Source organism: Akebia trifoliata, chromosome 14, assembly GCF_017979445.1.
Source record: "Akebia trifoliata isolate Shusen 1 chromosome 14, ASM1797944v1, whole genome shotgun sequence".
In the NCBI taxonomy this organism is placed as follows: Eukaryota; Viridiplantae; Streptophyta; class Magnoliopsida; order Ranunculales; family Lardizabalaceae; genus Akebia; species Akebia trifoliata.
Genome location: NC_141388.1, coordinates 11,238,369 through 11,310,457, shown reverse-complemented (window position 1 = coordinate 11,310,457; position 72,089 = coordinate 11,238,369). Strand labels below are relative to the sequence as shown.

Genomic DNA, 72,089 nt, shown 5'->3' with positions numbered 1-72,089 from the left:
AGCAAAGTTATTTGAAGATGTTACCATGCTTTTTAATGTAGATTAAAACATATTTTAATCTTTAATTAGGGTGTGATAAATAGTTCAAGAAATTTGAGGTGTAGTAAGTAAGAGCTGGGGTGGCAATAACAGCTCTCTATTTTAATAGTAAAGAAAAGATTATTGGATAAAACTCTATCCGATCAAAAGATGAATGATTCAAAACCAATCCAATGAACTAGTCTGTCAACAATTGATCAGATAAGTCTTTGTCAACCCAAATCCTTTGATCTAATCCTAGCGAAAGACCGCTTAGGAAATAGAAGGGTAGGTTGGTAATAATAAAGAAAGCTCGTAAGAATCTTTCTTCTTTCATGTTGGAATGGGTATCTATCGAATTCTGGATAAGCTCTCTTTTTTCCTTTTTTTTCTTTATATATTTTTAAAAAAATTAATTAATTTTTAATTTAATTTTCTTCATCGCGGCGACTTCAAAATTCCTCGTTCTTCGTTAGTGTCTTCGAGACACTTTCCTTGTTCAAACCTAAAAACCAATTATAAATACGTCTCTCCCTCTCTACGCCTTTCTACAAACCAAAATTCTCTTCTACACTTCTCTCTCTCTCTCTCAAAAAATGGTTGATTTGGATTGGAAAGCAAAGATGGTATCATCCGATATGTCCAACACATCTCCGAAACTCTCTAAAAAACTACACGTTTCGGTCCCGCCACCAATTAGTTTCGCCGATTTATCGCCTTCGTCCTCTTCTTCGTGCTCGGCTTACGAGCAATATTTTCGCCTTCCAGAACTTTCGAAACTCTGGAGTTCCAAAGATTTTCCCGATTGGAAAAACGAATCACTCCTCAAACCCGCGTTACAAGCCTTAGAAATCACGTTTCGGTTTTTATCGATCGTTCTATCCGATCCAAGACCGTACGCGAATCGTCGTGAATGGAATCGTCGACTCGAGTCCTTGACGACTCACCAGATCGAACTCATCTCGATTATCTGTGAGGAAGAGGATGGGGAAAAAGGTGGTGAGACACGTGGCATTGTTCCGATCGTCGATCTTAGTTCGTCGAATGGGGTGTTGAGGAGAGATGGAAGCTTGACTGAGGTATGGAAGCTTCCAGGGGCGACACATGTCGTGAGCAGGATAAGCGAAACGAGTCTTCTACCACGACTTGCCACGTGGCAGAAATCGGAAGATATTGCATCGAAAATCCTGTTCTCGATCGAATGCCAAATGCAGAGGTGTCCGTACACGTTAGGTTTAGGCGAACCAAATCTCACTGGAAAACCTAATCTCGAATACGATCTCGTCTGCAAACCTTCTGATCTACATTCCTTAAAGAAAAGCTCATCAGATCACAAGAACATCGATAATTACGAGAACCAGATTCTCTTTACGACTCATCAGATCTTAGAATCATGGATCTACGCATCTCGAGAGCTGATCAAAAGGATCGAACAGAGGATTGAGGGTCAGGATTTCGAGAAAGCTGCGAGCGATTGTTGGTTACTTGAGAGAATCTGGAAATTGTTGACCGAGATCGAAGATCTACACCTTTTAATGGATCCAGACGATTTTCTTCGCCTAAAGAACCAACTCGCAATCAAATCTTGGTCGAAATCTGAAGCGGTCTGCTTCAGATCAAAGAGACTTATAGATATCACAAAGGCATCTAAGGATCTAAAACACAAAGTTCCAGCGATCTTAGGCGTGGAGGCTGATCCAAAAGGAGGACCTAGGGTTCAAGAAGCAGCGATGAAGCTCTATCATGGCCATCGAAATGGAGATTTCGGGAAAATTCATCTTCTTCAGGCGTTTCAAGCGATCGAATCTGCGTTGAAGAGGTTTTTCTTTTCGTATCGGCAATTGATCGTCATCGTAATGGGAAGCTTGGAAATTAATGGAAACCGAGCTTTGTTTTGTGCGGATTCATCGGATTTGCTCTCTCAAATCTTCTCTGAACCAACTTATTTTCCGAGCTTGGATGCTGCGAAGACATTTTTGGGGGATTTCTGGAATTAAGAGCACGAGATATCGAATTCGAATGGATCAGAAAGTTGAGATTCAAACTCGTTCTTTGACTCGGAACTCCACTCAGTTAACTGTCCGAAAGGGTTATCGATGGAAACATATTTATTAAGACAAAGAGGATAATGACACACTGGAAACTTTTGTAATAGTTTTGTTGAATTATATTATTTCATACTGGACTCAGATTCTTTTTTAATTTTTTATTATTCTTTTTTAATAGAAATGTTTTTTTCGCAAAGTAGCTATCATTGCTTTAAAATCTAAACCTCATTTTCTTCTATGTGAAGTTATTCTTGGAGTCACAAAATTCATAAATTCTCCGTGAATCCATGAATTAATTGGTGAAAATAAGTTGTTTTTTAATGGAAAAACAAGGCAATTATTATTATCACACCAAATTTTACTAGTGTCTCACCAATTTACAATCTTTAATAGACATTATAGGATGTGAGAAGTAACTCCAAAAAAAAGTTGGAGCACTCCACCTTTTTCATTGTCAAGGGGGAATGACTTCTTAGACCATGGTGAGTTTCAGATGGATTTAAGAAACATCCTCTCTCTTTCTTCAATCATGGCCTCATCCTTCCTTTTTCTTTTCCTCTTACTCTTTCTATTTCTCTCCGTCCTAATTAAGATTTACCACAAATTACTATACCAAATCATATACAAAACTCCAACAAATCATAAAAAAAATTATCACAAACAAGCAAATCACCAACCTCATCAACTTTGTTTCTTCTTTCACGAATGTATGGTTTCAGGCTGAGATGCATCCACCGTCCAAGTTTCAATACCTTCAATAAGTGAAACACATTGCAAACATCAACCTTTACCCACCAGGAGATGACTTCGGTGTAGTTGTTCGCACCAAAACCTCTCAAACTTGTCCCTCTCTCTTCATGTGTGTGTTGCACTATTGCGATTTGGGGATTAGGATTACCTAAAGCTAAAAAGATTTTTTTTGTATAATTTTTTATTTTTTATTTCTAATTTTCATCCCAAGCACTAGAGATTCAAGTAATTCCTTACTTAAATCTATGGCTAATTTCGAACGAAGAAGGTTTTATGAGTAAGTTTTTTACTTTAATCTATGTTGATTTAGTAGGCATCAAACGTGTTTGATGAAATGTGTAATAGAATTGATGCAACTTGAAAATCCAAGAGGATGCATAAATGGATTGATTAGCACATTTCTTTATTATTTTTCTACCTACTGTTGTTGTGTTTTTATTCAAAATACTATATGATTTTAGTTGCGGGGGATACTCTATTGAGCAAATGTTTGTGGTGATGCATTGGTAATGAAAATGCTAGCTTGGATCTCATATAGATGTTGTGAGACATTAATACCAGATGTTGTGGTGATACATTGGTGATGGATGTAGGATGTTAGTCCGAATCTCCTTTGCTTTGTTTTACCCTAAAGCATTGGTGTGTAGTAAAACAAAATGGTGTATACATTTTTTTTTTCAATAAATGATGTGCAGATTTCCTTTTTTGGTGTGGCACATATAATTTAATTAATTAGTGTGGCAATGGTAGCTCTCAAAGATAAACATCTTGAATTGTTTGATTTTTTTATTTTCATGGAAAACCTATATCCCACTCCCACCTCTTCTTTTTTGCTTTTTTATTTTATTGATATTTTCAAGTTGCAATCAAAGGATGGAATTCATGTTTCCTACAATATCCATTTCGCGAGGAATACGTTGAATTCCTTGAAAATGAATTTCATGCAATCAAACATATACACTCTTGCTATGCAAAGCCTTCACATCAAATTCATTCTAGTTTTGAATGTCTCCACTGATAATTTTCAGTTTCAAATATCTCTATTGATAATTTTCTAATTCTTAAGGACATAAGATATTTATATCAAAATAAATGGACTTGTCAAGGGTTGATCTCTCCATCAACCAGACAAATAGGATAAGTGAAAAAAATTAGTTTTACTAGAGATCAATGCACTTTTTCCTAGTGATACATTTTTCTCGTAACTTCATAACATCCAAACTATCATTTTGATGGAGAGCCTCAACTGGTGGTTGTTGGGATTGTTATTTATTATCAAGTGGTGTCTTTTATCCTAAGTCAACCACTCGTTGACTTGGGATATAATCCAATGGTTAGGATAAGTTCTTTTTTTTTAGGGAGTCCTACAAATAATAATGTAATGGGATTTTTAGGGATTAGTGATTTTCTTCTTTTAGGGTTTGAGAGAGAAAGGGAGTGGGGTGTACAAGGGTTTAAAGGCTTGGGTTAGAGATTAGCACTTGATTGATTATTTCTTGTACTATTCTCATTTGTTTCTTAGTAAAGAAGATTAGATCTATTTGTTGACGTAGGCATCGTTGTCGAACCACATAAATCTTAGTGTCGTTTAGTTTTTTTTTTATTTTCTTTATTATTTTCTTCGTAATCATATTAAATAGGTATCTTGAAAATCACAACTGGGATTCCTAAAGAAAAATGTATCCTTATCCATCCCTAAGATATAGAGACAGATGTCTAGGAAACATGTGTTCGTCTTCTTATCTTAACACCTATGTTGATGGAAAACCTTGGGAAGTCCAACTTTTTTGAGTGAATTTTTGCTTACATTCATCATAGTACTCACAGACTCTCTAGCGCGTGCCACGTCAAGCCTAATGAGGGCCACTTTATAAATTGGTGATGTATTTAATACATGTAGACTTATGTGATTGGTGGATCTTGGATTCTTTGATAATTTTTTTGTGTAATGATTTTCTAGCTCAACTTTGACAGACTTGTAAATACGTGAGGATTCAAATTTTTTCGGAGTTTTGATCTCATCTACTTGGATTTTGGAGTCGTCACTATTCAAAGAATTTGGATGTGAATGGACACCATAAAAGAGTTTTTTGAAATTTTATTTTTTTGACTTATGGTGACTCACATATTTAAAGGATAATGGGAATGTTTACCTAATAAACTAGGTAAAGGGGTTCGATTGAGGGATACGAAAGGTGTTAGGTACCTTGTCCCAACCATCACATGATGGTTACCATAGGTAAAGTAGGAAGTTTTTTTTTTTTTTTTTTTTTTTTTTTTTTTTTGAGGTTTTGAAGATAGAAAGGATTAAAGAAAATGAGCAATAGTTTCGTTTTGTGAAATGGAGAAATTGAAGTAACGAACAAGCCACTGTTAGAAGTAGGTGTTTATTGAAATTTTTTGTAGGCTTGAGACTTTGGTAAAAATCTACTTAGATTTCACTATTTTGAGTCTTCAAGCCTTAGTTTCTACTTATGTGCTCCCTTAGGAGTTTTTATTTGTTCATTTGATCCTTAAGTGATATTCATGGGTTGAACAACATCATAATGAACCAAGACCTTAATACATACTTTGTGTCCTTTTTGAGATTGTTTTTATTGGTCAAGGGAGTTTAGATATGGATTTATGAAGATCCACACCTTAGCTCATAGCTTTTTAAAATTTGGTGTGTGCATGATATGTATACATGAATGGGCTTACAAAGAAAAGATTACCTTATAAAAGGTTTATTCTCTAACTTTTAAGCCATGAAAATAAAAAAGAGAAGTTACACTAGGAATTATAAATTCATAGAAAACAAGATAAGCTAAATCAACACTTTTAGGAAATTAAAATGCTTCCATAAAACTTATTAAGGACTTATAGGGGGAGATTGCTTCACAAAGAAGGATTATTCTCTAAATCCCAAGCATTAAACTAAGAAAAATTGAACTCTACATTTCTTAAAAGTAAAAGAACTTAAAACTAAAGATGTTTGAAAGTAAAATAAAAGGTGAGATAGAAATAGGGGTGTGAGAAAGAGGATTATTGCATAAAGACAAATATAAAATTAAATCTTTTCCCCACCTTGATCTCTTCTTCTTCTTGGTTTTAACTTCTTAAATGGATGAGACTAGATTTGGACAGAGTTTTGGGACGCGTGAAAGCTTTGAGGAGGAAAATTAAAGAATTTTGAGATGGCTTAATCTCCTCTCCTTTTTTTTTTTAATACTTTGGATAGGAGTTTTATTTATAACTTTTTTAGAGACCCTTAGAGATAAACTTGTCCAAACTCCTAGAGTTCCCAATATTCCCACTAAAACCACAGTACTCTATATTAAGATGTCTTTGATTGTATTTTACACTCCTAAAGTCTTAAAAATCATGATGATCAAATGATAGGATTGTAAAGGACAATAAGTTTCTAGAGAATTATAAATGAGGGATAAAAGAGTTATAACTCCTAATCCCTTGACTTTGGATCAAACTCTAGAGACTTAGGCTAGATGGCATATAAATTAGTGCTTGAGTTTTGGACATTCTACATACACTACAGTAAAATATGGTTATAGCGCGGCCGTGACGATTGCTATAGTCAACAAAAATCGTAGGAAAATCCTATAGTGACAACTACACTGGCCATCAGTGCTCGTCGCAAAAGCCTTCCTCGCCGAATCTATTACTGATGACCTATTGTTTGGAAAACCATCGTTGTATGTTAAAAAAATATTGGGCTTATAGCGACAGCTGCTAGGGGCCATCACTATAAGGTATTTTTTTTTTTTATAAAAAAAAAGGGATCTTTAGCAACAGGGCGTTGCTATAACAACTTTTGAACAAAAAAAAAAGGGTGAATTTAGGCATACCCACCCTCATGTCTTGTTGAATATTTTGGAGATATCACTGTATTTTTAAATTGATGACATGCTCTCTCAGGTCTAGCTGAATATTGGAGATACCCCTGTGTTTTGAAATTGATGACATGCCCCTTGACCCCAGCTACCAACATGAAAAGACCCAAATGTTGCTCATTTTCAACTTTCATAAATCTAACTATTTTCTGAACACCTGCTTCTACTTTCTCATTTTCCTGGAAACAAATACCATTCATTCGAATTACATGAAAAACTATAAACATGAAGATGAAATTCTGACAGAGAGAAAGAGAGAGAGAGAGATCAATTGTAACCCATTCAGCCTGATGTTCTTCTCTTCATTATATGTTCGATGGTTACACTTCAGAGGCGATATATTAGAGAACAATGCAAATGTCTGATAGTAACTGATTATTATTCATGGACATCGAAAATGTAATTTAATATTTTTTAAGAACAGTGGATGTATCACCTCAATATAACGATGAAGATCACACGACACATGAATTTGTCCTTGACTAAAATATGATTGAGCATTCTCCTTAATTTTGCCTAGCCTGCATATTATGTCACAATTTACATCTTATAAACCTTCATTCAGGAAAGCTGAGAAGTTAAATGGTGGGTCTCATCTAAATTATTTCACAATTTTGCATTTAGTAAAAGCTATCGAATGGTGGGTCTCATTGAAAGTTTTGGGTAGAAGATTTACCTATAAATATAATTTACCATGATACCTCCGCTTTGACGAAGGCCTTTTTCTGACTTATCAGCCATCCAATTTACTCTCTCAATCATCGATTTCATGATCAGAAAAAAAAGTGTTAGAAGATGAGTTCAGCTTGACAAGTTTAATTCAAGAGAAGTACAAAATATCTTCCGACGTCCCACATGCAACAGCTTTGAGAGACGAAAAAGACCTAGTACATTATTGACCTCATCATACAGAAGAAGAATCACAGAAATGTGTTAATAGGAATTTAATGGTTTTCAAGAAAGAAGAACATGAGAATTGCTCAAATGTAAAGGTTTCAAATCAATAACTAGTAATAACTATTACCACACATGATTTTTTGGGCAGTTGTCAAAAGATTGGCCATAAGAATTTTTTACCTCGCATGTTCTGCATAAAAATGTGAATACAACTGGAAAACGTTCAGGAATAAATATTCTTTCAAATGAGAAAAAATAAATATTATAACGATTTTTTTTATAAGATATAGTATACATTTTGAATTTTCAAATGTTAAATAGATTCATATTTTCAAATATTAGACAAATCACATTAAGAATATGGATCAACTGGAGCAAAAGAAGCTGAAAAACTTGTTGTCAAGTACATGTTCAATGGGGACAATTCCTAGAAAGGTGAGGAAAGCCAAGATTCTATGAATCCATCTAATTTATAGAACTGAATGCAGATCATCTGTGGTTTGTTGACACAATATATGAGCTAGGGTCCAAAGCATGTGAGGATAGATGTGTTCTCAAGTGACTACATTGCTATAGCGGTGGAGGAACAGAAAAAGAAAGATCGCCAAACTCTTATGATTTTGAGCATAATGCAAGAATTATGAGTTTCTTGAATGAATAGACACCCCGGATAACTCCCCAAGCCATGGACCATACATATTGTGTTTCTACACAAAGACCTTGAAGAATTATGATTAATTATCATGTAAAAGATAAAAATCAAAACTTAGACAAATAACACTAAAATATTGAATGATTAACGATTAATCCCCAAATCTGCCATGTGACCTTCACTAGCAACAACCCAACATTATGATCATGGAACACTAGTAACAATATGTAACTGACTTCAACATAATGTCTCAATCAGCCTTAAAACAAACAACAAGACCATTTAATAGTAAAAGAACATAAAATATTAACCGTTCTAAGTGGTTCTGTTACTAGAAAGCTAAGTGCAAAGTGAAATGGATTTAAAGGAAACTCAATTCATTACTTCGATAGCTGGCACTGATATTATAGGAACTTCTTAGATCAAATATATAAGGACAATTAGAATAGAAAGAGTCACCAAATAGACATACCTTTGAAGGATCAAATCCAAATCAACTCATTTGCATCATCTATTGTGTGTCATCAGTGGCTGCATTAGCAAATGCATATGAGAATCTATAACATCCAAAGATAGTGATTAAAAAAAAGAAATTAATATAAAAAAAATAGCAATGCAAAGATACTATATGACATAGTTGAAAAGTCTAGTTCACACATCTATGCCCATATCTTATAGTTTGTGAAAAAACAACATTATAGTAGTTTCCAATACTCACGATGTCGTATAGATGGATTTTCCAGCCCCAAGACGTACCATAACATAGTTCTCCACAGAAGTGAGAAGCAACATATTCTTTATTTCAGAATAGCCCTGGATAACCCACAGTAAGTTTGATAACCCAATCCATTATAGGATTAATCAAATTGCAAACTTGCACATAGCAAAGCATTAAAGGGACTTACAGCTGCCTTAGTAAGAAAAATATTCCAATGAAAAAAATAGAAAAGCACAGAGGGGGCACTTGCCCCCACAAGAATTTTCAAAGTATATCGATTAGTGAACTACTGTAACAGATTTTAGCGGCGGCTAAAAAAATCTGCCACTATTACCCACACAAATTTTTTTTGCACTCTTAGTTGCCCCCACAACTATTTTTTTTTCAGTCTTAGTTGTCCCCCACAAAATTTTTTTTACTCTTGGTTGTCCACACATGAGCAAAATCTTGGCTCCGCCCTTGATAAGGTGCATTTACCTTGAATTCAATATTATTAAGAACTTGAATAACCTTAGTTGCCAATTTTTTTGTTCTAAAGGACACAAATGCATAGACTTTGTACTCTCTTGAGTCTTTTCCTTTCATTATCCTAACCTATAATTTGAAATATATGAACATAATCATTTTTTACATAGGAGACATGAACAACGTATTATCATAAAGTCATATAACTTAACTCGGTCACAATAGTTGCAATGGATTATCATTCACAATAGTTTCAAGACATCAATTTAGCAATGACCTTAAGATGGCATCCATATTGAGTTCCAAAAATAGAGTGTATAAATACAATTGTTATTCCACTATAATAAAAAATTAAATTAGTGTCATCTATTTAAGAGCTTGTTGACCTTGGTGTGCTCACAATGATAGATGAGAAATTCTATTAGAAATGACGCAATTTTTTAACATAATAGAATTAGCTCTCAAACCATTAGAGTTTCCTAGATTAAGGTTCAACTAAACTGAAAATTTCCCTAGGGCCTCTTTGGATTAACTTCTTTAAGTGCTTCTGGCTGTGGCAGGGAGTCAGAAGCACTTATTCTATCATTTGGACATTCAATGCTTTGAAAGAGCAACTTATTAAAAGAGTCAAAATAGTACTTTTATGAGAAGTACCGAAATTGGTGTTTCTAAATTTCATTTTTCGGAGAGCCATTTTTCTGTCAATTTTTTTGTGCATTTCCAATATTACCCACCCTCAAGATTAAACACTCTTTATTTTTTTTTTAACCCTAACCACACAAAAAAATAAAATAAAATAATAGAAGAACTTCTCGTTTGGAACCTCGACATACCCTTAAGATCAGATCTCTCTCACTCCGACAGTGTCTTCTCCCTTGAGAGACTGCGGCGGCGAGTTCACCCTAAATTTCCGATCTTTGAAACCCTCAACGCAACCCTTGGCAGAACCTTCAAGGTATTTTTGGTGTTGTTTCAGATTTATCAAACCAAATCTAATCCAAATTATGAATTTTGTTCTAGTTTTTCTTTGTTTGTTTGGGGTTTAGCTTTACTTGTTGGATTTGAGAAAAATAAGTTCAAAACTACTGATTTGAAGCTTGATCAGAGTGTTTCTAAAGAATTTCGAATACTCGTTTTACTATGATTTTATTTTATTTTATTCTAGAGTTGTTTTGATCTATTTAGTAGCTCTGGTTGTTGAATATGAGTTGAAGAAGTTCTAAGCTGCTGGTCTACTTTGTGTGTTGATGTGTATGAATTGGTGAAAATCTTGAAAGTGTTGGGTGCTCGTTACATATATTTTTATTGGACACAGACATGAGGGTTTACATGATCCATAGACATGAGTAGATTAATTTGTTTGTTTTGACACAGCTTGAATAGAAGCCAACTTAAGACTAAAATAGTCTTTGCACACAAATTCTAGAACTTTCTTTTGATAGGATAAAATGGTCATGATACATGAAAAATGGTCAAATTAACTTGACCTCTTGAATTAGAGATAAAAATGATGGACACAAGAGTAAATCATAATAAATTAACTCTAATGAGATGGGGTTAAGGTGGTAATTCAACTCAAGTGAGAACCAAGAAGGACTTGGAGTCAAAGTTGAAGGAATTGGGAATTACTAAAAAGTCAAGGTGGGAGAATTATTAGAAGGTTAACGGGAGGATAAAAGAGGAACAAACATGATTTTCTTGGAAAAAAAGATATTTAAAGGGTTTTAGAGAGTAATTTCCCTTAAGCAAATTCGAGTTCAAATGAGCTTTAGTTGCCCAAGAAATTTGTCCTTGGGTGAGTCATGGATAAGCAAAATTAACACTAGCCGTGGGTCACTCCCATACTAGGCAAAATCAACACTGGTCCATGGGTGAGGCAATGACCATGCCAAAAATGGTCTGTCCTTGGGTCACCCACGGCCATATTTGGAATCTGCATTAAAATGGCCTTTGGGGCCTTGTGTCTTGCCAATTGATGGGTTTTGAGGCCTTTGAAGAAATGAACTTTGGGTCAAGTCTATTTTTTGAAGGTTCTTAGTGCTCTTGAGCTCGGCCTAGTGAAAAATGGGGATTACAAGACTAACTCAAAAACTCATTGACGAGGCATGTGCAAGAACCGTAGATTTTTCCTTAAGGATACATAACTGCACATCCCCATAAAACATGTGCAATTATGTATCCTAAGGGAAAAAATTTCCGGTTCTTGCCCATGCTCGTAAGTGAGTATTTGAGTTATCATGTTAGGTTGAGTTCGAAAATCAATACTCGATTTTTTCCCATCAATGAATGTCAAATGTTTCTGTTTTGTTTTTGTTTTAGATTCCCCAATCCATATCCAACAAACGGTTCAGAAAAGAGTAAAAACAAAATTCCCTTGAGATAGGTACAGACTTTACATGGATTGGTATAATGTTTCAATTTTTTGGAATTAAAAGAGAAAGAAGGGAGATACTTGTGTGCCACATATTAATGAAGTCAACATGAGAGTCGTAACAATTAAGGATAATACGATAAGAAAGTGCAAATCAAGCACTATAAATACATATCGATTTGTTTATTGTTTATTACATTCTCCTCTTCAGGTTACGCTACTCCTCATCATATGTTATTGGGTCCTGGTAAGGAAACTTAGGCGGTGTTTGTTTGCGCTATTTTTCAGCGCTTATTGCTGAAAAAAAATTAAATTCAGCACTTTTGTCAAAATAGTGCGTTTGTTTACTTGTGCTTATTGCTGAAAATAAGTGAAAAAAATTCAGCACTATTTTGATGCTGAAAAAAAGTGCTGAAGCGGTAAGCACTTCGTTTTTTTCAACACGGACAAGTATGCCCTTTATTTTTTTGAGCATGGACAAGTATGCCCTTATTCTTAAAAGGATATTACCTCTTATATCCCATGGATAAGTATATAAATACCTCACAAATTAATAAACCCACACCATAGCTAAATTATTTTGTCTTATATGGATTAAAAGTTTTGGAATGAGTTGATTTTTGGTGAGGATGATCTCTACAATGAGGAGATCATCCTCACAAAAAATCAACACATCTTGAAACTTCTAAGCCTATCAAAACAAGTTCAAGAACCGTAAATTTTCTTATCTTTTTTTTTGAAAACTATTTTTAACGAGTTAGAAGTTTCAAAATAAACTGATTTTTTATGAGGATGATATCTAAACCATATAAACCATCCTCACTAAAAATTTGCTCATTCCACAAACTTTAATCCATATAAAACAAAACAAAAAATGGCTATAGTGTGGGTTGCCCTTATTAATTCATAAGGTGCTTTTATAATTACACATCCTTCATTTCCATCGAAAATTATTCATCCAAAATTAAGTTATTTTAAAGTTGATTTCAAATTTTGGTGACTTGTATGACATTATTATTTTTAATTTGAAATTTGTGGGCTTTTATAAATAGAAATTATTATTTATAAATTGAAAATTTGAGTATTATTTATTATTTAAAAATAAATTGTATTTTAATTTTATAAGAAATAATATATTTTATTGTGTTTGATAATAAATAAGCATTTGAAACATGCAAACAATATATAATATGATTGTAAGGGTAACAAAGACAATTTATCAGTTTCAGCAATGTGTAACAAATATGATTCAGCATCTAAACAAACAACTTTTTCAGCACTTAAATTCAGCGCTTATAAGTTTCAGCGCTTAATGCTATTCAGCACTTATTTTTTCAGTTTAACAAACAACACCTTAGTCGCTACAAACGCATAAGCACTTAAAATCACAAAACACACTACAGATAGTAGATGAAAATATCTGTCCATACGCGAATCGGTGATATTATTGCCAACCTCATTTTGGAACCATGGACCACCTGCCCACTCAGTTATCTCTTTTGTCATCGAAACAAGAAATATAGAAAAGATGGTTCCCCCTCCAATCATACCTTCAGTGAACACAGAACTGTACCTCCTCATCGAATAGGGAAGTTGATGGTAAAAGAAATCTTCGACGCCATCATGAATTAATCCATCCATCGCTCCAAACAAGAGGAATTGTGGAGTTAACCAAAAGAGAGTTATATTCCTAGGTAGATGATTCCGCCTTTCAGCTTCTACCCAAGCAGCAATAGTACAACAAAATGTAGACAAGATCATTCCAACAGCAATTTTAATCGAAGGAGCATACTTCCTTCCTGACCCAGATAATGTGTTCGATATTATAAGCTTATATAGTCTTTTCGTTACTGAACTTGATATCACTATCATAGTGACAAAGATGTTAAGAGATTGTGTTGTTCCACCGAGACTTTGTTTCATATTGTTTCCTTGATCGAGGAAAAAGGTATTTCCGACTGATTTCACCATACCATATGCAAGGAAGGTCATGCACATGGGAACGATCTGTAATAGACGTTTAACTTCCTCCACTTCCGTTACCGTGCAAAGCCTCCATCTCTTTCTTTCTTCCTCTATTTCCATTGGATCACCAGACGATGACTTTATCATAGCAGCTTTGTCCAAGAACCTACAATGTATCGTCGTCACAGTAGATTTTGAAATGAATCCTTTCGAAAAGTACTAAAAAATTTGAAATTAAATTATCTGCATATTTTCTAAAATGGATAACCATAATCACGATTATTTACTACTATTACGGACAACCAAAAAAATGGAAGATACCTTATTTTGTTGTATATGAACTTTTGTTTCTAGAAATAAAATGAAATTAATTACATAAAGAACACGTGATTCAGTTACACAAAGAACACACGACTCAAGTGATTAGGCAAATTGCTTACGTCTATTAATCCACTATAAACGATCAAGATTACAACCTCTCAAGCATCTGAATTAGTCTCCTGAAGCTCTTGCCAAACTTAGGTATACTAAACATCTTGTAACATCGTCCGATAATGAAACTAAATGGATAGACATTCCTTGAAGGGTGCATTACTTTATCTGGATAAATGTTTCTTGGACTTTTTGGTATTGAGTAAAGTGGTTTGCAACTGAGATATTGCTATGATAGATTTTTTGCTAAAAAAAAAGTCATTATGGGAATTTATGGAATCCCAAATGACCAATCGCACGAAACGTAATGAGAGTAGTTTTGTAAATTGGGAATGCCCACACTACATGTTGGATAATGTGATTAGTCGATCAAAGATTTTGTGAAATCTCAAAAGTTAATTAACTTTTTCTTTGAGCCAAAGATTTTTCGTATTGCTACCATTTTCTCTAGTCAGAGTGGTCCATCTATCATTTAGACGGGTGGGGCAATTTCGTTGGTTCTATTCCAAAGAGCATGTTTTGGAAGGCAGATAATGGTACAACAAATATAAATATAGAGGGGCCTTCATCAGCAAATGGTGGTAGTTTTGGGTTTATTGGGACGATCTCGATGGGTGGGTTCTTGTTTGGATTTTGGATTTGTCGGAGGGGTTGATTCTTTAGATGTATGCTTCATAGAGATCTAGATATATTCCATCCAAGAAAGCTTGAAATATGCGATTTCTGTGGACTCCTTGTAAGTCATTAACTGCCTAAACGGTGAGATAGATATTGGGTGGAAATATTTGCATTGGGTACATAATTAATATCAGACTCGCTTGGTCAATATATATATGGGGGGCGTTCACTGGCCAACTTTTTGGCAAAACATTTTTCAAAACATGAGTTAGAAGTTTTGGAATGGGCTGATTTTTGGTGAGGATGATCTCTACGGTGAGGAGATCATCCTCGCCAAAAATCAGCCCATTCCAAAACTTTTAACCCATGTTTATAAGTTGAAAAATCGTGGACCGTCCATTTTTTGTAAACTGTTTTTGATGGGGCTAGAAGTTTTAGAATGGGCTGATTTTTGGTGATGATGATCTCCTCACCGTAGAGATCATCCTCACCAAAAATCAGCCCATTCCAAAACTTCTAACTCATGTTTTGAAAAATGTTTTGCCAAAAAGTTTGCTAAAAAGTTTGTCATTGAACGTGACCCTATATATATATATATATATATATATATATATATATATATATATATATATATAGGGAAATGTTCAGCAACAAACATTTTGGCAAAACATTTTTCAAAACATGGGTTAGAGGTCTTGGAATGGGCTGTTTTTTGGTGAGGATGATCTCTACTGCGAGGAGATCATCATCACCAAAAATCAGCCAATTCCAAAACTTCTAACCCCATCAAAAATGGTTTACAAAAAATGGACGGTCCACAATTTTTCAACTTGTAAACTGGGGCTAGAAGTTTTGGAATGGCCTGATTTTTGGTGAGGATGATCTCCTCACCGTAGAGATCATCCTCACCAAAAATCAGCTCATTCCAAGACCTCTAACCCATGTTTTGAAAAATGTTTTGTCAAAATGTTTGTTGCTGAACGGGACCCATATATATATATATATATATATATATATATAGATATATTTTCTGTTGTTCATTCATGTTCTTTGGAGAGAAACATATAAGATAGTAGAGATTTCCTAGCAAAAACTTGAGCTTCTAGGCATGATTTTTTGAAAATCTTGGGTGACCATGTTTATATATATATAGAAGGTTGGGATCCATCGATTCCTAACAATGACTCATGAAAAAAACACATTATCCCAGCTCTTTATAAAGTCCAACGGTTGGGATTTATGAGTATCTTAATATCACAAATCTCGGAGATGCTTATCTTAAGGATAAATCACAACCATTGGATTTTGCATTTAAAGAGTTGGGATTATGTGTTTTTTTCATGAGTCATTCTTAGGAGTCAACTAATCCCAACCCTATATATATTAAATATGTTGGTTGGGATCCCTTCGCTCCTAAGAATGACTCATGAGAAAAACACATGATCCCAACCCTTTAAACACAAAATCCAATGATTTGAGATTTATGAGTATCTTGATAACACAAATCTCGGAGATACTTATCTCGAGGATAAATCTCAATCATTGGATTTTGCCTTTAAAAGGTTGGGATCATATGTTTTTTTTTTCATGAGTCAACTATCCGAACCCACTCTTTCTATATATGGGGAGTGTTCGAAGGCCCTAAAGAGAGCCAAACATTGTTCCAAATTAACATTTTTTAATATATGGGCTAAAAGTTTTGGAATGAGATGATTTTTTGTGAGGATTACCTCTATGGTGAGGAGATCATATTCACAAAATATCAACCAATTTTGAAACTTTTAACCCCAATTTACAAGTTCAATTTACACGTGAAGAATCATGGAATGTCGGTTATTTAGAAACGACTTTTGATGAGGTTAGAAGTTTCAAAATGGGCTGATGTTTTGTGAGAATGCTCCTCACAAAAAATCATCCCATTCCAAAATTTCTAGTTCATACATTGAAAAATGCTTGGCTCTCTTTAGGGCTCTGAACACTTCCCTCTATATAGATGTGGTGGGTGGGGTACTTTCATCAACCCCAACTTACCATGCGATCAAAAAAATGAAAAAAGCGGCTGCAAACGCACATGTATTATAAAGAAATTATGTAAGATTAAAATTACTTTAAAAATTATAAATAGATAATCTAATTAAAAGTATTAATTAGGGAGATTTTGAATTTCCATCAGACCCTTATCTCATTATAATATTGTTGATTAAAAGGGTATTCAATAATTGAAGTTTGTTTACATCTACCCTAAGGACACCCTTTAAAATGCATTAAATGCAACCTTGGGATTTGACATTTGTACCGAAGTTGCTCTCAAAAAAGTTTTGCTTTACAAAAATTAACCTCATATGCTTATTATTGGCTCACATTAACAAGGCCCTTTATAATTTTAACAAATCAACTATCATAGTTATGAGAGTCGTGTATTTGCAGTTTTTGTTTTGATAAAAAAGACCCAAATAATTAGAAAGATTAAATTTATTATGAGAAATTTGTTGGCTTAAAATTTTGTCATCATAATCCTTTATTCTCCTGTAATGGTAAAGATATCCATTGCTTCATTGGGACATTAGCATCATTCAATATTTTTATTTTTCAATAATGTCCTTAATTATTTTATCTTTTAATAAAAAAGATAAGGTATTTTAGCCTTTTTAAAATGAAGTACTTGTCTTCATCGGGAAAAAAAAAGTGTTTTCTTAACATGTGCCTGATGGGTACATGTATTGAAACATAAAATACCTTGTAAATAAGCATTTATGGGTGTTTTTGGTAGGAAAATTTTCTTTATCATTCTTAACATGTTCACATAACCCAAAAGAAAATAAGTCATGTTGGATTGACCTTAATTCACACTTTGCTGGTGTGGAGGTGCACACACAACCTTAGATGCTTTTCACTCGTATCTCGATAAAAAAAACATTTATGGTTCCAACATACTTTCACATCAACAAAGTGTGAATTGACGTCACTCCAACGTTATTCGAATAAAATTGTCTGTAAAAGCATTTATGACAATTATTATATTAAAAGCATTTAATATCAAAGGACCGAGATGCCCTTGAAAGATAGAAATTTTGGAGAGCGATTGTCCCACATCTCTTGGGTATCAAGACCTTGGGCTTTATATAAACTTAGGGCAATCCTCACCTTACAAGCCTATTTTGTTAAGATGAGTTAGGCCCATGGGTTTCTACATAGTATCAGAGTGGGTAATCACAGGAATGTAGGAGACACGTACACGTGAGGGGTAATGTAAGCGATAGTCCCACATCGCCTGGGTATCAAGACCTTGTGTTATATGTAAACCTAGGGCAATCCTCACCTTACAAGCCAGTTTTGTGAGGATGAGTTAGGTCCATGCACTTCTACATGGAGAATGTTAATGTCCTAACAATACATTGGACATTAACACTATATATTAGAGAGAGAGAGAGAGAGAGAGAGAGAGAGAGAGAGAGAGAGAGTTACCTAAATCGATCTGTATGGGGTAGAATGTGCTCACCATCATTTTGCTTCTCGTAGGGAACATTACTATGATCTTGAACATGACGAATACGACACTTCAAGATGAAAACAACTAACACACGAAGCACATGTTTGAGTGGGCTCTCACATTGTTCAGTGCGTCCTTTTACGAAGTCTTTTCTATGGTAATAGAAGACAAACACAATGATGGGTATCATAAGTAATGATCCGATACCAAACAATAATGGCCAAGTTGGTATGAAAATAATTGTTGCTGTAGCGACAACGTTCCAAATGATCACAAACCCATTTATCAAGAGTTTTTTGATGGACTTCTAGCCTCTTTTTTCTTCCCACAATGCATCGATAGATGTTTTTAAACTAGACCTCCCAACTACCACAAGTGCAAAGGCCAAGTAATATAGTACATACCCTAGTCCATTTAAGCATTTGTGGTCATTGTCATTTTCATAAGAATATGTGTATTTATATTTGTGTTCTTGACATGTGGAGAACACAGCCACCTTGAATAACATTTGAGAAGTCACACTCGTTATAAGGTCCAATCCCTGCAAAAAATACCCATGTTTAATTTTTCCTTACTTTTACAATTATTATTATTATTATTATGGGATAAGCTCGACATGAACTCATGACCTCAACATTGTTTTGGAATGTGTCAAATCAATTGAACTATGTACATGACCATAGCACTAGTGTATGACTTAAAAGTTATAAAGCTTTTTTGATGAAAAAGGCTTTTGAGTGCATTTTGATCATTGAATTAAAAGTTATGGAAATTTTGGTCATTAATTTTAAACTCTAGAAACATTTAAGTAATTCCATTTACTTTAAATTTTTTAATAAAATTAAGGTTTTACCCCCCCATTTTGAAACAATAAGAATGATTTTAAAATCAAAATCTCAAAGGATCAAAATCTAAATTTTGGTTTAAAGAACAAAAAGTAAATTTCGACATTTTCGACAAATTTTTAAAAGTTGATATCTTTCGCATTACTTTGAATTAGACTATAAAAATTATATGGTGTCGAATCTCGTGTTAAAGGCTTTCATTTTCAATTTTGATAACTTTGAAAATTGAGTTTCTAACACTTAGTCAAATTTTCACTAGCTTTTTCAGTTTTGATAGTTTGCTTTTGTGTACCTATTGGGACCCCGTTTTAGTAAAAATTTGATAGTTTTTTTTGATTGAAAGATCAAAGTGAATTTGAAAGTTTAAAAAGAAAAATGTTTGGCCTGAAAAGATGAAAAGTGAAAATGTCAAAAGAATGAAAAAATGGATGAAACGGTAAAATGTTAGAATCACACCCGAGGGGTGATATCTGGATTTTACATTGTATGTTGGGTGTAGGTTGGTGAAGGAATATTTAGGTGTAATGAAAGGTTGCATGTTTATTTAAATTATGTTGGCGTAAATGCTCCGAGTACTGTTATTTATTTTAGGCCGGGTGGTCACTGTTGCATTGTAGTAACTGGATATTCATTCTCAACCTTGTTATGTTACTTTTTTTTTTATTTTTAAAAGAAAAGTAATATATATATATAAAAGTAATTATTTTGTAAGCTGTTTAAAAGTCTGTAAATGCTTGAAGGGATAGTGCGTCATATCATCTGGAGTAGTGTACTATCCTAGGATGTATGGTAGGGACCACCAAGCTTATATGTGGTATGGGACACGTATGAGAGTAGAGTCATAACTGGAATCCAGGTCCATTTCTCTCTATCTTTACTAGTGAATGTGTATTGTAAAAGTGGTCGTATACGAATAAAGTATTTATTTTGAGAATCACATGCACGACTGATAGATATAGACAAAGATGATTGGTCAGTGGTCACTAACAATCTAGTAGTAGTTGAACATTCTGACACATCGAAAAGAGATCCATTACGTACGATTACATCAAACAGCCAGCCTGAATCGGATAAATGGTCATCCTTGTGATAAGTACAACCCCCGATCACAAAATCAAGAACTAAAAGTCATACTTATGTTGTAACATCATGTCCCGATTGAGAGCGATTTAGTCGTGAATCACAACTCTCTAATTCTATCACTCCACCATTGTGTAATATGTATTTGTTGTTCTATTTCGATTTATAAATTGAAAAGTGTGTCTATTATTTCAATTTTGTCAATTATATTTGCATAAGAATGAAAATGTATACTGAGTATAAATGACTGATGTTGTGTGGAATTTTAAACTGTTTAGTTACTCATCCCTAACTATATGTACCAGTTAATCGTAGTTTAATTTGTAAAGTTTGCATATTTTTTAAATGATTCAGGATGATTATTCGATCATGTTACGTGAGGTTATTAGTAGGAATTGGTTGTAGACCTACTGAGTAACCATTGTTACTCATCCTTTCCTTTTATTTTTTTAGTTGTAGAGCCTGCAGTTGGTGAGGCGAATGTTGAGTTATTAGTCAAGGAGCATCTGTTGGTCACTCGATGACTAGAGTCCACTACTGGGATTACTTCCACTAGGATTCATCATGTTCAAGAGGTGTACATAACTTTTGAATTGAGGGATTATGTTTCTGTTAGTGTCAGGTTAAATTTTTGTAATCCTGTATATCTTTATCTTTTGCGCATTCTGACCTGACTTTATGTTGTACGGAATTTACCATATTCCGCATTGTATATATTTTGGTATACGTTATACAGGATTTGTTGGATTTTGGTTTATCAGGTTTTCGAGTTTCGTGGAACGCTAACATAAACAGAGGGAGCCACGTCAAAATTTCGAGGTGCCACCTTGTACCTTGAGATTTGACCTTGGAATTTGTGTTAGCGTTTGGCAGGGCGCCACAATCATAGTAGATTAATTTATTATAGAAGGAAAGAAAATTTAATCAAGTAGATTGTTTAGGAGAAATTTTAAGTCTAGGTTTCATCATTTATTGATTTTAATTTTAAAATTTATTATCCGTGTTATTTTCCTTTTATTTTTAAACCTTATTTTACTATGGTTTGGATAAAATTAGAGTGAGATAGATTAGTAATTAACAATTGATTGGTATTAAGTCTCCGTGGGAACGATACTTTCTCATCACTTTATTACTTATTTCGATATGTATATTTGCGTTTTTAAAATTAGACAATAGGTTAATTAAATCTTTTTGGATGGATGCTATAAAAATTTTCGCTTCCTTAATTTACGGAGGATATTCAGTTGCATTGGACTTTGGCTTACTAGAAGAAGCATGGATTGGAAAAGAAGTAAATCTATCATACTTGAGAATTTTATATTATATTTTTTATGTTAATATAGATTTAAATAAAATGAGTAAATTAAACCCTCAATCCATAAAATGCATATTTATTAGATATGACACTGATGAGTTTGGCTATTGATTTTGTAACCAAGAAAATTGGAAAATCGTTAGGAGTAAGAATGTCATAATCAATAAAAAACAATTATGTATAAGAAGAAGTCATAAAGAAAAGAAAAGCTTTAGAAAGTCCTAAAGATGATAGATATGTGGAATTTGATGAAATATCATCAAGGGGTATACTAAAACCTACTAATTGAAATATTCAAGTAAAAAATTCAAACTTCACTTACTCATGCCACCCTTCCCTCCACTAAGGAGATCTACAAGATTTACCTAAGGAAACACCCCCAGCTCGGGATTTATCCTCATTGCATTATTTATTGTACATGGTGAACTAGAGTATCTTGAAGAAGTTATGCAAATTGAGACAAAAAATAAGTAGAAACTTGTTATGGATGATGAGATGAATTATTTAGTATCAAATTAAATATGAATTTTGGTTGAACTACCCAAGGGCAAGAACACTTTACATAATCAGTTGGTCTACAAATTGAAAGAAGAACATGCTGAGACCAAGAGATATAAGGCCAAATTGGTTATGAAAGGTTTCCAACGAAATTCAGATATTGACTTCACATAGATATTTTTTCTTATTGTGAAATTATCTATTGTCAAATCTGTTTTGAGTATTGTGACAGCAGAAGACTTGTATCTAGGATAGTTGGATGTAAAAACATAATTTCTTCACGGTGACTTGAATGAAGATATTTATATGCAACAATCACAAGGGCACTTGACAACGGGAAAGTAGCATATGATATGTAAAATCAAGAACTTGTATGGGTTAAAGTAGGTATCCAAACAATAGCACATCACGTATGATAATTTCATGTCTAATATTGGGTATACTTTGTGTCATGCTAACCATTTTTGTTATTTTAAGAAGTTTAGTGATTCCTACATTATTCTTCTATTTATTGTATGATGATATGTTTATTATAGGGTCAAGCATGATTGAAATAATAAGGTTGAAAGAATAACTTTAAGGGATTTTTTATGAAAGATTTTGCACATTAAAACAAATCTTTGGAATGTGGATCAATAGAGATAGGAAGAACAGTCAGTTGATGTTATCTCAGGCACAATAAATTGAAAAGTACTGAAAAGATTCAACATGAACACTACCAAACCAATTAGCATTCCTCTAGTAAATCATATCTCACTTTTTAAGATGCAAGGTGAAATAACAAATAAAGAAATGCAATACATGTTAACAGTACCAAAAATTATGAGGTTTACATGTCGTAGAGCAAAAGGATATAGGTCCATTAATGCATGAATGTCTTACCTTTGTATCTCAATTGTTGAGACAAAATATGTCCAACAACTGAAGTTTGATTTTTGGCACATGGATTTGATAAGGGGTGGGCCATATGATTATTGTTCAGTGAATATAGAAGACAAAGTCACACGACATGCAAGAAGAAAATGGATATACAATCTCTACCCAATTCCTAGGTGTACAAGATCTTGAGTCCTTCATTGGTTGATTAATGGCAAAATCTTCATTTTTTCGATTCCAAGGTACCCAAGCCTCTTAGATAACTCGAGTAATTCTCAAACATGTGTTGTTCACTGCCATACACACACTAGAAACCACTAAGGGGTAATTCGAACTCAAGATCTCAACTTCTTAAGGTGTGGTCCTAGTTATCTCATAAACACAAATTTGTTATTTAGAATTTATGTGCTAAGCTAATAAACCAATTAATGGTAGCACGCCATGTGTATTAAATGAGCAAGAGAGTGAATTAGGGTTGGCAATGAGTCGGATAATAATTGCTTACCAAACTCATCTGACCCGAATAAATTTGATATGGGCAAAGTTTTTCTACCGGATTAAGAATTTGGGTCATACTACCCAATATCCCTTTATCCAAAAATAATTGTAGGGTCAGCTATGAATATATGCTATATCCTACGCGACAACTCATTAACCCAATGGCAAAATTGTTCTTTTATATTTTATGTAAAGTATACTTAAATAATTAGAATTTTCTTCTTTACTCTCTAATCTCCCCCTTCTCATAGGATCTCTCAATTCATAGAGAAATTCAATGAGGTGAGCTTGATTTTATGCTATATCTATTTTATTAAATGAGGTTGTAGAATTTTTTTATTACATAATTTTTATTATTAAAGTAAAAGATTTAGGTGGGAGAGGGTAAAAATTTAAATGACCCAAAATTCAAGAAAGAAATCGGGTGTGATTATCCACCTAAAATTTGGGTAAAAATTTGGATATGTGTATCTTACAATATGGGTATATGTGCTAAATTTGGGTATGGAGTAAGTAAAAGTCTTAACCGGCTGTCGCCAATCCTAGAGCAAATGGTTACTAAAGAGAAAATTTGGGAACAATTTAAGTGTTTTATTTAGTATTTTTTTTAAATACACATGGCATCATGCCATTGGTTCATCTTCTTAGCACATAAATTTTCAAATAGCAAATCTCTGTTTCACCATCCCTTTATGGTTAACTTATCGATTTTCTATTAGAAAATCCTAGACTAATTTCGTTGGACACCGTGTTCAACACTATGTTGATGTGGCAATGACAGGATACCATAGATCTCTTTTCAAAAGATACAAGTTAAACAAAGAATGGTTCTTCATGCACTGTCACATCAGTGCAATGTTGAACTCAGTGTCCAACGTAGGCAGTGTAGCACGACTCTTTCTATTAATAGAAAACCATTCTAAACTAACGAAATAGTGGCATAATGCCACGGGATACTTCCAATGGATGCTTGAGCCTTGGCCAAAAATGGCTGAGATGACAAAAGAAATAATAAAGGGATCAAAGTATGTTTTTTCGAAATCATTTTGCGAGAATCCGTGTAAAATGTCCCTGGAAAATGCTGAAATGACAAAAAAAATTTACTGTGATTCTCACAAGTCTAATGTGGGATGTGCACATAACGATAGATGTGTTTCCTCAAGACACGGGTAAAAATCATCTACGGTTATGTATGCATGTCTACGTCAGAATTGTGAGAATCACAGTAAATCCTATGAAACCCCAGCACAACTCAATATCCCTTTGTACCGTACAAAGCACACCTGATTTTCTAGGACAGATTTTTTTGCCACACCAACGTTTACTAATGCCACCCTAATTCTTATGTAAATCACCATAAAATTAGCACACATCCTGGGATGGAATTAGCAAAAGGTTGTGTAGTAAGAGAAACTCTCTTTTCTAAGGGATTAGGGATGGCAAGTTTGCCCCGCTACACTGGTGCCTGGCCTTGACACTATGTGAAAACTGAAAATTTCTTCAAAAAAATTTGACGGGCCACGACTCACGAATTTTAGAAACTGAATTTTGATAGTCTAAGACTGTCGAAATTCTTAATGTTCCCAAATTTGACGGCTTAGAGCTGTTGAATTTCTCTCATCCTTCATTAATTTGACATATTAGGCCTGTCGAAAAAAAAATTTGACAATGAAAAATTCGACATCAATTCGACCTCTTGGTCCGTCGAATTTTATGCAATTTGACTGCCCAAGGCTGTCAAATTTGGGCTTTTTTCACATTGTGTGACCTGCCCATATAAGGTTGGTATTTACACTTTTAAATGGTTTCGGGACAGTTTTTGTATTAAAAATGAAAAATAAATTCAGTTTTGGGATGGTTTTCATATTAAAAATGATTAACCAAGACGGTTTTGATATACCTCGCCCCACCATTCTGCTCAACCACGCCCAATTTCTTAAATTGCTTATCACACCCTAATTAAAGATTTAAACACAACATTAAAACATTAGAATGTTTTGGCTTAAATTATTATCTCAACATTTCAAAACATTAGAACTCTCATTCAAACGATTTCAGTAGTTATTTATAATTTTGATTTAGATCATATTAAATCTTAAATCCAAAAAAAAACTGAAATCTAAGGAAGAGAGAGAGAGAGCTTCTATTGGCACCTCGACTCTTACTTGTTGGCGAGTTGCTCCTTTGAAAATTAGGTGGGGTGGGACAGGTTTTAGAAAAACAATTAAAGGTGGGGATGGGTCAAAAAAATCATACTCAAATCACGGTCAGAGCAGGTTGGGTCTGGGTTTAACTAAAACTGGCCCATACCCTCTCCATTGCCATCCCTATACAGGATATACATATAAGGCTTAACCAGTTTATATAAGTGGCACGCAGATTAAAGCTGCCGGGTCAATCCATTAGATCTATAATTACAATCGAAGCCTGGCCTATATTCTATTGGACCAAAAGAAATCCAACCCAGCAATTCAATATGTTTATAGGGGTAAAGAACTTACAAGGAAATAGCAGATTGAGGAGACGAAGAGCATGCCATAATGGGTGAGGTAAACATCGACCAAGATGGCTCCAACAATTCCCATAATGCCCGACATGGCATCAATCACATTCGTATAAGCTGCGGCCAAAATGGGCCTCATAAACATGTATTCTGTGAAGAATGTCATCAAGTTGAATACCGTGTTCTCCATATATACAACCACAATGATTGCAGCTGTGATGAAAAAAAAAGGAGTTATTTCTATAGTTGCAGGTTTGTCATTCTCAAACCAACTCAGTCTTTTTGGTTAACCAATTCCTTTTCCTTCCAAAATACTATATTGGATGTACGAAATCTGCTCTTTGGTGCAATGTTTTCAGACCCCGAGCCATTAGGAGAGGCACTCTTGCCTGGGGGCCTCACATGCATTAGATAAATAGAATCGTGATAATCTGACTATGTTACGTGGCACACTCAATTGACTCTCTTGATGGAACAAGTTCTGGAACTGTCGATCTTAATGCCTCGGGATACAAAAGTGTATCCTGAGACATACAGATCTACATTCCCCGAATTTGTCACATCAGGAGAGTTGATCAAATGTGCCACATGGGGTAGTCAGATTATCACAATTCAAATAAATAAGACAACTAGAATTGTATTTATCATAAAGAGGATGAGCTTTAAGAGAATGATTCGGAATTCTTGCAAAGTGGAACCATACAGTACCAGACACGAGATAGATCTTCTGGCTTTTTTCGATTAAGCCAATTCATTGGGGACCCTATAGATCCATTCTTTTTTCTATTCAAAAATCAGCCCTTTGTCTCTTTTGTTTTCTCATCAAGAATTCTTTGCTGATCAAGAGATCCTGATATTAAAGAACTAAAAAATTCAGATAACCACACATTTCAAAAATTCAAATTCCAAATTTTATTTCATTTTAATAAATAATATCATTATTTTATATTTGAGAAAAAAGAATTTTTTTTTTTAATATTTAAATAGTTGAAAATTCCTATAGTAAATGAATATTTTATATTTATTGAAAAATAAAAATACAATTGAATATTATTTTTCAATAATTTCCTTTGTATAATACTAATTGCTACAATATATATATATATATATATATATATATATATATATATAATTTCCTCTGTATAATACAAATTTTTTTATATATATGCATATGGTTGCGTTTAGCACCAAACATTTTGGCCAACCATTTTTGTCCTACATGGGTTAGAAGTTTTGGAATGAGCTGATTTTTGATGAGGATGATCTCTACGGTGAGGAGATCATCATCACAAAAAATCAGCCCATTCCAAAACTTCTAGCCCATGTTTACAAGTTGAAAAATCGTGGATCGTCCATTTTTGTAAACCATTTTTGATGGGGTTAGAAGTTTTTGAATGGGCTGAGTTTTGGTGATGATGATCTCCTCACCGTAGATATCATCCTCATCAAAAATCAGCCCATTCCAAAACTTCTAACCCATGTTTTGAAAAATATTTGGTGCTGAACATTTCCCATATATATATATATATATATATATATATATATATATATATATATATATATATATATATATATGAGGGCGGTTCAGCAATCTTAAAGTTTGCCTTACATTTTTCAAAACATGGGTTAGAAGTTTTGTAATAGGCTGATTTTTTGTGAGGATGATCTCCTCATGGAGATCATCCTCACAAAAAATCAGCCTATTACAAAACTTCTAACCCCATCAAAAGTGATTTACAAAATTGGACAGTCCACGATTCTTCAACTTGTAAACTAGGGTTAAAAGTTTCAAAATGAGCTGATTTTTGGTGAGAATGATCTCTTCACCATAGAGATCATCCTCACAAAAAATCAGCCTATTCCAAAACTTTTAACCTCATCAAAAGTGACTTACAAAAAATGTTTGACAAACTTTAGGGTTGCCGAACTGTTATATATATATATGGGGGCAGTTCGGCAGCCCTAAAGTTTACCAAACATCTTATTAAACATTTTTCAAAATATGGGTTAGAAGCTTTGGAATGAACTGATTTTTATGAGGATGATCTCTATGATGGAGATCATCCTCACAAAAAATTAGCCTATTCCAAAACTTTTAACCCCATCAAAAGTGATTTACAAAAATTAGACGGTCCACGATTCTTCAACTTGTAAACTAGGGTTAGAAGTTGCAAATGAGCTGATTTTTGGTGAGGATGATCTCTTCACCGTAGAGATCATTCTCACAAAAAATCAGCCTAATCCAAAACTTCTAACCCCATAAAAAGCAATTTACAAAAAATGTTTGACAAGATGTTTGGCAAACTTTAGGGCTGCCGAACCGCTTCCTATATATATGTATCAATTCAATTCTACTTAACGAATTTCTTTGCAAATATTACTATTTTCTATTCGAATTCCCTTTCTAAGTATTCCAATTATGTTGCATGCTAGTAATGACAAAGAAATAGAATAAAGGAGAAAGGTGAGAAGTGAGAAGTGAGAACAAAGAGAAAAGGGAAAGTGGCTCAAGAAAAAAGGAGGGTGGGGCATGGGTCATTGAGCTCACATGGATTATCATATTGTCAATTTAGCATCAGTCTTGTAGATTTTACGAAAAAATTCATATTAAAAAGCAATATTAAAATTAAAATTCAACCATGAAAAATAAAGTTATTTTTTTTTCTTTTCAGTTTTCTCATTTTTTTAAAAGTTCATAGAATTCTGTCCTCTACAATCTCATGGCATCGATCATGTTTTTGAATGCCACAGGGTGATCCAATCATGAAATTTTCATTTTCCATCATAGTAGGAGAGACAAATTCTCTCTTATTATTGATGTCATTTTTGCCACATGTCAAATGGTCATCGGACTGTGAGCTAAAAAATATAAGTGATATTTTGCTCACAGCCCAACACGAGATTGACGTATGACACGTAATTAATAAGAGAAAATATATCTCTCCTACTCACAATAAAAAATTGAAATTTCTTGATTAAATGATCTTCTGGAATTAAAAATCATAATCCAATACCATAGTGTTGCAGAGGACGAAATTCTATAAATTTTAAAATAAAAAATAAAAAAATTTATTGCTCTCCGATAAATTTTAATTTTAAACTTGGATACTCGGTAAGCGCCTATTTTCAACACCTTAGATCAAATTTGAAAATTTTTGTTTTTAATTTTTTATTCATGAGTTTCCTTTTAATGAAATCTAAAAGGCTGTGTGGTGTTCTATTTCCAATATGATAATCTATTTCGTTACTGAGCAAATCCGTGGGATCCAAGTCATAAATTTCTAAACTTTTATGGTTAATTTGTTACTTAACATACCTTGAAGTGGATTCTAATCATATTAATTTGTGGCATTCAAAAACATAATTTGACATATGAGATTATAAAGGATAAAATTTTAAGAACTTTAGAAATAAAGAATTGAAAAAAAAAAAATTTCTCATTGTTGAATTTTAATTTTAAATTTGGGAGTTTGATATCCATCCATTTTCAAAATCTACTACTAAGATAAAAAAAAAAAACGTTTACTTTAATTTTTTATGTGGAATCTGAGTTTTTTATATGCAATCTAGAAGTCTGTGTTGTTGGATTGCTAATTTGAATATCTATGTGGGTCCAATGATCCTTAGTAAGATTTGAAATCTTACTAAATAAGTCATGGTAGCATTATTCATAAAGTAAGTTTTTTTTTTCGCGGCGACTTGGCTCTAAAACTGTTGGAACTAATTTGTCTCCCTGGAAATTTAAACGAGTCTACTCTCCAACTCAGACAAATCTGTTTAAAAATGTACTGAATCGGCTTAAAAATTTTACTTATAAACCCTTAATTTTCTCACAAAAATCCTTGATTTTTCTCCACAAAACTCACCATCGTGAAGCTTTTTAACTTTTTCCCGCAAACTCAAAGACTTCACCACTTTAAAACTTATTAACTTATTTAACGTGAATTTCAATCACAAAAATTTTACATGATTCCCTCTCAAGAAGACCCTTCTCAACCTAAAAATCTATTATATCTATTTTTCAAAAATACTCTCTCACTCTTGAGGTACAAGGGTCGAAGGAGATATATATCTTAAAGTTGTAGAGGAGGGTACCATGTTCATGATCATAATGGGTTTTGGGTAGAAAAATAGAGGCATTAATTAGTCTAAAATTAATGAGTCGCTCCAATTTTTAAGTTTAAAAACAATGATTACCATACAATATTTTATGATCTAAAATTCAATATCTTCAATAATCTTTGTTTCTTTTATTTATATCTAAATTCTGAACAATTTTTTTTTTTCTCTTTTAATTTAGTAAAAACTTAATTTTATAATCTAAGAAGGCATATTAATTCATTTAAGTGAAAAAAAAACTAAATTTTGCTGTATAATAAATACATCTCTATCCATCTTCATGATTATGGTGAGGAATTAAAATACAGAACAACAACACACAAATTTCAACAATGTATCCAAGTCATTAAACATGAGATCATAATTAGAGGGTTTCATCGAAATTACCTAAGATAGGATAACTTTGCTTCAACAAACTGAGGCTTTCTTGGACTCCTACGCCGAAACTCAAGTAACAGAAGAAAATCTTAAGATTCGTATCATCCCATCCCAATCCCATCGTAACCTCCTCCTCAATTCTTTTTCGGTGGACAGTTGGTAAGCTTGTTGAATTTTCAAATGAAAAGAGAAACAAAGACTTACTTTTTAATTAGCTGACAAGAAAAGAAGTAAGGCATACTTGCTAGAGATTTGTACTCTTTTTAGGAGGGTGAATACGCTGAAAATGGATCGGTTCGGTACCAGATCAATACTACTTCAATATGGATCCAAAAATTTGTAAGCATGTATGTGAGCTAAATCTGTTTTAGTTTCATTTCATCATTAATCCGAAATGGATCTGAACACATGCCTTATTTTCAAATTATCAATATTCAAAAAATATAAATCATATAAAATTTTAAAAAATCTACTTTCCAACTACATACATAGAAGAAAACAAAAAGACTAAATTTTTTTATCTATATGTATTTATATGAAATTAAGAATAAATTTTTTTATTATTAAACTCTGTTAGATTGGATATTTTTTGGAGTAGATTCTGAATTTGATCTGAAATTATTTTTGGATTTCAAACCAAATCCAAGCCGAAAATCCTAAATTTTTATGTTTTTTTTGGATCGGATCAATTTGGACATCGGATATATTTCAAATCATTGCTAGTCCTAATGATGAAAAGGGATGTGCGATAGTGTGAGGTTTTCTTCTTTCAACAGAAGTTTTAGTGTTTGAGAAACATTTTACTAACTAACTTAGTAAAGATTTGAACCTTACTAAGGGTCGTTTTGCTCAAATGGCTTACCATCCTAGCAATCCAACACCACAACCCTCTAAGTTGCTTTGAAAAACTCATATAATAATAATAATAATAAAATTTTGAGCTTGATTTAAGATTTTGAAAATTGACGTGGCTATCGAACTTCCACGTAACTCTCAAACTTAAAATTGATATTCAATGGTGAAAAATAATTTTTTGAGGAATTTTTTTTTTAAAGTTCATAAAATTTTATCTTCTACAGTCCTGAAACATTGAATCATGTTTTTTTGGATGTCACAAGTTGAGGGGAGCCCAAGGACCCTTAGTGAGGGTGAAATCCTTACTAATTAGTAAGACTAGTAGGACTTTATAGTGTTTCAACTGTTGAAGTACAAGTCCGATTTTGAAACGGGTCAGCCCGCTTCAAAATTTGAAGGGACCCTCCATGTTACAAGAACGTGGCAGTTTGTATTATTTTACACCTTACATTTTGTTAATATTTAGGATAACGCTTAGAAGTGTTACGTGTTCGAGAGGGTTTCTTCGAAATTTTGAAGTGGGATGGCCACGTTTTTGTCCGTTGGAATCTTGTGTAGTGGGTCTCACTTTAACAAAAGTCGATCATTATTGAGAGCTTTTGGAGATTGTGAACATGTTTATTCCGACAAATGCTTTGAAAAATGCTAAAGTGCATTGAAATAACTCTCCAAGTTGCATTGATGAGAGTGTCTTTGTTGGTAGAAACAATAGTTGCTTTTTCTTTATTGAATGTTTTTTACCACACGTGGAAAGTATTCAGAGCCAATTGAGCTCAATCTTGTTACATAATATTTTATATCATTATTTATTGCAATGGATTAAACATATTTTTAATTTGAAATTAAGAAATATGCAATAATTATCTTACATTTTTAATTTTTTTTAATAATAATTAAATATTATTTTATTTATTTAAAAATATCATGCATGTGAGGCTTGCACTTTACACCTCGATGCTTACGCCTCAAGGCACCAACTAGTCGAGCACTCTACCTCGAGTTTTGATGTCTGGAAACATTGGGCTAGCAACCCTTTAAATTCATGGTGTAGATCATAGTCAAAATAAAATTCAGAAAACATTTCTTTTTTTTGGCTAGATCCAAGGCTTTGGTAAATGTCGACCATCAAATTTCTAGAAGTTTAAAATTAGAATCCAACTGTGAAATATCATTATATTCTTAAAATTTCGTGCTCTACGTTCCAATAACATCTTACGATGTTTTTGGATGTGACCTAAATTTATAAGAAACTTTCTTTACTGATTAAGGAAACTGTCATGACTAAATTAGTAAGAAGTCTTACTACGGGTCGTTGGTTCCACCGGAATTGGCATGTTGACAGGACAACGCCACAGCCCTCTACAGTTATTGGCATAAATCAACCTAAGAGAAAATTAAATTCTTTTGGCAGGATCAAAGCCTATGGTTATAGAACTCGCAAATTTAATATTAAAATCCAAAAGAAAATTTTAATTTTTGAAAATTCTTAAAATTTTTTATATTCGACCATTTTCATGAGAGATTTCAGTCAAGAAACTTTCATTTTTTTTATGGTAAGGAAGTGTTATTTCCTTCTAGGACTTTTCTAGCTTCAACGATCCATAATTGAGGGTTTCTGTCAAAGGAACGGTTCGATAAGAGGAAAACTACAAATTCAGATAAATATAAATCTTTTAGGGATTAGTACACATTTTCGTGGGAATACATTATCTTTGGGAATCCCAATCATCAAATTGATGAAGATTTCAAATAAAAAGATAATCCCACTAGGTTTGAACTAAACGGGATTTCTTTTGAACCCAAAGATGAGATTGACATCTATGAACCAAAATAAAGGGAGAATATTTTTATTTTATTTTTTATTATTCATTCTTTTTCAAGGAGAATATAAGAGGGAAAAGAAAATCGAAACCGCAAAGGAAAGGCATGTAGGAGATGAGTCCAAAATAAAATGAGTCGTGCTAGAGTGACCTCAAGATTGTATCTGAAGTGAAAGTGTATACGAACCATAGATGCTTTTCATCGAGATGCTTCAACATTACAAACCAGTAGAAGTGGATCTTGGGACCATTCGGTTCATATGCACTTTCTTTCCACAAAGGAAACGTGATGGATAGCTGGGCTTTGGGTCTTAAAGTTGTGGGTTGAACTTTATAGAGATGGGCTGGATTGGGTGGGTCATTGGGCTCAATGTATTAAATTACAAGATCAATTTTTATTTTTATTTTTAAAGAAAATTACAACAGATATAATGCTGCTCGTCACACATTAAAAGCTTTATACAATTTTTGTTGAATTATCTTATACGGTAATCTATTCTCAGTGCTTTAGTTTAGATCTCATTTGTTTTAATTTATTACTATTTTTTTCATCTACCAACAAAGTTTTTAAATTGAAGGGTAAATTACACTTTGACCCCCATGGTTTTGCATAATGCCACATTGACCCCCTAACATTTTCACAATTGCACTTACCTCCCTTCACATAAGGTGCTAAAATTCATATGACTTCATTACTAGATAGATCTTCTCGAAATGCCTAAAACACATATATTATAATTGCAAAACAGACATTTGAAATCAAAAGTTACAATGACATCGCAACTTTGTTCGTCATTTTGTAAATTATAAATTGTTGAAATAAATTAATCGAAAAATACTTTAAAATATTCAAAATTAAAAATATACAAATCTCCATTCATCATTCACAGTCAGAAATGATTGCAATCTCAGTTGAAAAAGCTAAGTGTGTAAAGTAGATGAGAAAAAGGGTAGTTTGAATATTTCAAAAATATTACAAACAGATATGAGGTTGAGTGACCATTAAGAAAGAAGAAAAAAAACAACACAATGTAAATACTACAAAAGTGATAAACTTGACACTGGTAAAATTCACCCATTTTTAATTTTTGAATTTTTTCAACTAAAATACATAGAAAGATCGACTAAAAATTTGAGATAACAACTTGTTTAAATGATTTCAACCCAAAAGAATCATTCTTTATTGATTTTCATCTAACAATAAAGAAAAAAAAGTGAAAAAATGCATGTTTTTTTTACCTACATCTTCAAAATATTTGAAAAATCCCTCGAAAATGACTTTTTTTTTTTCCTTCTTAAAGCCTTTCCGACAAAACGAAGTCTCTGAAATTTAATTGATATTTCAAAAATTCAATTTTTATTTTTTATTTTTATGAAACCTATGAGTTCAAACAGTTAGGACTTTCATTTGTGAGCAGGGGCGGATTTAGAGTGGGGGCAATGGGGCACTTGCCCCCACAAGAATTTTCAAACCATCTTCGGAGTAATGAACCATCGCATCCCAATTTGTTTTACACTCTTAGTTGCCTCCACAAAACAATTTCCATTGTTATGTTGCCCCCACACAAAAAATTACAATCTTCGTTGCTCTCACAAAAAAGCTTTCACTCTTACATTGCCCCCACATGAGTTAAATCCTGGCTCCGCCCCTGTTCGTGAGAAATGTGAGAGATGAGTTCCATGGACTGTTTTGAAAAGAAGAGTATCATAAATGGATTAGTAAAAGACTGCCCAAAAGTTAGGGATTATTTATTAAAAAAAATCCCTCTATAAAGGTCCTTTAAGTAATTTTCTCCCATATTTAATGGGGGTAATTTAAATGTACCATCTTTTACGTAGAGGCCAGTAATATCAATGTAAACAATATTTTTTTTTTTTGTACTAGTTATGATATATTTGTAATTCCTTTTTAAATTGCCTGTTCTATACGAGGGAGAGGAAGGTGAGAACAAAGAGAAACGGGAAAGTGTGTCAAGAAAAAAAGTTCGGGGGGCTTTTACATATTAGCCTCCAATTTCTTAAATTATTTTGCACACCATAATTATAGTTTTAAATATTTTAGTTATTATTTATAAATTATGATTAGGCTCACATAAAATCTTAAAAAAATAATAATAATAGAAATCCAGCTAAACAAAGAGAGAGCTTTTATTGGCACCCGGACTTTTTCTTAGCTTCAATCATTTTTATTTTTAGTTGGTATTTTAATCCTTTTAAATGAATCATGATTGCTGAAGAATGAGTTTTGGCTCATAGAGTACTGTTTGCAAATTTGCTAACAGCTCCACGGTTTGACATGTGGTGCAAATGACATCAGCAATCCTGCTTGCACGTCCTCCGCCTACAAATTTCAAATTTGGAGATTTAAAATCTTAAAATGGGTTATAGAGATTACATGGATTATCATATTGTCAATCTAACATCACAGTCTTTTGTAGATTTTATGAAAAAATTCATATTACAAAACAATGTAAAATTAAAATTCAACAGTGAGAAATAAAGTTTTTTTTTTTAGAGTTCGTAGAATTTCGTCCTTTACAATGTCATGGCATCGGATCATGTCTTTGAAAGCTACAGGGTGATCCGATCCTGAAATTTCCATTGTCCATCATGGTAGGAGAGAGAAATTGTCTCTCTTAATATTGGTATTATAGTTGTAAAATTAGTGATATTTTGCTCACAGCCCAACACGAGTTTGACATATGACACGTAGGTAATGAGAGAAAAAATATCTCTCTCCTACCCACAGTGAAAAAATGAAATTTCTTGATTAGGTGATCTTCTGGAATTCAAAAACATAATCCAATACCATAGTGTTGCAGAAGATTTGATTCTATAAATTTTAAAATAAAAAATAAAAAAAAAAAAATGTTATTGTTCTATGTTAAATCTTAATTTTAAACTTGGATACTTGGTAAGCATCTATTTTCAATACCTTAGATCAAACTTGAAAAACTTTGCTTTTTAATTTTTTTTCTTTTTTAATCATGAGGTTTTTTTTAATGAAATCGAGAAGGCTAAGGGTTCAATTTCCAATATGAAAATCTATGTGGGCCCCTTAACTATTGCATTTTTGTTACAAAAACTCCCTTGGATTTCTAACAACTCCAAGGGAGCCTTGTTTTATGAAGTTCGTTACCCACCAAACCTCACTTTTTCAAATTTGTTACTGAGCAAACCCCGAAGTGGGATCCACGTCATAAATTCCTAAATTTTTGCATTTCATTTGTTACTTTAGATATCTTGGAGTGGATTCTAACTACATTAATTTGTGGTATTCAAAAAACTGATTTGACGTACGAGATTATAAAGGATAAAATTCTAAGAACTTAGAAACAAAAAATTGAAAAAAAAAAAAAAAAAAAAAAACTTAATTCTCACCATTTAATTTTAATTTTAAATTTGAGAGTTCGATATCCATCCATTTTCAAAATCTACTACCAAGATCAAAATGATTTTCTTATTTTAATTTTTTATGTGGAATCTGAGTTTTTACATGCAATCTAGAAGTTTGTGTTGTTGGATTGCTAATCTGATTGTCTATGTGGGCCCAATGATCCTTAGTAAGATTTGAAATCTTACTAAATAAGTCATGGTAGTATAATTCATAAAGTAAGGTTTTTGCAGGTAACAAACTCGAGAAAATAGTAGGGGTGCACATTGGATTGGGTAAATCCGATAACCGAACCAATCCGAAGCCTTTTGGATTGGATTGGTTCGGATTGAGTATGATTTGGTTCGGGTATGGATTGTATATTAAAAAATCCGATTAATTTGGTTCGGTTCCGGATTAGGTGTATAATAAAACCGAACCAATCCGAGAATTGAACTATATATATATATATATATATATATATATATATATATATATATATATATATATAACTCATCAAAGTCTTCAGCTTTATCTTCTCTATTTTTTTCTAACAAAAACTTATAAAAAAATGTACACTAATCTCTCTCTCAACTCTTAAATGAATCAATTCATTTATGGAATAACTTTTACAAAGAGTTTGATTCCTTATCTTTTTACGAGAATTTTTATGTCGTATTTGTTAGATGAAATATACTATACGAACCTAGGCTTGGATACGTTAATCTACCATTTATGGATTAGTTTCCTCACTAATCCATCCAAAATACTAATTTTAAAATTGTCATTTTTTTTTAGTCTCATTGAACTTCCTCTAATTTTCAATTTTTACAAATTTCAGTCGAAATTTAATCATAAAATCATTTTCATTTTAAAAATATGTATTATTTATGATCTGATTCAAAGGATTCCTCTTTTGAAAGAAAAAATACTAGTTTTTTTATTTTGAAAGTATAAGAACCGAGAACCGATCCGAATCAATCCAAACTAAGGTTGGTTTGGATTGGTTCGGTTCTATAGGGTAATTGGATTGGTTCGGTTCCAACTTTGTAGAACCGATCATATTTGGTTCGATTCCAATTTTGCCAAAATCCGAACCAATCCAATCCGAACAATGTGCACCCCTAGAAAATAGGGGGAGTTTTTGTAATAAAATTACAACAGATAGGTCTGTCTTGTAAATCTCTCTTTTTAAAATTTGGAATATTAAAGGAGCCCGGCTATCCCACGCTCATTTGTGGGAGAGAAGTGTGCTAACCAGCATGCCAACCGTTGGATGCAAAAAAAAAAAAAAAAACACATATTTTCTACGATTTGGCAAACATTAGAGAAAAACTGAGTGCATACCTCCCTTGACAACAATCTCCTCTGAAATACTTTTCTACAATTACCTAAAGACCTCATCTACAAGATTACAACCTCTACCCACAAAGCAATCATCTACAAAAACCAGTCTATCAAGTTGTTCATCCTAACTTCATCTTCTGTTGAAGGAGAGAATCTTACGTTGAAAATATAAGTAAAACAAAAATAGTCATGCTGTAGATGACGGAATTAGGGGAGAGTTGCAAGGCAAAAAAATCCATTGTGCTTTCTAGAGAACGAACTTTAGTTGGTATCTAAACTTGGCTTCATAGTCAGAATGCAAGATGAAACCGTTTGGTTTGATCTACATCTGCAAACTCTGCAATAACATCCTCCACATTTCATACCCTCAAACGCCTAAGACGATAGGTTTTGGAAGAAAAATCTGTTGAGGACGATGGGTTTGGGGAAAAAGAATCTGTTTTTTTCCCTACAATGCATCATCGAGATTCATACTACATCCAACGGCTGATATGCTCGTTCGCACACTTCACTCCCAGGAACGATCGTGGGGGTAGGTACGTCATAATTCTAGTGTTGGTCTGTGAGCAAAACAACACTCGTTGTACAACACATCCAGTCAACTCCAAACTTGGCTTAGTTGACTAGAACGGATTTCAAGGCGACTTCAAAATGTACTGAATTGGCTAAATTTTCTCACAAAAATGCTTGATTTTTCTCCATAAAACTAATCATCTTGAAGCTTTTTAACTTTTTTCCATAAAAAGATTTTACCACTTTAAAACTTTTTAACTTAAAAATTGTACGATTCCCTCAAGATAGAAGTACCTTCTCTAATTCATCGACTTTAACCTCTCAAAGAAAACCATTTTCAACCAAAAAATCTATTATACTAATTTCTCAAAATTCCTCTCTCACTCTTGAGGTACAAGGGTCGAAGGAGATATATCTTAAAGTTGTAGAGGAGGGTAACATGCTCATGATCATAATGGGTTTTGGGTAGAAAAATAGAGGCAATAATTAGTCTAAAATTAATGAGTCCCTCCAATTTTCGTGTTTAGAAACAATGATTACCATACAATATTTTATGATCTAAAATTCTATATCTTCAATAATCTTTGTTTATGTTATTTATAAATTAAACTTGACTTTTTTCTCTTTTAATTTAATAAAAACTTAATTTTATAATCTAAGAAGGCATATTAATCATTTATAATAAAAATACTAAATTCTGCTGTATAATATACCTCTATCCATCCAAATGATTATGGTGAGGAATTAAACTACAGAACAATACACAAATTTCAACAATGTGTCCAAGTCATTAATTATCTAATTAAACATGAGATCATAATTAGAGGGTTTCATCGAAATTACCTAAGATAGGATAACTTTGCTTCGACAAATTGAGGCTTTCGTGGACTCTTATGCCGAAACTCAAGTAATAGAAGAAAATCTTAAGATTCGTATCATCCCATCCCGATCCCATCCTAACCTCCACCTCACTTCACATACGGCAGTGGTGGCCTCAGTTTGGAAATTAATTGGATATATTTAAATTCTTTTTCGGTTGACAATTGGTAATTTTGTTGAATTTTCAAATGAAAAGAGAAACAAAGACTTAGGTGTTGTTTGTTAAACTGAACAAATAAGTACTAAATGATTATAATTGCTGAAACTATATAAGCGCTGAATTTAAGTGCTGAAATTGTTGTCTGGTTATCGATCTGAGTTGTGCTGAACTAATTCAAATTAAGCACTATAATCACAGAAATCTGTTTGTAACTTAATGCTGAAAACTGGTAAATTGACTATATTACCCTTTTCAACAGTTGTATGTTTAAGGAAAAATTATTAATAAAATCCAAAAATAAAAATTATTTATTAAAAAAATACTAAATTTAATGAAATTCGTTTTGGGAACTTAACTGAACAAATTATCTCTCTTCCACATCATTTAAAAAGTAAATTTTAAAATTTTTTAATTCAAATTAAAAAATAATATTAATTCAAATTAAAGAGAGAGAATATTAAATATAAATATTTCGTTAAATATTAAATATTAAATATTCAAAAAAAAAGGAAAGAGGAAATTTCTCTCTCCTCTTTTATTTTTTTGAAATAGTTAATATTTAATATTTAATATTATTTCAATGCGTGGAAGAGAGAGAAAATTTTGGCTTTTTCTCTTTAATTTAAATTAATATTATTTAATTTGAATTAATATTATTTAAATAAGTAGATGAGAGAGAAAATAGGAGAGAGATATTATTGGTGTGGGTTGCCTTATTAATTTGTGGGGTGGTTATACATTATCCATAGGACATAAGAGGTAATATCATTTCAAGTATAAGGGCATACTTGTCCATGTTGAAGAAGACTGGTGCTTACCGCTTTAGCAAAAAAATTAAGTGATCCAACTTCACTTAATGCTTTTCACTTATTTTTTAGCAATAAGTACGGAAAATGTGGAGTAAAAAAATTAAGTGATCCAACTTCACTTAATGCTTTTCACTTATTTTTTAGCAATAAGTACGGAAAATGTGGAGTAAACAAACGTGCTGATTGCTAAAGCTGAATTACATTCAGCATTAAGTGCTGAAATCAGCGTTAAACAAACACCCCCTTACTTTGTAGTAGATTTTGGATTTTCTAGACTCAAACTATGTATGAGGCTCTCCCATCTCCCATCACACAAAAGGATGAGAAAAGAAGTAAAACAAACTTTCTAGAGATCTGTACCCTTTTTAGAATGATGAATAAGTTGACAACGGGTCGGTTCGATATCAGATCAGTATTACTGATCCAAAATTTTGTAAACATGTATGTGAATTGAATCCGTTTAGATTCATTTCATCATTAATCTGAAACGGAACCGAATACATGCCTTATTTTCAAATTATCAATATTCAAAAAATTAAAAAAAAAAAATCATATAAAATTAAAAAAAAATCTACTTTCCAACTACAGACATAGAAGAAAACAAAAAGACAAAAACATTTTATCTATATGTATTTATATGAAATTAAGAACACATTTTTTTATTATTAAACTATGTTAGATTGAATTTTTTTTGGATCGTAGGTTCCAAATGTGATCCAAAATTATTTTTGATCTAAGATTTCAATCCAAATCCAAGCCGAAAATCCAAAATTTTCTTGCTTTTTCGGATCGGATCAATTCAAACATTGGATATATTTTAGATCATTGCTAGCCCTAATGATAAAAAAGGACATGCGACAGTGTGAGGTTTTCTTCTTTCAAGAGAAGTTTTAGTATTTGAGAAACATTTTACTAACTAACTTAGTAAAGATTTGAGCCTTACTAAGGGTCATTTTGCTCAAATGGCTTATCACCTCAGCAATCCAACACCACAATCCTCTAAATTATTTTGATTCCCCTCTTGGATTTTTCTCATGATTTAACTGGGGGACCATGGCGGTGGGTTACTGTGGTAGTTCTTTCCGAGATTAGTTGTGGTGCGCGCAAGGTGGCGCGGACACTCGGTTAGTAAAATAAATAATAATAAATAATAATAATAATAATTTTTTAAAGTTGATCCAAGGTTTCAAAAATTGACATGGCTATTGAACTTCCACATAATTCTCAAACTTAAAATTGATATTTAACGGTGAAAAATAATTTTTTGAGGATTTTATTTGTTAAAGTTCGTAGAATTTTATCCTCTAAAACATTGAATCATGTTTTTTTTTAAGGATGCCACAAGTTGAGGGGAGCCCACCGACCCTTAGTGAGGGTGAAATCCTTACTAATTAGTAAGACTGGTAGGACTCTTTAGTGTTTCAACTGTTGGAGTATGAGTCTGATTTTGAAGCGGGTCAGTCCGCTTCAAATTTTGAAGGAACACGTTACAAGAATGCGGCATTTTGTATTATTTTAAACCCTACATTTTTGTTAATACGTAGAATACCGCTTAGAAATGTTACGTGTACGCAAATTGAGAGGGTTTCTTCAAAATTTTGAAGCGGGATGGCCACTGCAAAGTTTTTTTTCCCTTGGAATCTTGTGCAGTGGGTCTCACTTTAACAAGAGTGGATCATTCTTGAGAGCTTTTAGAGATTTTGAATATGCTTTATCCCTACAAATGCTTTGAAAAATGCAAAAGTGCATTGAAATAACTCTCCAAGTTTCATTGATGAGAGTGTTTTTGTCAGTAGAAAACAGTAGTTGCTTTTTCTCGAGATGCGAGTGCATGTATAGAGGAAAATCGATGGTTCCCTACACACATAGTTTTATTGAATGTTTTTTACCACGCGTGGAAAGTATTGCAATGGATTAAACGTGTTTTTAATTTGAAATTAAGAAATATGCAATAATTATGGTACTTTTTTAATTTTTTAATAATAATTCAATATTATATTATTTATTTAAAAATATCATGCATGTGGGGCTTGCACTTTATAACTCGAGGCTTATGCCTCGAGATACCAGCTAGTCGAGCACTCTGCCTCAAGTTTCGACGTCTGGAAAACATTGGCCCAGCAACCCTCTAAGTTCATGTTGTAGATCACAGTTAAAATAAAATTCAGAAAACAATTTTTTTTTTTTTTGGCTAGATCCAAGGCTTTGGTAAATGTCGACCATCGAATTTCTAAAAGTTTAAAATTAAAATCCAACTGTGAAATATCATTATATTCTTAAAATTTCATGCTGTACATTCCAATGACATCTTACCATGTTTTTCGATGGGACCTAAATTTATAGGAAGCTTTCTTTAGTGATTAAGGAAACTGACATGACTAAATTAGTAAGAAGTCTTACTAAGGGTCATTGGGTCCACCGGAATTGGCATGTTGACCGTACAACGCCACAGCCCTCTAGAGTTCTTGGCATAAATCAACCTAAGAGAAAATTAAATTCTTTTGGCAGGATCTACTACTAGAAAAGTCACTTATACCGACAGCTAGGTTTTTTGTCAGCACTTGTCGGAGATAAATGCGTCGGTAAATGTTTAAGCAATGGTCACATGAAAGTACCGTCGCTATATCCCTTATTTTCTGGAAAAAATTTAGTGTGGAAATTAATTTTTTCGGTAGTTGTTTACACCTTTACCAACAGACTTATTACCCGTCAGTATATGCTATTTTGTTAAAAAAAAAAAAATTGGAAATTAATTCAACAATTTTGCAATGGCTTCTGTTTTTGCAACTTTAATAGACCTGCCAATTATAGCACAGCTAGGTCACATGAAATGGGAATGGGATAGTTTAATCATCAATAGATACAAACATGCTCCATGTGTTCCCATTAACAGTTTTTCAACAAATCAAATGATATGGTGGAGTGCTATTGGGCTGTAACATGCTACAAGATGAGATGTTGAAATGGCAGAATGTGTGGGTTCCTTTGGGCCTGCCGCAACAGATGCCACATATAAAAAGAAACCCATGCTACAAAGCAAAATCTTAACCTAGAATAGACGCACAAGTTACATGTTATCTGAACAATTACCTTCCAAAATAAGCATGAAGAATAGCAACACCATAAAAATAAAAGAACCTATTATAAAGAACAATACATGTAGGGTACACTGGGCTGACTCCGTTTAAGTTGTTGTGCCTTAAATTCCTGCCATCACATTTTCAAACTATCAGCTTCCAAACATTTATCAAATAACACTTCAGCATTAGTATTTTGAAGGGCTAGACGTGGAAGTTACTTTAGCAGAGAGATCAATTCATTCTAAACATAAAGGAAAACATATGCCATCGCTACATAGTTATGGCCAATTTTGTGACATGAAAACACTAAAGATGACAAAGGAAAATTGAAAATGCCATGTACCCATTATCATCATCAGGAAAAGTGAAAATGCCAACTATCCACAAAATGTTTGTCTTCCATATCACAAGCACTATAAGAGTAACCATAAATGTTGTGATTACCATCACAGCAACCACTGCAATGCCTGCATCAAAACAAATAAAAAAGATGTTTCATTAGAAAGGAATACAACTTTTGATCTTTGTCCAATTAATAACCGATTGGATTTGGTAATTTGCCCCATAATATTTAATTGTTCCTTTTGTTCTCTAGTATTATTTTCCTGTACTAGTTCAAAATTATCACTATCCTTGTCTGATTCATTTGCCCTGTTCTATTCTTTCAAGTTTCAAAGGTTCATGCTCTATACTTACTGTAAGCACAAAACAATATATTGGGTATTGTTTACATGATCTGTCACACTTTCTTAATAAATATACTTGTATTTGATTTGTTGAAGTCGGAGTTTCTTAGTGTCCAACATCCCGAATACATGAACAAGTTATACATTAATTATATCGACAGACATGTTTTCTCGGGTTAGTTAGAATTGAGAGCTTACCGTGACACAGGCAATCATGAGCATGTAGTTGATTTCAGGAATGTAAACCTGTCCTTCGTACTTAACGGAAGTATGAACCACCTTAACCCTTGGGAAGTAGCCTAGACTTAGAGATTGGGATATGATTGCAAATGCTCCAGATATCATAGCTTGGCTGGCAATAATTGAGTTTCTGAAAATTGATTGGGAGTGTTCGATTTACATACTTGAATAAGTTGTAGAGACCAATGCCACTAATGAAAGCAAACCACAAGAAGATGATTGTGGCAAAGCACAAGAAGATGATTGGGGTAAATATTTTAAATACCACAAAAAGTGGTATTTAAAATATTTACTGGGATTAGATATGCCACATGTTGCCCAAAGGGGAGAGTTACCGCCACGCTCCTTTCAGCGAGCCGAGCGAGGTGTTAGCACTCAACAAACAAACAAACAAGGATCCAAAATTACCTTGTATTATTGTCAAAGAAACCGGCAGTGATGCTCTGATTAGCAACTCTCAGTTTGTGCTCAGCCGCTGCTCTGACTTGTTCCTCTACAGTCCGAACCTTATTACTGAAATAGTAGATTAAAATAAGAGAGGAATAATCATAGCCACCATATCTTATACACAAAAAACCTTAGGATACAGATAATTATTAATAAACTTATGAATGAAGTTAGTGTGAATTCATGTGCGTATCATACAAGATGAACCATTGTGGTGTTGAATACTTCTTTTAAAAATACAAGTAGTTCATTATTTGCCTCTCCGATCTGTTTTCTATTGGTTTATATTTCAAGAAAATATTGAATGTTGACTCACCAGACCACACCACTATACAAGAACTGAAGACCAAATTGATACCAGACACCCTAGTTGTTCTTATGAGGAGGATAAACTCAGAAGAATTGGGGAAAAGATGCAATGTTCAATGGATGGTGCTTGCATTATTTAGTGTCAAATTATCTGTAGAGACATTCTGATTATCAATCCATTAGCTTGGTCTTCATGTAAAAATTACAGAGGCTTTTCATAGCATATGATTTGAAAAAGAAATGAATATAAATGGGGTGGGGCATCAGTAACTATAAATCAAAGACATGGGAGACTAGTAGTGGGAAAAGAAAGGAAGAAAAACAAGTTAAACTGTACCAGCATATCCGAGCAACTATATTTGTTGGTTCTTAAAATGTCATGTCTAGCCATCTGACTAAAACCTTTCCTTTGGCCAACCTCAATATAAACGAGATCAAGATGCTCTAGTGTTCAACAAGTATGACTATAACTATAGACTACTATACAGTGTCTGTTAATAAACTTGAAAGGAATGTTCAGTACTTGCAGGTATCTGTTATCAGGAAAAAAGAGGACCTGCAGTTCATAAGAATAATATTGACACTAGGAATTGTAAATTCATAAAAAGCAAGATAAGCGAAATCAACACTTTTAGGAAATTAAAATGCTCCCATGAAACTTATTAAGAACTTATAGGGGGAGTTTACTGTTGGGAATTAAAGAGAAGATTGGAGAGAATAATTTTTGGATGGAAGAGGTTTTTTATTATTGAACTCAACTTGATCTTTTTTTTTTGGTTGATACAAAATGGTGGGAGAACATCTCTATTTATAGGACTCTATGGACAATTCTAGATACACCATTAAATAACTTAGATTATTCTAGATACTTCCTATATACCAATTAATAAATGAGTGTTTCTAGAAAATACAAGAGTATTTCTAGTGACTCTAGTAAATAAAAGAAAATTCTAGAAACTCTAGCAATTACAAGATAATTCTAGAAACTCTAGCAATTACAAGAAAATTCTAGAAACTCTAGAGACAAACTATAATAAATCAAGTTTATTATTTCAACACCCCCCCTTAAACTTGATTTGTGACTCCAAGAATACCTTGTAACTTGGTAAAAGCTTTTCTCTTGAGTGGCTTGGTAAATATGTCTGCTACTTGATCTTGAGATTTCACGAATTCCAACCTTACTTCCTTTCTTCCAATGCATTCTTGTATATAATGATAACGAGTGTCGATATGCTTACTTCTTTCATGAAAGACAGGATTCTTTGCTAGTGCGAGTGCTGACTTGTTGTCAACACGAATCTCGACAGGCTTTTCTTGTGGTAAATTCAATTCTTTCAACAAGTTTCTTAGCCAGATAGCATGACAAACACATGATGTTGCAGCAACATATTCGGCTTCACAAGTTGATAGTGTGACGATTGGTTGCTTCTTTGACATCCAAGTGAAAGCAGTGTTTCCCATAAAGAACACAAATCCGGTGGTGCTCTTTCTATCATCCAAGTCTCCACCCCAATCGCTATCACTATATCCAACTATCTCATAATTGTTAGAAGATGAATAAAACAAGCCATAGTTGGTTGTACCTTTAATGTACCGAAGTATTCTTTTTGCAGTCTTGAAATGGGTTGTTGTTGGAGCTTCCAAATAGCGACTAACGATTCCAACGGCATAGAGAATATCCGGCCTAGTACAAGTTAGGTAGCGCAAACTTCCAATAAGGCTTTTATAGAGAGTTGGGTCCACCTTTTCTCCTTCATCATGCTTTGACAACTTGATTCCACATTCCATCGGCGTGCCAACTGGATTAGAGTCATTCATCTTGAACTTCTTAAGCACTTCTTTAGCATAGCCTTCTTGAGTAATGAAGATGCCTTTGTCTTTTTGCTTTACTTCAATACCGAGGTAGTAAGACATGAGTCCAAGGTCTGTCATCTCGAACTCTTTCGCCATTTCTTTCTTGAACTCCTCAAACATACTCGGGTTGCTACCTGTGAAGATCAAGTCATCCACATACAAGCATACAATCAAAATATCTCCATTTTTAACTTTGATATAGAGTGCATGCTCATATGGACACTTGGTGAAATTCTTATCTTGAAAGTACTTGTCAATTCGAGTATTCCAAGCTCTCGGCGCTTGCTTTAGGCCATATAAAGCCTTCTTCAACCTCAAAACTTTATCTTCATGTCCTTTTACTTCATAGCCCAATGGTTGCTCGATGTAGACTTCTTCTTCAAGGAAATCATTTAAGAAGGCGGACTTTACATCCATTTGGTAGATCTTCCATCTATTTTGGACTGCCAAAGAAATTATTAATCTAACGGTTTCAAGACGAGCAACAGGAGCAAATACCTCATCATAGTCGATGCCTTCTCTTTGACTATAGCCTTTAGCCACTAATCTTGCTTTGTATCTCTCCACGTCTCCTTTAGCATTCTTCTTCGTCTTGTACACCCATTTTACTCCGATCGCTTTGTGTCCTTGTGGAAGTGTAGCTAGCTCCCATGTGTTGTTCTTTGTGATTGAATTGATTTCTTCATCCATAGCGTCTCTCCATTTCTTGTTTTCTACCGCTTCTTGGTAGCTTAGAGGTTCACAATCACCAAAGAGACACAAAAGAGTGATATCATTTTGATTTTCGGTTACCTCATAAAGTTCTTGTAAGCTTCTTAAGCGTGGCGTCTTCTCATTAGAACTTTCACTTGATGACGAATCTTCATGCAGGTTTTCGGTTGGTGAGATTGGTGGAGTAGTAGGTTCTCGAGGTTCTTGTCTTGTCTCTTCCATCCTTGGTTGCTCCATTTCTTCTTCTTCAAAGTAAGGAAGAAAATCATACTCGTCTTCTTGTGTGTTCCAATCCCAAGAATCTTCTTCATTGAACTTTACATCACGACTAATGAGAATTTTGCCGGTAATTGGGTTGTACAACTTGTAGCCTTTGGATCTTGAGTCATAGCCAATGAATACGTACTTCTCACTTTTGTCGTCGAGCTTGGTTCTCTTTTCATCAGGCACATGAACATAAGCAACACTTCCAAAGACTTTGAGGTGAGAAATTTCGGGCTTTCTTCCACTCCATGCTTCTTGTGGTGTCTTCTCATACACACTTCTTGTTGGAGAACGATTTGCCAAGTAGACTGCACAAGCTACTGCTTCGGCCCAAAACTCCTTGGGCATTCTTTTGCTTTTGAGCATGCTACTAGCCATGTTGAGTATGGTTCGATTCTTCCTCTCCGCTACTCCATTTTGTTGGGGGGATCTCGGCACCGTTAAGGGACGACGAATTCCATGATCTTCGTAGTACTTTTGGAACTCGTTTGATGTGAATTCTCCTCCTCGGTCAGATCTCATGGCCTTAATAGCAAGACCGTTTTCTTTCTCAACAAGGGCTTTAAACTTCTTAAAATTCTCGAACACCTCCGACTTCTCCTTTAGGAAATAAGTCTACGTTTTCCTTGAAAAATCATCAATGAAAAGGAGAAAGTATTTGCTCTTACCAAAAGAGTTTGGTTTAATTGGTCCACAAACATCAGTGTGTACAAGCTCGAGCGGCTTTGTAGCTCTTGATGATGACTCTTTCGGAAAGCTTCTCCGGGATTGCTTCCCAAGCAAACATCCTTCGCAAAGCTGATCGGGTTGGTTGATGCATGGTAGACCTCTCACCATCTCCTTATTTTCCAAAAGTTCGAGCCCGCCAAAATTGAGGTGTCCAAAGCGTAAATGCCATAGCCATGATGAGTCACTATAGCAAGCTTTTAGACACATTGGAACATCGTATTGAATGTTCAAGAGGAACATTCTATTTTTTGACATGGGCACCTTGGCAATCAAATTACTTTTACTGTCTCTTAAGAAAATGTTATTTTCTTTTAAGTGAATATCATACCCTTTCTCTAGCAATTGACCCAAACTCAAAATATTATTCTTCATGTTGGGCACAAAATAAACATTTGAGATGAATTGATGGCCTCCATTTTTTAAGCGTATGAGAATTTTACCTTTGCCTTCCACGGGTATTTTTGATTCATCTCCAAAGGAGACATTCCCTCTTACCGCTTCATTGAGCTCCACAAATATTTTTCTTTGTCCACACATGTGATTGCTAGCGTCGGTGTCAAGATACCATCTATTTTCTTGGCCTTCATCTTTGTCTTTGCAAGCTAGCAGCAACGTACCTTCTCTCTACCTTTATCTTCGATGAAATTGGCCTTTTCTTCGACCTTGCTTGGCAATCTACACTCGGAGGCATAGTGACCGAACTTATTGCAATTATAGCATTTGATGTGAGATTTGTCGTTCCTTGACCATGAGTTGCTTCTTCCGTGCCCTCTTGTTGCTTGTGGATTTCGACTTCTTTCTCCGTTGTTGAAGTAATTAGAATTGTTGGAATTGTTGAAGTTGTTGTTGAAGCCGCCCCTTCCTTCTCTTCCTCGTCCACGTCCACGTCCTCTTCCTCTTTGATTTCTATTATTTCCAAAATTTTCTTCCTTCAAGTTGAGTTGTAGTAGTTGCTCTATAGTCTCCTTTTGCTTCTTTTTCCTTTTTTGTTTTTCCTCATAGGCTTGTAAAGAACCCATGAGTTGCTCAACGGTCATGGTTTCTAAATTTTTATTTTTTTCAATGTTCGTAGCAATGAATTCAAAATTTGGATTCAGAGTACGAAGAATTTTCTCCATAACTTTCACTTCACTAATATCTTCACCATTTCTTCTTAATTGATTAACAATGGCCAATACTCTAGCAAAATAATCAGAAATTAATTCAGATTCCTCCATGAATAAAAGTTCAAACTCACCTCTAAGAGTTTGAAGACGAATCTTTTTAACTTGCTCGACTCCTTTGTTGCAAGTTTGAAGCTTCTCCCACGCTTCTTTGGCCGTAGTTGCATTTGAGATCTTCTCGAATGCATCTTCATCTACTGCTTGATAGATGAGATAGAGAGCTTTCTTGTTTTTTTTATTGAATCCCTCAAGGCTTCCCGTTGGGTTTGGGAAAGAGCAATATCGTCTTGCTCCTTATGGCCTTTCTCGACAACTTCCCACACATCTTGAGCTCCTAGTAGCGCCTTCATCTTGATGCTCCAATTGTCATAGTTGCTCTTGGTGAGCATTGGAACTTGGAAGGGGACCATTCCTCCACTTGCCATTTTTCTTCACGAACCTGGCTGCTCTGATACCACTTTGTTGGGAATTAAAGAGAAGATTGGAGAGAATAATTTTTGGATGGAAGAGGTTTTTTATTATTGAACTCAACTTGATCTTTTTTTTTTTTGGTTGATACAAAATGGTGGGAGAACATCTCTATTTATAGGACTCTATGGACAATTCTAGATACACCATTAAATAACTTAGATTATTCTAGATACTTCCTATATACCAATTAATAAATGAGTGTTTCTAGAAAATACAAGAGTATTTCTAGTGACTCTAGTAAATAAAAGAAAATTCTAGAAACTCTAGTAATTACAAGATAATTCTAGAAACTCTAGCAATTACAAGAAAATTCTAGAAACTCTAGAGACAAACTATAATAAATCAAGTTTATTATTTCAACAATTACTTCACAAGGAGGGATTATTCTCTAAGCCACAAGCATTAAACTAAGAAAAATAAAAGTCGGCATTTCTTAAAAGTAAAAGAACTTAAAACTAAAGATGCTTGGAAGTATAAAAAAAAAAGGGTTAAAATAGAAGTATGAGACTGAAAGGGGATTACTACATAAAGACAAATATAAAATTAAATCTTCTTCCCACCTTGGTCTCTTCTTCTTCTTCTTGGTTTTAGCTTCTTAAATGAGTGAGACTAGACTTGGACAAAGTTTTGGGATGTGCGAAAGCTTTGAGGTTGAGATGGTTTGAGCTCCACTCCTTTTTTTTAAATACTTTGAATAGGAGTCTTATTTATAAGTTTTTTGGAGACCCTTGAAGATAAATTTGTTCAAAGTCCTCGAGTTTCCAATATTACCACTAAAATCATAAATAATGACTTTAAATACCCTCCATTTAGATGTCTTTTACACTCCTATGAGTCTTAATAATCATAATGATCAAACGATAGGATTGTAAAAGACAATAAATTTCTAGAGCATTCTAAATGAGGGATAAAAGTGTCTTAACTCCTAATCCCTTGACTTTGGATCAAACTCTAGAGACTTAGGTTAGATGGCATATAAATTGGTACTTGAGTTGAGGATATTCTACATAGCTGGCTTCTAACAACCTAAGACTAAAAGAGTCTTTGCACACAAATTCTAGAGCTTTCTCTTAGGAGGATAAAATGGCCATGATCCATGAAAAATGGTTAAATTACTTTGGCCTCTCTTGAATTAGAGATAAGAATGATGGGCACAAGCGTAAATCATCACAATTTAGCTCTAATGAGATGGGGTTAAGGTGATAATTCAACTCAAGTGGGGACCAAGAAGGACTTGGAGTCAAAGTTGAAGGAATTGGTGAATTACCAAAAAGTCAAGGTGGGGGAATTATTAGAAGGTTAATAAGAGGATAAAAGACGAACAAAAATGATTTTCTTGAATAAAAAAAACACTTAGAAAGGTTTTAGGGAGTAATTTCTCTTAACCAAATTCGATTTCACATGGGCTTGTAACTGCGCAAGAGATTTGTCCTTGGGTGAGCCATGGATAAGCAAAATTAACACTAGCTGTGGGTCACTCCCATACTAGGCAAAATCAACACTGGACGATGGGTGAGGCAATGACCAGGCCAAAAATAAATTGTCCTTGGGTCACCCACGGCCAGGTTTGGAATCTGCATTAAAATGGCCTTTGGGGCCTTGTGTCTTGCCAATTGATGGGTTTTGAGGCCCTTGAAGAAATAAACTTTGGGTCAAGCCTATTTCTAAAAGATTCTTAGTGCTCTCGAGCTCGGCCTAGACAAAATTGGAGTGTTTACAACACCAACTCAAAAGCTCATTGATGTGGCATGTGCAGGAATAGTAGATTTTTTCCTCAGGATACATAATTGCACATCCCATAAAACATGTGCAATTATGTACCCTAAGGGAAAAAATCTATGGTTCTTGCACATGCCACGTAAGTGAGTTTTTGAGTTATCATGTTCGGTTGAGTTAGAAAATCAATACTCAATTTTTTCCTATCAATGAATGTCAAATGTTTATGTTTTGTTTTCGTTTTAGATTCCCCAATCCATATCCAACAAACGGTTAAGAAAAGAGTAAAAACACAATTCCCTTGAGATAGGTACAGACTTTACATGGATTGGTATAATGTTTTAATTTTTTGGAATTAAAAGAGAAAGAAGGGAGAATACTTGTGTGCCACATATTAAGGAAGTCAACATGAGAGTCATAACAATTAAGGATAATAAGATGAGAAAGTGCAAATCAAACACTATAAATACATATCGATTTGTTTATATTGTTCATTACATTCTCCTCTTCAGGTTACGCTACTCCTCATCATATGTTATTGGGTCCTGGTAAGGAAACTTAGTCGCTACAAATGCATAAGCACTTAAAATCACAAAACACACTACAGATAGTAGATGAAAATATCTGTCCATACGCGAATCGGTGATATTATTGCCAACCTCATTTTGAAACCATGGACCACCTGCCGACTCAGTTATCTCTTTTGTCATCCAAACAAGAAATATAGAAAAGATGGTTCCCCCTCCAATCATACCTTCAGTGAACGCAGAACTGTACCTCCTCATCGAATAGGGAAGTTGATGGTAAAAGAAATTTTCAACGCCATCATGAATTAATCCATCCATCGCTCCAAACAAGAGGAATTGTGGAGTTAACCAAAAGAGAGTTATATTCCTAGGTAGATGATTCCGCCTTTCAGTTTCTACCCAAGCAGCAATAGTACAACAAAATGTAGAGAAGATCATTCCAACAGCAATTTTAATCAAAGGAGCATACTTCCTTCCTGACCCAGATAGTGTGTTCGATATTATAAGCTTATATAGTCTTTTCGTCACTGAACTTGATATCCCTATTATAGTGACAAAGATGTTAAGAGATTGTGTTGTTCCACCAAGACTTTGTTTCATATTATTTCCTTGATCGAGGAAAAAGGTATTTCCGACTGATTTCACCATACCATACGCAAGGAAGGTCATGCACATGGGAACGATTTGTAATAGACGTTTAACTTCCTCCACTTCCGTTACTGTGCAAAGCCTCCATCTCTTTCTTTCTTCCTCTATTTCCATGGGATCACCAGACGATGACTTTATCATAGCAGCTTTGTCCAAGAACCTACAATGTATCATCATCACAGTAGCTTTTGAAATGAATCCTTTTGAAAAGTACTAAAAAATTTGAAATTAAATTATCTGCATATTTTCTAAAAATGGATAACTATAATCACAATTATTTACTACTACTATTTTATGGACAACCACAAAAATGGAAGATACCTTATTTTGTTGTGTATGAACTTTTGTTTCTAGAAATAAAATGAAATTAATTACATAAAGAACACATGATTCAGTTACACAAAACACAGGATTCAAGTGATTTGGCAAATTGCTTGTGTCTATTAATCCACTATAAACGATCAAGATTACAACCTCTCAAACATCTGAATTAGTCTCTTGAAGCTCTTGCCAATTTAAACTTAGGTATACTAAACATCTTGTAACATCGTCCGATAATGAAACTAAATGAATAGACATTCCTTGAAGGGTGCATTACTTTATCCGGATAGATGTTTCTTGGACTTTTTGGTGTTGAGTGAAGTGGTTTGCAAATGACATGTTACTATGATAGATTTTTTGCTAAAAAAAAAAGTCATTATGGGAATTCACGGAATCCCAAATGACCAATTGCACGAAATCTAATGGGAGTAGTTTTGTAAATTGGGAATGCCCACACTACATGCAGGATAATGTGATTTGTCCATTAAAGATTCTGTGAAATCTCAAATTAACTTTTTCTTTGAGCTAAAGTTTTTTAATATTGCTACCATTTTCTATAGTTAGAGTGGTCCATATATCATTTAGGCAGGTGGGGTAATTTCATTGGTTCTATTCCAAGGAGCATGTTTTGGAAGGAGGATGATGGTACAACAACTATAAATATAGAGGGGCCTTCATCAGCAAATGGTGGTAGTTTTGGGTTTATTCGGAGGATCTCGATGGGTGGGTTCTTGTTTGGATTTTGGAGTTGTAGGAGGGGTTGGTTCTTTAGATGTATGCTTCATAGAGATCTAGATATATTCCATCCAAGAAAGCTTGAAATTTGTGATTTCGGTGGACTCCTTGTAAGTCATTAACTGCACAAACAGTGAGATAGATATTGGGTGGAAATATTTGCAATGGGTACATAATTGATATCAGACAAGCCAGGGGTGGATTTAGAGTAGGGGCTGTGGGGGCACTTGCCTCCACAAGAATTTTCAAAGTGTATGAATTAGTGAGATATTGCAATAGATTTTAGCAGCGGATGATAAAATCTTCCACTATTACCCCCACAATTTTTTTTCCAATCCTAACTGCCCCTACAATTATTTTTTTTTTTCTCTTAGTTGTCCCCACAAAAATATTTCTACTCTTGATTACCCCCACATGGGCAAAATCCTGGCTCCGCCCCTGAGACTAGCTTAGTCAATATATATATATATATATTGGGGAGCGTTTAAAGAGAGCCAAACATTGTGCCAAACATTTTTGAAAACATGGGTTAGAAGCTTCATAATGGGCTGATTTTTTGTGAGGATGATCTCTACGGTGAAGAGATCATCCTCATCAAAAATCAACTCATTTATAAACTTCCGTTGAAGAATCGTGGACCGTCCAATTTTGGTAAATCACTTTTAATGGGGTTAGAAGTTTTGGAATGGGCTTGTTTTTGGTGAGGATGATCTCCTCATCATAGAGATCATCCTCATAAGAAATCAGCCCATTTTGAAGCTTCTAACCCATGTTTTGAAAAATGTTTAGCACAATGTTTGGCTCACTTTAGGGTTTCCGAACGCCACCCTATATATATATATATATATAAATAAGAAAGCGTTCAGATGCCTTAAAGAGAATCAAACATTGTGCCAAACATTTTTCAAAATAAGGGTTAGAAGCTTCGGAATGGGCTGATTTTTTATGAGGATGATATCTATGATGAGGAGATCATCCTCACCAAAAATCAGCTCATTCCGAAACTTCTAACCTTAGTTTACAAGTTGAAGAATCGTGGATCGTCCTATTTTTGTAAATAACTTTTGATGGGGTTTAAAGTTTTGGAATGGGCTGATTTTTGGTGAGGATGATCTTCTCATCATAGAGACCATCCTCACAAAAAATCAGCTCAATCCAAAACTTCTAACCCCTATTTTGAAAAATGTTTGGCTTTCCGTTGTTCATTCATGTTCTTTGAAGAGAAACAAATAGGATAGGAGAGATTTCTTGGCAAAAACTTGAGCTTCTAGGCATGATTTTTCGGAAATCTTGTATATATTTTAATTTATCCGTCGACTCCTAAGAATTACTCGTGAAAAAATCACATTATCCCAACCCTTTAAACATAAAATCCAATGTTTGGTATTTATGAGTATCTTAATAACACAAATCTCAAAAATACTTATCTCGAGGATAAATCTCAACCATTGGATTTTGCATTTAAAGAGTTGGTATCATGTGTTTTTTTCATGAGTAGTTGGTTGGGATCCCTTCACTCCTAATAATGATTCACGATGTTGGTCGGGATCCCTTCACTCCTAATAATGACTCCCTTCACTCCTAATAATGACTCATGATGTTGGTTGGGATCCCTTCACTCCTCAGAATGACTCATGAAAAAAATACATGATCCCAACTCTTTAAACATAAAATCCAATGATTGAGATTTATGAGTATCTTGATAACACAAATCTTGGAGATACTTATCCCGAGGATAAACCTCAACCATTGGATTTTGCCTTTGAAAGTTTGGGATCATATGTGTTTTTTCATGAGTCATTCTTAGGAGACAATGGATCCCAATCCTCTCTCTTTATATATGGGGCATGTTCAGAGGCCCTAAAGAGAGCCAAACATTATTCCAAATTAACATTTTTCAATATATGGGCTAAAAGTTTTGGAATGGGATGATTTTTTGTGAGGATTACCTCTATGATGAGGAGATTATCTTGACAAAATATCAGTCAATTTTGAAACTTTTAACCCTAATTTACAAGTTGAAGAATCAGCTATTTATAAACTACTTTTGATAGGGTTAAAAGTTTTAGAATAGGTTGATGTTTTGTGAGGATGATCTCCTCACAAAAAATCATTTCATTCCAAAAATTCTAGCTCATACATTGAAAAATACTTGGCTCTCTTTAGGGCTCTGAACACTTTCCTATATATATATGTGGGGGGTGGTGAACTTTCATCAACCCCAACTTACTGTGCGATCAAAAATGAAAAAAGCGGTTGCCAACGTAGATGTATTACAAAGAAATTATGTAAGATTAAAATTATAAATAGATAATCTAATTTTATGTTAAGATTTATTATTTAAAATCTTTCATGGATATTTTTGTAATTAAACGTATTAATTAGGGAGATTTTGAATTTGCATCATACCCTTATCTCATTATAATATTGTAGATTAAAAGGGTATTCAATAATTCGATTTTGTTTACATCTACCCTAAGGGCACTCTTTAAAGTGCATTAAATACAACCTTGGGATTTGACATTTGTACCGAAGTTGCTCTCAAAAAAGTTTTCTTTTACTAAAATTACCCTCATATAGTTATTATCAAGGTGTATTTAATGCACTTTAACGTTTGCCCTAAGGGCACATGCTAACAAGACCCTTTATAATTTTAACAAATCAACTATCATAGTTACAAGAGTTGTTTATTTGCAGTTTTTATTTTGATAAAAAAGACCCAAATAATTAGAAAGATTAAATTTATTATGAGAAATTTGTTTGGCTTAAAATTTTGTCGTCATAATCCTTTATTCTCCTTTCTCATTGGTAGTAGTAAAGATATCCATTGCTTCGTTGGGATACTAGCATCATCCAATACTTTTATTTTTCAATAATGTCCCTAATTGTTTTGTCTTTTAATGAAAAAGACCAGGTATTTTGGCCTTTTTAAAATTAAATACTTGTCTTCACTAGAAAAAAAAAGAAAAAAAAAAAAAAGGGGTACATGTTATGAAACATAAAACACCTTTGAAATAAGTATTTCTGGGTGTTTTTGGTAGGAAAATTTTCTTTATCATTCTTAACATGTCCACATAACCCAAAAGAAAATGAGTCGTGTTGGATTGACCTCAATCCACACTTTGCTGGCGTGGAGGTGCACACACAACCATAGATGCTTTTCATTCGTATCTCGAAGAAATACATCTATGGTTCCGTACACACTTCCACATCAACAAAGTGTGAATTGAGGTCACTCCAACATTATCAAAAGAAAATTTTCTGTAAAAGTATTTATGACAATTATTATATTAAAAGCATTTAATATCAAAGGATCGAGATGCCCTTGAAAGATAGAAATTTTGGAGAGTGATTGTCCTACATCGCCCAAGTATCAAGACCTTGGGCTATATATAAACCTAGGGTAATCCCCACTTTACAAGTTTATTTTGTTAGGATGAGTTAGGCCCATGGGTTTCTACATAGTATCAGAGTGGGTAACCACAGGGATGTAGGAGACACATACCCGTTAGGGGGAATGTGTGCGATAGTCCCTCATCTCCTGAGTATCAAGACTTTGGGTTATATGTAAACCTAGGGCAATGCTCACCTTACAAACCAGTTTTGTGATGATGAGTTAGGTCCATGGGCTTCTACATTAGAGAATGTTAATGTCCTAACAATACATTAGATGTTAACACTATATATCAAGAGAAAGAGAGAGAGAGAGAGAGAGAGAGAGAGAGAGAGAGAGAGTTACCTGAATCGCTCTGTATGGGGTAAAATGTGCTCACCATCGTTTTGCTTCTCGTAGGGAACATTATTATGATCTTGAACATGACAAATAATACACTTCAAGATGAAAGCAACTAACACACGGAGCACATGTTTGAGTGGGCTCTCACGTTGTTTAGTGCGTCCTTTTACGAAGTCTTCTCTATGGTAATAGAAGACAAACACAATGATTGGTATCATAAGTAATGAACCGATTCCAAACAATAATGACCAAGTTGGTATGAAAATAATTGTTGCTGTAGTGATGACGTTCCAAATGATCACAAACCCGTTTATCAAGAATTTTTTGATGGACTTCTCGCCTCTTTTTTCTTCCCACAATGCTTCGATAGACGTTTTTAAACTAGACCTCCCAACTACCACAAGTGCAAATGCCAAGTAATATAGTACATACCCTAGTGCATTTAAGCATTTGTGGTCATTGTCATTTTCATAATAATATGTGTAGTCATATCCATGTTCTTGACATGTGGAGAACACGGCCGCCTCAAACAACAATTGAGAGGTCACACTCGCTATAAGGCCCAATCCCTGCAAAAGATGTCCATGTTTAATTTTACCTTACTATTATAATTTTTCTTTTTTGGGGGGGTAAGCTGGACATGAACTCACGAACTCAACGTTGTTTTAGAATGTGTCAAAACCACTGAACAATGGGTCTAAGCCCATTTTATTACTATTAGTATATGACCATAGCACTAGTGTATGACTTAAAAGTTATAAAGCTTATTTGATGAAAAAGGCTTTTGCATGCATTTTGATCATTGAATTAAAAGTTATGGACATTTTGGTCATTAATTTTAAACTCTAGAAACAGTTTGAAGGCCATTAAGCAAAATATTATAGACATTTTAGCCCAAATAATTATTTTTGTGCTTTGTCCGAATTCAACCAAAAGTCCAAACCCAAAAGTAAGTATAGACTTATTTGAGAATTAGGAAGCTAAATGGTAACCAACACGATTCTTTCTACCAAAAGTGCTTTGAAGACAAAATTGACCAGAATGTACAAAATTTTAGTTGAGGTAGTGTTTAAGAAAACAGTTGGGAGCATGCCCAATCCCAACCCGAGTTTGATCTTTTAAAATTGGGTTCAACTCGAGTTAGATAGTTTTGGGCAATTTGGTCGAGTTGGGCGGGTTGGGCTCGTTGAATAACCATTATTTCATTTTCATTAGTAAATAAATTTTTATATTTAAAAATAAATAAATTAAACATTAAAATTAAATCACTAGTAAATAAAATCACATATGACCTTCAAATCCATCATTGAGAGAATATTTAGACAATTCATACTTTAAAGTCCACATTAATAGTATTCAATTGTCCACGAGTCACAAAAATAATATGGAATAAAAAAATCTATAATTAATATAAAAATATTTATCTAAGAGTATTTAACTTCAAGTTCGGATTGAGTTGAGTTGCCCAAACCCTCAACCCGAATTAAGGTCAAGTTGAGATATTCTAACCCAGGCTCAACTCATCTTCGAACATAAGTACGCCTAGGCTCGCCCATCAGAGTAAAACTTGGGTTGACTTCGGGCCAACTCGACCAGGTTGTAGCTCTACCTAGGGTATATATTTGTTGTTCTTTGGTGAAAGGGTGTAATCTATAATTGTGAGTCATCTTTTTATAGTGAAATTGGTGTGATTCATGGATGTACCTCAATCTTCAGATAATCGCATAAAAATCTATGTTTCTATATGTGATTGCATCTTATTTCTTTTTCCTTTTTTCCTCAATTGTTGATGTTCAGCTTAACAATTGGTATCAAAACCTTTAGGTTTGAATGGGAGATGTAAGAAGAATGAAAAGTGAAAATCGAAAAGTTCAATGATTTGAACTTTTGATTTTGGAAGAGGCACATCGAAGATACCTTCTACCAGAAAGATTTTTATCTTTCTTTAGGAAGAAAATCCAACATGCCTACGAATATGATGGATGATGAATGAGATATTTTTGATATGAAAGCCTTGGGTATGATCAAACTATCTCTGATTTCATCTGCAATGTTTAATATCTCTAAGGAGAAGACGAAATTAGATCTAATGATTATTTTTTAAAGAGGTACAAGAAACCTTCACCCTCAAATAAGGCATTCTTAATGAAAAGATTCTTCAATATGAAGATGACTGACGTTGATAATGAGGTTGAGCATCTAAATGAGTTCAACAAATTCATTAGTCAATTAGAATCCATTGGAATTAGTTTTGAAGATGAAATCTAGTTTAAGTGATTTTATCTATATTGCCAGATAGTTGGGATAGTCTGGTGATGATCTGAAAAACTTTTCTTGTTCTGGTATGTTGAAATACAATGATGTTATTAGAGTACTCCTAAGTGAAGGAGCATGTAGAAAGACTTCAAGAGCACAGAGACATCACAGAATGCTTTAAATGTGAAAAAAAGGCAAAATGACAAAAAGATGGAATAAAAATTGTGAACGTTCAAAATCCAGGAAAACTAAGTTGAGACCTCCCCAAGGAAAATGAGATAGTTGTTGGAATTGTGGTAAAAAGGGACACTTGAAAAGGAATTATAAAGCTGTAAAGAAATATGTTGAGAACAATAATTAGAGAATTAAAGACTCGCTACACCTCTCTGATGATACTGATCCTGATGCTTTGATTTCGTCTGTTGCTGCATGTAATGATTCATGGGTTGTAAATTTTAGTGCATCATTCTATGCTATTTGTCATAGTCTTACAAAATTATGTGCTGAATAATTTTGGAAAGGTTTATTTTGGGGATGACCTTTGCAAAATGTATACATTAGCTTATCAGACAAGATATCTCTACAATTGAAAAGTGTGAGGCATGTTTAACAATTAAAAAGAGTTTTTTTTATCCTTCTGGGCAGCTTGCGGATTTAGAAACATTTACCACATTCTGGGGTGATTCATGGAAGATGACAAGATGGGTTTTGGTGGTAGCTCGTTGTAAGAAAGAAAGTATATTTTATGTTATATTTGATACCAATAATTCAATTATAGTGGCAACTGCAGAGTTTGATAGAAATACGTGGTATCGGAGGTTTGGGCACATGAGCAAGAAGGGAATGAAGGTAATGCATTAAAAAAGTAAATTGTCTATATTAAAATAGATTCATTTAGACTTTTGTGAAGATTGCAGAGTTTTAAAAATATCAAAAGGGCTCCAAAGCTTTAGAAATCGGAGTTGGTTCACATTGATGTATAGGGATCAACCTAGGTACCTTCACTTGGTGGTTCTCGTTACTTGGTTAGTTTCATCGATGATAATAATAGAAAACTTTGGATTTACTTTGTAAAGCATAAATTTAAGGTGTTTACTGTGTTTAGAAAGTTGAAAGCTTTGGTTGAAAATGAAACAAGTCTGAAATATAAGTCCCTCAAGTTAGATAATGGTAGGAGTATTGCATTGATGAATTTGAAGAATGATGTGCACTTAATGGGGTCAAATATCTGAAAACAGTCCAAAGAAACCACTAAAGAATAGTGTTGTTGTGCACGTGAATATTACTATTATAAAGCGTTCCAAAAATATGAGAATTAACGCAGGGTTGCTTAAATCTTTTTGGATGGATGCTATGAACATTTTTGCTTACTTAATTTACGCAGGACCATCAGTTGCATTAGACTTTGGCCTACTAGAAGAGCCTACTAGAAGAAGTATGGACTGGAAAAGAGGTAAATCTGTCATACATAAGAATTTTATATTGTACATCTTTGTTTATATAGATTCAAATGAAAGGAGTAAATTAGACTCTCAATCCATAAAATGCATATTTATTGGATATGACATTGATGAGTTTGGCGACTAATTTTGGAACCAAGAAAATTGGAAAATCATTAGGAGTAAGGATGTCATAATCAATTAAAAAAAAGTTATGTATAAGGAGAAGTCATAAAAAATAAAAAATAAAGGTTTAGAAAGTCCTAAAGATGATAGGTATGTGAAATTTGATGAAATATCATCAAGGGGTGTACTAAAACCTATTGATTGAAATATTCAAGTAAAAAAATTCAAACTTCTCTTACTCATGCTCCCCTTCCCTTCACTAAGGAGATCTACAAGATTTACCTAAGGAAACACCCCCAGCTTGGGATTTATCCTCATTGTATTATTTATTGTTGATTGACAATGGTGAACTAGAGTATTTTGAAGAAGTTATGCAAGTTGAGACAAAAAATAAGTGGAAACTTATTATGGATGATGAGATGAATTCTTTAGCATCAAATTAAATATGAAATTTGGTTGAGCTACCCAAGGGCAAGAAAACTTTACATAATAAGTTGGTCTACAAATTGAAAGAACATGATAAGACCAAGAGATATAAGGCCAAATTGATTATGAAAGATTTCCAACGAAATTTAGGTATCGACTTCATATAAATATTTTTTCTAATTTTGAAATTATCTACTGTCAAATCTGTTTTGAGTATTGTGGCAGCAGAAAACTTATATCTAGGATAGTTAGATGTAAAAACATCATTTCTTCATGGTGATTTGAATGAAGATATTTATATGCAACTTGCCCAAAGGTACTTGACAACGGAAAAATAGAATATGATATGTAAAATCAAAAAGAACTTTTATGGGTTAAAGTAGGTAACCAAACAATGGTACATCACGTTTGATAATTTCATATCTAATACTAGGTACACTATGTGTCATGCTAACCATTTTTGTTATTTCAAGAAGTTCAGTGATTCCTACTTTATTCTATCATATTGTATGATGATTTATATATTTGTTGTAGGTTCAAGCATAGTTGAAATAACAAGGTTGAAATAATAACTTTAAGATGTTTTCTTTAAAAGATTTTGGTGCCTCAAAACAAATCCTTGAAATGCAGATCCATAGAGATAGGAAGAACAATCAGTTGATGTTATCTCAGGCGCAATAAATTGAAAAGTACTGAAAATATTCAACATGATCACTATCAAACCAATTAGCACTCCTCTAGTAAATCATATCTCACTTTCTAAAATGCAAGGTGGAATAAGGAAAGAAGAAATGCAATAGATGTCAACAACAAAAAAAAATTATGAGGTCCACATGTCATATAGCATAAGGATATAAGTCCATTAATGCATGAATGTCTTACCTTTGTATGTCAATTGTTGAGACAAAATAGGCCCAACAACTGAAGTTTGATTTTTGGCACGTGGATTTGGTAAGGACTGGGCCATATGATTATTATTCAATGAATCTAGAAGACAAAGTCACATGACATGCAATAAGAAAATTGATATAAAATCTCTACCCAATTCCTAGGTGTACAGGATCTTGAGTCATTCATCGGTTGATAAATGGTAAAATCTTCATTTTTTTAATTCCAAGGTACCATGCCTCTTAGGGAACTCGACTAATTCTCAAACACGTATTGTTTACTACCAAACACACATTGGAAACCACTAAGGGGTGATTCGAACTCAAGATCTCCACTTCTTAAGGTGTGGTCCTAGTCATCTCATGAACACGAATTTGTTATTTAGAATTTTATATACTAATCTAATAAACCAATTAATGATAGGACACCATGTGTATTAAATGAGCAAGAAAGTGAATTAGGGTTGGCAATGAGTCGGATGATAACCGCTTACCTAACTCATTTGACCCAAATAAATTTGATATGGGCAAAGTTTTTCTACCGGATTAAGAATTTGAGTCATACCACCCAATCTCTCTTTACCCAAAAAAAAATTGTAGGGTTGATTATGAACATATGCTATATCCTACGTGATAACCCGTTAACCCAATGGCGAAATTGTTATTTTATATTTTATATAAAATGTACTTAAATAATTAGAATTTTCTTCTCTACTCTCTAATCTCTCCCTTCTCATAGGATCTCTCTATTCATAGAGAAATTCAACGAGGTGAGCTTGATTTTATGCTATATCTATTTGATTACATGATGTTCAATTTTTTTATTACATAATTGTTGTTATTAAAGTAAAAGATTCAATTGGGAGAGGGTAAAAATTTAAGTGACTCAAAATTCAGGTAAGAAATCAGGTGTGGTTATCCACCTAAAATTTGGGTATATGTGCTAAATTTGGGTATGGAGTCAGTAAAAGCCTTAACCAGCCATCGCCAATCCTAAAGTGAATGGTTAGTATTGTTTTTGGTACACATGGCATCATGCCATTGGTTCATCATCTTAGCACATAAATTTCCAAATAGCACATCTTTGTTTCACCATCCCTTTATGGTTAACTTATCGGTTTTCTATTAGAAAAATACTAGACTAACTTTGTTGGACATTGTGTTCAACACTATGTTGATGTGGCAATGACAAGATACCATAGATCTCTTTCCTTGAGATACATTTTAAACAATGAATGGTTCTCCATGCACTGTCACATCAGTGCAATGTTGAACTCAGTGTCCAACGTAGGCAGTGTAGCACGACTTTCTATTAACAGAAAACCATGCTAAGCTGACGAAATAATGGCATGATGCCACGCGATACCTCCAATAGATGCTTGAGCCTTGCCCAAAAATGGTTGAGATGACAAAAGAAATACCAAAGGATCAAAGTAAGTTTTTTCGAAATCATTTTGCGGGAATTCGTATAAAATATCCCTTTGTACCATACAAATCACACCTGATTTTCTTGGAAAGATTTTATTGCCACACCAACATTTACTATTGCCACCCTAATTCTTATATAAATCACAATTGAAATAGCACACACATCTTGGGATGGAATTAGCAAAAGTTGGTGTAGTAATAGAAACTCTCTTTTCTAAGGGATTAGGGATGGCAATTTTGCCCCACCCCACTGGTGCCCCACCTTGACCCGCCCATATAAGGTTGGGTTTTTACACATTTAAATGGTTTTAGATGGTTTTGGTATTAAAAATGAAAAATCAATTCAGTTTTAGGATGGTTTTGATATTAAAAATGATTAACCAACCGGGTTTTGGGGCAGGGACGGTTTTAATATACCTCGCCCTGTTAACCCACTCCAACACGCCCAATTTCTTAAATTACTTATCACACCCTAATTAAAGATTTAAACACAGCATTAAAACGTTAGAAAGTTTTGGCTTAAATTATTATCTCAACGTTTCAAAACATTATAACTCTCATTCAAATGATTTCAGTAGTTAATTATAATTTTGATTAAGATCATATTAAATCTTAAATCCAAAAAAAAATTGAAATCTAAGGAAGAGAGAGAGAGAGAGCTTCTATTGGCACCTCGACTTTTACTTGTTGGCGAGTTGCTCTTTTGAAAAGGTGGGGCGGGGCCAGGTTTAGAAAAACTATTAGGGGTGGGGATAGGTCAAAAAAATCAGACTTAAATTAGGGTCAGAGCGAGTTCGAAATGAATAATGATAATCGGGGTTAAGTTTAACTTAAACTAGCCCAAACCCTCCTCCATTGCCATCCCTATGGGAAACATATAAACCTTAACCAGTTTATACAAGTGGCATGAAGAATAAAGCCTGCTTAGTTGATCCATTAGATCTATAATTAGAATCGAAGCCTGGCCTATATTCTATTGGACCAAAAGAGAGCCCATCAATCCATCCCAGCAAATCAATATGTTTATAGGGGTAAAGAACTTACAAGGAAATAGCAGATTGAGGAGAAGAAGAGCATGCCATAATCGGTGAGGTAAACATCGACCAAGATGGCTCCAACGATTCCCATAATGCCCGACATGGCATCAATCACATTCGTATAAGCTGCGGCCAAAATGGGCCTAACAAACATGTAATCTGTGAAGAATGTCATCAAGTTGAATATCGTGTTCTCCGCATATGCAATCACGATGATTGCAACTGTGATGAAAAAAAAAAAAAGGGTTATTTCTAGAGTTGCAACTCAGCCTTTTTGGTTAACCAAAATACTATATAGGATCCACGGAATCTGCTATTTGGTGCAATGTTTTCAGACCCCGACCCATTAGGCAAGGTATTTATGAATTATAAATAAATAGAATCGTAATCTTTCAAAAAAAAAAAAAAATAGAATCGGGATTATCATACTACCTTACGTGGCGCACTCAATTGACTCTCCAGACATGATAAGTTCCGGAATTGTAGATCTGTACACCTCGGGATACAAAAATGTATCCTAAGGCATACAGATTTACGTTTTCCGAATTTGTCACGACAGGAGAATGTGCCACATGGGTAGTCAGATCATCATGACTCAAATAAATAATACAACTAAAATTTTATTTATCATAAAGACGAATAAGCAAATTCACTCAGAACCATGCATATCCATTCTTTTTCCTATTCAAACATCAGCCCTTTGTCTCTGAGTTTTCAAGTCGAGAATTCTGCGCAAATCAAGAGATATTGATATTAAAGAATTAAAAAATTCAAATAATAACACATTTCAAAAATTCAAATTCCAAATTTTAATTCATTTTAATAAATAATATCAATATTTTATATTTGAGCAAAAAAAAAAAGAATTTTTTTATATTTAAATAGATGAAAATTCCTATAGTAAATGAATATTTTATATTTATTGAAAAATAAAAATACAATTGAATATTATTTTTCAATAATTTTTTCTGTATGATACAAATTGCTACAAAAAATATATATATTTATATAACAATTCATTTCTACTTAACAAATTTCTTTGCAAATATTACTATTTTATATTTGAATCCACTTTCTAAGTGTTCCAAATAACAAAAAAACAGAATAAAGGAGGAATTTATAAAGTTTTGACTAATTTGCTTAAAAAAGTACAAAAATAGATAAAGAAAGGAAAAGAACAAGAAGAGAGGAAGAAATATATTAATTTAGAAAAGTAAAAAAATTAATGCAAGAGATAATATATGCGTCGTTTACAAAAAAATCAAGGAGAAATGGCCTAAAATTTACTTTTTAAAAGAAAATTACTTAAAAGACCCTAGTAGAGGGATTTATTTCTAAATAGTCCCTAAGTTTTACACGGACATTTAGTAAATTTTTAATTTCTTAATGATCTCTTATTATTGGCAAACTCACCACTTTTTTTTATTTACTATCGAGTTCACCTCTTTTTAAATGGAAAGTGATAAACTCAACATTAATAAAACCCACCCATTTTAATTTTTTAATTTTTTCAATTAAAATACGTGGAAAGATCGATTAAAAATTTTAGATAACGACTTATGTAGATGATTTCAACCCTAAAGAATCATTCTTTATCGATTTTCATCAAAAAATTAAGAAAAATAAAAAAGGTCAAAAAAAAACCCCTTATTTTTTTACACCTTTAAAATATTTGAAAAATCCCTTGAAAATGATTTTTTTTTCCTCTTTAAATTATTTCCAACAGAATGGAGTCTCCGAAATTCGATTGAGATGTCAAAATTTTGATTTTTTTTTTTTCATGAAAACAATGAGTTCAAAGAATTAGGATATTCAATCACGAGAAATGTGGGAGATGAACTCCATGGATTGTTTTAAAAAGAAGAGTTTCATATATGGACTAGTAAAAGCCCACCTAAAACTTAGGGATTATTTAGAAAAAAGTCCCTCTATTAGGGTTTTTTAAATAATTTTCCCATATTTAATGGGAGTAATAAAAATATACCATCTTTTACGTGGATGCTAGTGATAGCAATGTAAACAATATATTTTTGGACTACTTATGATATATGTAAACAATAAGGAATAGGTGATCCTCTCGTGAGCCCAAGGATTTCCAAAATACTCTCATTATTTTTACATGTTTCACTAAAATACACAAGGTTTTTAGAGTTACTATTTCAACTCCAAGCTTTTGGAAATTAATAAAAAAATTGGAGATACTCTCATAAATCCTTAGAGAAAAAGATTAATTTCTTGTCCATCCAAAATGTATGAGTTCCAACTTCTGTAAGTCAACCTTGAACAGTTGGTCCAAAGTCTCTTGAATCATCATCATATAGTGATCAATTGATGAAATCTTCCCAATTTTTTCTAAAAATTTCCAATTTTAATTATCCAAACTTTGTTACTATGATTTTATTCGGCATTTTAGACATACCCCTCCATGTTTTGGAGAGTATTTAAGTTAACCTCCAATTTTTTCAAATTGATGGCATACCTTTTAAATTTAGTTTTCTGTCATAGACTAATGGAAAATGACCTATATATCCTATCTTCAATATAGACAAGGCATTCTCATCCCTATATATCATCTTTAACCTTAAGACTCTATCTAAAACTTCAGCCTCAAGGCATGCCTTGAGAAATTAATAATAGACGTACTCTAACTACAATTCAAGCAATATAGGATTTTTTGAGAAATTAAAAATTATAAAATTTTGGATATAAAATTTTAGGAATAGAGAAATTTACTACATTAAGATTTTATAGGATTTCCACTTAATTTCTTATATAATTGGAATAGAGAAAGAATAACATATTGTTATGGAGTGTATCTTACATATTTTATATTTTATATTTTATATTATTGCTTTGGCGGACCATAATGTGTTATCATAGAAGGAAATATACATTATCAAGATACAACAAATAACATAAGTAGGATTTGTAACTTACAATCTTTATTGATGTGAGATGAGTAATTAATTGGAATTGAATTATTATCAATTTTGTTTAGTGGTAAGCTTGTCTTTAATGAGTTGAATAAGTTGGTGCTAACGGGTTGAACCCAGGCCTTTAGTATCATTATCCAAAGATTTTAAGAATGCATTTATAAAATATTAAATATTAATATCCACTATTTCTCTTAAAAAGGGAAAGAAATTTTGATACCCTAATATTTAACAACAACAAAAAAGAAAATCAATTTTTTTGTTTTAAAAATTCAATAGAAATTAATTTAAAGTAGGATTCTACTCCACGAATTATTTTTAATTTAAAAACTAAAAAGAAATTAATGTTAGGAAAGACTCTATCCCACAATTTTTTTTTTTTAAGTGGGTCAAGAAATAAGGAATGGGGGATAAGAAAGAGCGCTGCCATTGGCACCCAAACTCTTACTTATTACACTCCAATTTCTTAAATTATTTTGCATACCCCAATTATAATTCTAAATATTTTAATAATTATTTATAAATTATGATTAGGCTCATATAAAATTTTAAACAAAAAAAAATAGAAATCCAGTTAAAAATTGAACGAACTTTTATTGGCACCCAGACTTTTTCTTGGTCTCGATCATTTTTATTTTTAATTGGTTTTTAATAAGTAAAAGTTGGAGTGCCAAAAGCAGCTCTCTAATAAAATAAGCGGTATTTTAATCCTTTTACATGAATAATGACTGATGAAGAAAGCTAAAATTGTAGGTCAATATTGGAATGATTTTTGCTCATAAAGTACTGTGAGCAAAAGTGCTAACAGTCCAAACAAACAACCGTTTGACATGTGGTGCAAATGACATCAGCAATCTTACCTGCAATTCCTCAACCAACCAATTTCAATTTTGAGATTTAAAACCTTAAAATAGGTCATTGGGATTACATGGATTATTATATTGTCAATCTAACATCACAACCTTGTAGATTTTATAAAAAAAATTCATATTAAAAATAATGTTAAAATTAAAATTCAAAGGTGAAAAATAAAGATTTTTATATTTTTTTTTAATAATTTTTTTTAAAATTTATAGAATTTCATCCTTTACAACCTCATGGCATCAGATCATGTCTTTGAATGCCACAAGGTGATCTGATCATGAAATTTTCATTTTCCATCATTGTAGGAGAGAGAAATTTTCTCTTTTATTATTAATGTTATTTTCGTAACATGCCATAATGGCCATCGAATTGTGAGCCAAAAAGCACTCTTAATGTTGGTATTATAGTTGTAAAACAAGTGATATTTTGCTCACAGCCTAACACGGGTTTGACATATGACACGTAAGTAATACGAGAACAAAGATCTCTCTCCTACCCACAATGACAAAATGAAATTTTTTTATTAGATGATCTTCTAGAACTCAAAATCATAATTCAATACCACAGTGTTGCCGAGGATGAAATTCTATAAATTTTAAAATAAAAAATTATTTTTCTCCGTTAAATCTTAATTTTAGACTTAGATTCTTAGTACACATCTATTTTCAATACCTTAGATCAAGCTTGAAAATCTTTGTTCTTTAATTTTATTTATTTATTTATTTATTTTAATTATGAGTTTTCTTTTTTTAATAAAATCTAAAAGGAGTTCCATTTTCAATATGATAATCTATGTGGGCTTTATGACCTTTTTAAGAAGAGAGATTTACTCGATAGACCTAATTGTTGCATTTTTATTATAAAAACTCTCTTGAATTCTGGCAACTCCAAGGGAGCCTTGCTTTATGAAGTTCGTTACCCACCGAACCTCACTTTATCAAGTTCGTCATCAAGCAAACCTGGAGAGAGATCCACGTCATAAATTTCTAAATTTTTGCAGTTAATTTGTTACTTAACCTATCTTGGAGTGGATTCTAACCACATTAATTTGTGGTGTTCAAAAACATGATCTAACATACGAGATTATAAAGGATAAAATTCTAAGAATTTAGAAAAAAAAAAAAAAGTTCTCACATTTGAATTTGAATTTTAAATTTTGGAGTTCAATATCCATCCATTTTCAAAATCTACTACCAAAATTAAAAAGATTTGTTTATTTTAATTTTTATTGTGGAATCTAAGTTTTTACATGCAATCTAGAAGTCTGTGTTGTTGGATTGCTAATTTGATTCTCTATGTGGGCCCAATGATCCTTAGTAAGATTTGAAATCTTATTAAATAAGTCATGGTAGCATAATTCATAAAGGTTTTTGCAGATAACAAACTTGATAAAGTAGAGGAGTTTTTGTAATAAACAGATAGGTCTGTCTGTAAATCTCTCTTTTTAAAATTTGGGTAGGAGATAAATTTTCTCTTTGGAAAATGCTGGAATGACACAGGGAATTTACTGCGATTCTCACAAGTCTGACGTGGGATATGCAGATAAGCATAGCTGTGTTTCCTCGCAATACGATTAAAAATCAAGTACGACCATGTATGCATCTCCACGTTAGAATTGTGAGAATTACAGTAAATCCTGAGTCAACTCGAAACTTGGCTAGGTTGACTGGGTAGGATTTCGAGGCAAGTTCGGTATAAAACTGTTGAAACTGATTTGTCTCCCGGGAACTTTAAACGAGTCTACTTGAAAACTCAGATAAGTCTGTCTAAAAATGTACTGAATCAGCTTTAAAATTTCACTTATAAGCCCTTAATTTTTTTCCCAAAAAAAATCCTTAATTTTTCTCGTACTGAATAGGCTGTATAATATATCTCTATCCATCCTTATGATTATGGTGAGGAATTCAACTACACAAAATATCAACAATGAATCCAAGTCATTAAACATGAGATTATAATTAGAGGGTTTCATCGAAATTACCTAAGATAGGATAACTTTGCTTCAACAAACTGAGACTTTCTTGGACTCCTATGCCGAAACTCAAGTAACAGAAGAAAATCTTAAGATTCGTATCATCCCATCCCGATCCCATCGTAACCTCCTCCTCCTCCTCACTTTGAAAATTAATTGGATATATTTAAATTCTTTTTCAGTGGACAATTGATAACAGAAAGAAAGACTCTACTTTTTAGCGGACGACTTCGCATTTTCTAGACTCAAACTATGTCTGAGGCTCTCCCACCACACAAAAGGCCGAGAAAAGAAGTAAAGTATATTTTCTAGAGATCTGTATCATTGTTAAGATGATAAATAACTCTCCCTTGGAATCTTGTGCCGTGGGGTTCACTTTAACAAAAGTGGACAATTATTGAGAGCTTTTGGAGATTCTGAATATGCTTTATTCCATCAAATGCTTTGAAAAATGCTAAAGTGCATTGAAATAACTCTCCAAGTTGCATTGATGAGAGTGTATTAGTGAGTAGAAACAATAGTTGCTTTTTCTCGAGATGCAAGTGCATGTATAGAGGAAAATCGATGGTTCCCTACGCACATAGTTTTATTGAATGTTTTTTTCACCACTCGTGGAAAGTATTCAGAACCAATTGAGCTCAATCTTGTTACATAATATTTTATATCATTATTTATTGCAATGGATTAAACATATTTTTAATTTGAAATTAAGAAATATGCAATAATTATCTTACCTTTTAATTTTTTTTTTAAATAATAATTAAATATTATATTATTTATTTAAAAATATCATGCATGTGAGGCTTTCACTTTACACCTCGATGCTTATGCCTCGAGGCACCAACTAGTCGAGCACTCTGCCTCAAGTTTCGACATCTGGAAACATTGGGCTAGCAACCCTC

The 72,089-nt window shown here is 33.3% G+C and overlaps 2 protein-coding genes, 1 long non-coding RNA gene and 1 pseudogene across 6 annotated transcripts; 1 reads left to right on the top strand and 3 right to left on the bottom strand.

The window, feature by feature from the left end:
• Positions 1-556: 556 nt before the first annotated feature.
• Positions 557-2,207, top strand: LOC147386238 (nematode resistance protein-like HSPRO2 pseudogene; annotated as a pseudogene).
• Positions 2,208-6,769: 4,562 nt separating this feature from the next.
• Positions 6,770-7,866, bottom strand: LOC147386237 (uncharacterized). Its single transcript, XR_015171718.1, has 3 exons — positions 7,383-7,866; positions 7,143-7,227; positions 6,770-6,885 (listed from the first exon to the last, which is right to left on the bottom strand). It is a non-coding gene; the product is annotated as an uncharacterized LOC147386237 (long non-coding RNA).
• A 4,021-nt stretch (positions 7,867-11,887) lies between these two features.
• On the bottom strand, positions 11,888-71,444 carry LOC147386235 (protein NRT1/ PTR FAMILY 5.5-like). 3 transcript variants are annotated; one of them, XM_086423157.1, is made up of 6 exons: positions 71,197-71,442; positions 65,426-65,640; positions 58,252-58,388; positions 18,290-18,466; positions 13,163-13,940; positions 11,888-12,065 (listed from the first exon to the last, which is right to left on the bottom strand). In XM_086423157.1, the coding sequence occupies exons 1-6, from the start codon at positions 71,306-71,308 to the stop codon at positions 12,027-12,029; spliced, it is 1,458 nt and encodes a 485-aa protein (XP_086279283.1). In that variant the 5' UTR covers positions 71,309-71,442; the 3' UTR covers positions 11,888-12,026. The 3 variants fall into 3 exon arrangements, with proteins under 3 accessions (XP_086279283.1, XP_086279282.1, XP_086279281.1); XM_086423156.1 differs by lacking the exons at positions 11,888-12,065; positions 13,163-13,940; positions 18,290-18,466 and adding an exon at positions 52,300-53,187 and having other exon boundaries at positions 57,823-58,388; positions 65,426-65,577; positions 71,197-71,444; XM_086423155.1 differs by lacking the exons at positions 11,888-12,065; positions 13,163-13,940; positions 18,290-18,466 and adding an exon at positions 52,300-53,187 and having other exon boundaries at positions 57,823-58,388.
• Positions 18,476-30,624, bottom strand: LOC147386236 (uncharacterized). Of its 2 annotated transcripts, none has more exons than XM_086423158.1 (3): positions 30,436-30,624; positions 25,928-26,142; positions 18,476-18,855 (listed from the first exon to the last, which is right to left on the bottom strand). In XM_086423158.1, exons 1-3 carry the CDS (start codon positions 30,545-30,547, stop codon positions 18,622-18,624), a joined length of 561 nt encoding a protein of 186 aa, XP_086279284.1. In that variant the 5' UTR covers positions 30,548-30,624; the 3' UTR covers positions 18,476-18,621. The 2 variants fall into 2 exon arrangements, 1 of the variants encoding a protein (XP_086279284.1); XR_015171859.1 differs by lacking the exon at positions 18,476-18,855 and adding an exon at positions 25,038-25,381.
• Positions 71,445-72,089: the final 645 nt, after the last annotated feature.

Bases quoted from the DNA above. Each gene is read 5' to 3' on its own strand.
- LOC147386236 (XM_086423158.1), bottom strand. From the start codon at position 30,547: ATGGGATTGGGATGGGATGATACGAATCTTAAGATTTTCTTCTGTTAC. The intron at 26,143-30,435 runs GTAATTTCGATG...TTTTCATCACAG, and splicing joins GCAAAGTTATCCTATCTTAG to CTGCAATCATTGTGGTTGTA. The intron at 18,856-25,927 runs GTAAGTTCTTTA...TATTTTTTGCAG, and splicing joins CCTCAATCTGCTATTTCCTT to GGATTGGACCTTATAACGAG.
- LOC147386235 (XM_086423155.1), bottom strand. From the start codon at position 71,308: ATGGGATCGGGATGGGATGATACGAATCTTAAGATTTTCTTCTGTTAC. The intron at 65,641-71,196 runs GTAATTTCGATG...TTTTCATCACAG, and splicing joins GCAAAGTTATCCTATCTTAG to TTGCAATCATCGTGATTGCA. The intron at 58,389-65,425 runs GTAAGTTCTTTA...CATCTTTTGCAG, and splicing joins CCTCAATCTGCTATTTCCTT to GGATTGGGCCTTATAGCGAG.